Source organism: Lycium barbarum, chromosome 9 (genome assembly GCF_019175385.1).
Source record: "Lycium barbarum isolate Lr01 chromosome 9, ASM1917538v2, whole genome shotgun sequence".
Lineage (NCBI taxonomy): Eukaryota > Viridiplantae > Streptophyta > Magnoliopsida > Solanales > Solanaceae > Lycium > Lycium barbarum.
The window spans coordinates 59,035,776-59,107,864 of NC_083345.1; positions in this window are offsets into that span (position 1 = coordinate 59,035,776).

Consider the following 72,089-nt stretch of genomic DNA (forward strand, 5'->3'; position numbering starts at 1 on the left):
TCACCTGAAAACGTTTTCTTAAAAATATTCGTTTGGAGGACTTCCACTTTGATTTGGCCCAAGGGTCCTTCTTGAGTCGTGTTTAACTTCTCATATGTGATTCATATGAATTTTCAGATGTCCCAAAAAAAAATCTCGATGTGTGGGTCCCACCTCAGCAAATAATCTGACGTTCAAAAATACGGGATATAACATTCTCCCCCCCTTTAGAACATTCGTCCTCGAATGTTAAACTGGCCTCATAGTGTATCATAATACTTCGGGGAGGTCTCCTTCGTAGACATCTCACATGTCGCTTAGGTCGCTTTTATGTCGTAAGTCCATTGAGTAAGCTCCGAACGTTGGCCCTACGTTAATAAGTCCCCTTTCTGTCACGCTTTCTCCTCTTCCGTTAGTCTTGTCCGTCTCAGCCTACATGACTTTTATAGGGTTTGTAACCACTCCACACACTCTAATTTACATTGGACTACCTAGCTTCACATTCGTCTCTTTTTCCCACATTTGTGAAAATTTCAGCATATTTCCCAGGGGTCACCCATCATGAAATTACTCTCACCCTAGCATGCTTAACCTTGAAACTTTAGTGCATTTCAGCGTCTTACCGTTAGTATTTTCGCCCCCACTCCCTTGCACTACCTTATATCACATATTATGGAACGAGTTGGGGTCTTGGCAGTTTTCGAAACGCCGCGTAACACATCTCCTCTTTTATTTACAGTTCTAACCATTGCAATCTCTAGTATTCGTCCTTTTTACCTGTGCGTATGGCTACCTTTCGTCCTAATTTCTGAATTCTTAATATGATCAGCAATATAAAGGCAACGTAGGATAGGATAGAATCCGAATCAATTAACATACATATCATAGAAGGTGCCGAAAAAGTACCTGTGGTCGCGTTTGCGGAAGGCTCAGGGTCCTGTCGTCCTGTCAATGCATATAGGCGGTGCGGAGGACCAGCTGAACTAGGTGTCCCTCCTCTCCCTCGGCCGCGGACCGCTGGAGCTTGGGAAGTCTGTCCAAGAGGGCGTACGGTCGACGATGAACCAATCGCGGACCCGACGGGCTGAGCTTGGTCTCCCTCATACCTCAGTGGGCAATCACGCATCAAATGGCCAACCCGCCCACAAGTATAACATGCACCTGTACCTGCGCGACACTCTCCAGAGTGTGGTCTACCACATCGCGCACACCGTGGCGGGGGTGGCATCATCCTGCTAGAATCAGCTCTATACTGGGATCCTGACGCCTTAGTACCCTGATCTGGTCTCGAGTGAGTAGAACGGTCAAGCCCCCTATCCGCAAATCGAGGAGGTGCACTGGCCGTCGATTGGTCTGAATACCTAAATTGCTCTGGTGCCTGTCCCCCTCTATACTCGCTTCTAGCCCTGGAAAATCTGCCCCTTTTTTTGGAACCCCTATCTAGATACCGCTCCCCTCTCTGTGACTGGTACTGCTCTTCCAAATTTTGGGTGTGGGCCTGGATGCGGGTAATAGTCATCCCATCCTGGAGTGAAGCCGTCAGGCACTCCTTAACTAAATGTGGCCCTAGCCCACTCACGCATCGGTGCACATGATCTCCCCTATCTGCTATCAGGGCTGGGGCATACCTGGCTAGTGAGTTGAAACGAAGGCTGTACTCCCGAACACTCATATTTCCTTGTTTAAGGTTCAAGAACATCTCGGCTCGTGCTCGTCGAACCTCTGGCGGTAAGAAATGTCGCAGAAATGCCTCGGTAAACTCCTGCCAAACCGGGGGAGGTGCATTCGCTCCCCTCGAGGATATCCAACTACTATACCACAAAACTGCCACATCCCGCAGCCTGTATGAAGCCAACTCTACGGACTCCGTATCCGAAGCATGTATGATCCTTAGAGTCCTCAGCATCTCATCTATAAAACTCTGTGGGTCCTCCTCTGGTCTGGATCCATAAAACTCTGGAGGCTTCAGGGTGATAAAGTCGCGGGCCCTTGCACTTACCGCCCTGTCTCCTAGGTCTACATCTTGCTGCTGAGCCTGTGCGGCAATTAACTGGGTCAATAATTGAATGGCCTCGGCCATCTGCTGGCCCGGGGCTGCTGGCGGTGGAACTGGAGGTGCGGGGGCTGGAGCTGAAACTCTTTCCTGCTCTGCTGGTGCAGGGGGAGCAGGAAAGGTCTGAGGGGGAGCTTCATTATGAGATTCTCCTTCTTCTAGCTCCCGTTCAACTCTGCTGCCAGCCACCTTCTTGCCCTTCTGGGCCGTCGTAGCCTTCCTTTTCGGCGGCATTACTGAAACCATAACACAGGATTAGGAAAGGAATATGGAAACCTGGTAGCATAGCTCTATCGCACGATCTTGAGTACAAAGAAGGTCATATTTCCGAAATGCCCTGTAACCTCCTGTTTATAAGTGTGGCGCGCTACACACCCATAAACAAGACTCTACTGGACACGACTCGTAAACAAACCCTAGGACCGAACTGCTCTGATACCACTTCTGTCACGACTCGTCTAGGGGCCGTGACGAGTACCCGATACTTGTACCGAGCACCCCTTGTCTATCGTTTTACCTTTACCTCTTAGCAAGCCATGTAAACAGAGCCATTTTTTTAACATTAACATTAGCGGCGTCGTTCTGAACATAGACTAATAAACTTCGTTATAACTTATACATCAACATTAGCATGCCAAAACACCATATACCTAACTGTACTTAACGGACTGTACATATCTGTCTACGAGCCTCTAGACACAGTACACTTGTACATAGAAAGGGTCGAGTACTGTCGTGCCCGAAAATACATACACAAAATAGTACCACGAAAGTGGGGCTCCGGAATAACTGGAGCGCTGTCAACACTGCTGGTAAGGCTTCTAAGGATCAAGTCCACCTGTCTGCTGACCCGCGCAGCATGAAACGCAGCGTCCACAAGAAGGGACGTCAGTACGAATAGTGTACCGAATATGTAAGGCATGAATAGTAATATACGGAAAATAAGAATCATGTATAATGACATAAGAGAGTTACAACACATGTCCTGGGATAGAAACATAACCTGTACATATAAGTGCCCTTGGGCAGATGCGGTGCTTCCTCAGCTTTCCTTACTCATATATATGTATATATACATAAAATAGAATATATCATATTACCGAGGCGTCGGCAGCCGATCCATTTAACCATAAATATGCACATCCCGCGTCCGGGACGATATCATATCATGTAATGCCAACTGATCAGGTGGATATGCGTTCATAACGCTCTGCCCTTACCTCCATTTTCCCCGTATACACATGCATATATCATGTACATATATCAGCGTCTATAGCGCTCTAGCTCTTTCGTCATGTGCATGTTTTAAATATATATACACATATCTTACATACATTTACCTGTCTTATATGCATTTACGTATCCTATATACATATGTCTCATAGGCACGCAGGAAAGCCCGAAGAAGAATCATGTAGTCATCGGAGTGACGTAATGGTCGGTGACCTCCGATTATATTATAGAATACTCGTGATCGCTTTGTCTCACCTTGAAGGAACGAGTATTTTAAGGTGAGACTACCAACGGGGAATAATATTAAAGTAAACGTAGAATGAAATCGGGGCATCATAGATGACAGTTCATAGACTTTGAAATATTTTAGAAAATAAACTCATAGCTAGGAAATATAAATAAGACTCAAAAATTAGTTTATCAATTTCATGTTTACATAAGATACTTAGCATAGTCATCTTAGTCATAGAGTCGTTCCGGTAGTACGTATCATAGGCATATTCTCTTATCTAACATCATTGTTATCATTATCGTCATGGAAGTGCCCTTGTTAGAGGAGTCATAGTATTTATCATTTGGTAACGAAATCGGGATCAAAGGTTCCCTTTGGGTTCACTTCAAGTAAGTCAAGCAAGACTGTAAGGAAAAATTCCGAGAGTAGCGGGCCCACCTCGGGCCGGATGGGGTGACGTATATGATTTACATATATTACGTGTCATGTCATTACTTGTGAGGGTCCTAGGGTAATCGGGTCCCACTTATGCAAGTTCTATGGGTTTAAGAGGTCCTTCCATCATTTGCACACTTTCTAATTCAATTCTATTGAACAAAAAGTGGAAAACTTTGGATGCGGATTCCGGGGAAGAGAGTTGTCCCCGAGGCGCGTACCCAACTTATTACGTCTAAGACATGCCATAGAAAGAAGGGTGAAACCTTACATACCTCTTTCCGCTTCTTTTGCTATTCCGAATTCACGTTGCAATCTCGTCAAAATCTGTAAATTGGTCATGTTTACCAAAACTCTTATTAGGATACTTAGAGTTGAATTCTTTAAGGAAACATTTGGCTACCGAAATTTCGGCAGCACTTCCCCTATAAATACCCCATCCCTCCAAGTTCAACTTGGCTAATTTCAATCAACAACAATCCCGGGAATTCAAACCCGGCCAAAATATCAACCACAATTCCAACAACAACAATACTAACAACTTCCATATTCAATCAACTTACTACTTCTTCCAAAAACTTTCTAACTTTAATGAAAACAATAACAACCTCATGATCTATATTCCAACAACATCATACTAACCACATTACCTTCCATGCATGCAAGAACATTACATTCAATTCACATAACTTCTAAAACAAACCTCCACCTACTTCAACTTCACAAGATTATTATGCATTCATTAGCAATCTAGCATCCACAATTCAACTACAACCAAAGCATTAAATAGAATTGACTCCTTTTCTTCCATATTACTCTACAACTACACGGCCAACATCAAGCATACACACTACAACCTCTCCAAATTTATTCAACTTCCATTTTCCACATATCATTCACAACAATAACAACCAAACACTAGATAAATTAATTAAAACACAATTTCTACACACATATACATGTTCCATACCTCACGGCCACACCCCTATTTTTATCTCTTTCATAAATTTCATCCATTTTAACATACTACAACACATATAAACCATTCATAACACATAAAGAAAGATCAAAACTCACCTTTCTTCTTCAACTTCTCACTTGACTACAACTTGGCAAATTGTATGATTTTGAATCTTTCTTGCTCCAACAACAACTCCACCTTGTTAAGCACCCTTTACTTGGTAGGGATTGATTTTTGAAGAATTTTTATCAATTTTTCTCATGGACTTTCTCTATGGCCGAAATGGCCTTAAGCTTTTCTCTCTTCTTTCTCTTGTTCTTCTTTTCTTGAAACCTCTAGAACTTATTGTGATAAGGATGACTTAGTCATCCTTTTATTGACCAAATTTTATTTAATATTGGCTTGGGCCATAACCATGGCCGGTTGGGCCTCACAAATTTGGGCCATATTATTTCTTTTGATTTTTTTGGGCCAACTCGGTTTGGTCCCGAGTTGGGTCTAGCCCACTGACCTTTCGACCTTAAAACGTTCATATCTCCTTGTACCGACGTCACCTGGGGACCCACGACCTATTGTTGGAAAGCTAATTCAATTATCTACAACTTCTATTTCTTGGTACTTTTCCAAATTCCAAACTTATAATACCGTTTTTTCCCCTTGAAGTCAGATCACCCGAAAACGTTTTCTTAAAAATATTCGTTTGGAGGACTTCCACTTTGATTTGGCCCAAGGGTCCTTCTTGAGTCGTGTTTAACTTCTCATATGTGATTCATACGAATTTTCAGATGTCCCAAAAAAAAAATCTCGATGTGTGGGTCCCACCTCAGCAAATAATCTGACGTTCAAAAATACGGGATATAACAATAAATCGGAGGTTACAGACCATACGTCACTCTGATAGAGTTGTAACATTTAATAAGGCTCTCGTGCATGTTATATGTATTTATGTATGAGTAATTTAGATACTTACCGCGCTTTAATGGCCGGACAAGACCGCGCCTTAATGGCCGGACAAGATACCATATATATTTTACCGCGACTTAATGGCCGGACAAGATCGCGCCTTAATGGACGGACAAGATACTATATATATTTCACCGCGCCTTAATGGCCAGACAAGATACTATATATATTTAACCGCGATTTAATGGCCGAACAAGATACTATATATATTTTACCGCGCCTTAATGGCCGGACAAGACAATATATATGTTCCACGACATCCACCTTAAAAAGGCATTCAAAGTCACAATCTGATCTCTTTTATATTATGTTATCTTCATACTTTCATTATGTTGCTATTCATGCCTTACATACTGAGTACATTGTTCGTACTGACGTCCTTTCTTGTGGACATTGCTTTCATGCCCGCAGGTTCTAGTAGCCAGCCAAGTGAGCCATACCTGTAGGACCTCTCCTCCGTCTCAGCCACCGAGCTCTATTTGGACTGGAGCTTCAACCCCTTTTTGGTAAACTATCTTGCTATGTACATATATGGGTATGGCAGGGCCTTGTCCTGTTCTTTCTATAGTCTGTATTCCATAGTGTTCTGTAGATAGTTGTGTATAATGGGGATGTCATGCGGCTTTGGTTGTTTTCTCACTTTTGGGGTATAGTGTAAACATTGGCCGAGTCGGTTTGTGTCACCATCTTTGTTCGTATCCTTATATATATGTATATTCACATGCATGATTCATGAGATTTTGAGGTAAATGTTATCGTATAAATGTTATAGCAGATGGTATCAATCGAACATTTGTTGCAATGGGCCACCAGGTTACCTTGTATGGAGTAAGAACGAGTTTAGGGGTGCTTGATCCGTAGTGGTCGGGCACTCATCACGATCCATGGGCTTGGGTTGTGAAAAAAGTGGTATGAGACCAGTTCGTCCTAGGGATTGTCTACAGACCGTGTCCGATAGAGGCCCTTTTACGGGTGTGAAGCCGGCCACACTTATAAACAGAAGGCTGCAGGGCATTTAGGAATCATTGAGATTTCCTTCTATCTCAGATTGTGCGATAGAGCCAGAGTCTAGTATAGATTATTTCCGGCCCTCTTTTCATGTAGGTAAGCACAAATTAATCAAGATGAAGAGATCAGCCTCAGACAGTGGGGGTGCTAAGAAGACCCCTAGAGTAGATTCAGGACCACAGGGTCCGGTACCGAGGAGGAGGAGCCTTAGCTATTCCGTCGAGACTGATCCCTCTGAGGACCCCACGACGATTCCCCTAGAATTTCTGACTTCTAGAGAGGAGGATCCATCGGACGATAGCTATGACACGAACCCATCTGAGGTATCATATGGGGCGCCAGAGGAGGAGATTTTCGAGACTGCACTATGTTAGGCCATCTACACCTGAGAGTGTTACTGATTATTCTAACCCATTATCTTGGCCGTCAGTAAACCGAGAGCTGCTCGAATATCCGTATCCTTCGGACTCAGATGATAAAGATGAGAAGGGCCAGACTAGTAGATGGCGGAAGGACAATGAAGAGGACATTTCACTTTATAGCCCTCCAGACCAAGGTCAGGACATGTCGACTATAGGTATATGAGTTCTTTATTGAAATTTCTTATGTGTGTACAATTATTGCAGGATATCATTAATCGGTGACAAATGGGAGTTTTAGAGTAACCAATAACCAAAGTACTTATGGATAACTGCGACTAAGATGTTTTGACCATTACTAGGAATCTTAAATTTAGGAATGGAAGACAGTCGTGTATTGATCGATGGTCATTATTGAGAGTTCTAAAGGCTAAACCAGCATTTACTTAGTCCAAAAAGTAAGGGATCTTTCCAATCCGGAGGGAGATGCATTACAGGAATTTTATTGGGATCCGTTAGAACTTCAACTTGTTCTAGGTCATGCGATAAAGGTCACGCAGCAGGGTGGATGCGATTTCCATAAGTAGTTTCATATGGTTTGATGCGTATTTATGAATTCCGAAGTTCTATTTGATATGTTCCCGAGTCTGTCTACGATTCTCACGTACTTCTGGGTATTAGTATGCTTAATATGTTCGAGCCTACTATATGATTGAACAATGAGATGTGCATAAAGAGTTTGGTTCCTAAAAGTGTTCTATAAGTTCCAATGAATCTTTGACATGTTCTGATACGTACATATGGTTCCAAAAGATATATTTGATTTGACCCATACGATACCCGAAAGGTACTTGATATGATTGTTGCTTCGGTTTTCCAAAAAGGGCTCCTGAAATGTTCGTAGAACGTTCTGTACTTCAAACGATCATAACTTTCTCATACTAACTCGGATTGACCCGAAACTTGTTTCTGAGCCTTCAGATGCCGATAAGTATACTTGTCTATTGAGTCTCGATTTACGTGCATATGGTTTCGCACTACTCTGTTCGTGCAAGCCTCAGTATGTCCTTCACTGAGCCCGGACAAGGATATGTTATCGTGCGTATTCCTCTGCATTGTTCACCGAGTCCCTCGTTAGAGGGCCCGGTATGGTATATGTGTATGATGATATGATTATGGCACCGAGTCCCATGATGGGCCGGGTACGGTATATGTGCACATGATGGGCCGGGTACGGTATGACTTCATTCACCGAGTCCCTCACTAGAGGGCCGGGTACGGTATTTATATGTATATGTATATGCATGCATGATGGTATGAAAGCAGGATGACATGATTCTATCACCGAATCCCTTAATGGGCCGGGTACGGTATGTATGTCATATATGATGTTCGCACGCATGATTTCATTCACCGAGTCCTAGGATGGGCCGGGTACGGTATGTAATATGAGAATGTTTGATTCTGTTACGTACTGCACAGGTACAGTGGTTTCTTGATTATGATACTTGACTCCTGGAATCTCTGTTTCAGTTATGATCTTTTCAGTTGTATTTCATGCCTTACATACTCAATACATATTCCTTACTGACCCCCTCTTCTTCGGGGGCTGCTGTCACGACCCAACTCCGTAGGCCGCGACTAGTGTCCGTGCTGGACACTCAAACGTACCCAATAACCCAAATTAGCAAACGACAGAATATTTTAAAATATAGAAGTCGCTTGGCGTTAATAATAACCATAAATGAACCGACACCGTACTTGGAAGCCGATGAGGCTGTCACAGATCATATCATACCCAAACATATACAGAACCCACACAAGTATGTCTACAGACCTCTACAGATCATAACAAAATCATAAGACGGGACAGGGCCCCATCATACCCCTGAATCGCATACATATATATAATATAGCGGCAGACTGTACCAATATACAGGCTCTGAACAAAAGAGCGCTCCCAATATAGCAGAATAGATGTCCTAGGCAGGCGATAAACAAATCTGTCTTCTGTACCTGCGCGGCATGAAAACGGAGCCCCCGAAGAAAGGGGGTCAGTACGAAATATGTACTGAGTATGTAAAGCACGGAACGTAGTAAACAAAGTCATAATCAAAGTAGAAGGTACAGAAAATGGACAAAATGTACAGATTAGCAAAATGCTGATCATAAAGTATAAATAGTATTTGTTGAAAACATATGTCGTACCTGGTCCCAATGCGGAACAAGATCATAACCGAAACAGAACTTACAGAGAAGTGAGTGTGACATCCGAAGTATCAAATGCATATTTTCAAAGCATGAGGAGTGTGTTCAGAAACATATACCATATCATGTCCGGCCCCTGCCAAGGGCTCGGCGAAACAGAACGTGGCCACCCCCCGACGCTGGTGCCACCATACATAAGGAACAGAGTAGGGGATAACCCCGTAACATAACATATCATATCATATCAGATGGCCATATCAGATCATATCATATCAGAATGTGTGTACATGGCACAGCATACTCCAAAACCCATGTACATATATACCTGCCCCCTCACATCGAGGCACGGCGAACAATGCATTGGAATACGCTTGACAACATATCCTGGCCCGGGCTCAGTGTGAGAAACATTGGGGCATCCACGAATGGAGTAGTGAGAGACTAAATGCAACAAAAAATATCACAGATTTCCAGAGACTCAATGAGGCATATCGAAATGACAAATCAAATCAATGAAGTCGGACAGAATCATAGTAGGTGTATGTCGTATATCATAATGAGTTACGGAAGAATAATCCTTCTGGGGTCATTCTCATATTCCAAAATAGTTTACCAGACTCGAGGGAATCATTAAAACAATTTTCCTTAGTAGTTAAAAAGATAGTTAAAACGTTTCATTTTATATTGTTCAAAAATAAGGCAATAGTACAATAAGAGATCAAAGCGGGAATAGTGGAACTAAATGCAATACAAAATATCGTACCTTTACAGAGACTCAATATAGTACCCAGAATAAGCATCATTAGTAGTTGGAAAAGTAGATAAGACGTTTCCTTAAAAATTGCTTGACATCAAGTTACAAAGGACCATAAGGGTAAAATCGGAAATAGCGGGCCCACCTCGGGACAACCAAAGCGGCGGGCTCAAATTACGTGTATTAAGCTTATGGGGTCACCTACAGAGGTCCTAGGGCATTCCATAACTTCCTAAGTGATTTGCAGAAATTTTGCATAATTTTTCATTAAAGCATACTAAAAGGGTCCAATTCTATTGAACGAAAATGTGACAATTTCATACGCAGATTCCGATGAGCAGAATGTGCTCCGAGGCGTGAATCCGATCCTAGTACATCTAGGACATGCCAAAAGAAGAATCGGGGTGGCTTTACATACCTTTTACGCACTTTACGCCTTTCCAAGTTCACTTCCCGTTTCGTCCAAAATCTGCAAATGGTCACATTTACCAAATGTTAACCATAAGGCTTTAGGCTTAAATCTAAAGTTAACACTTTTCTACAGAAATTTGGGCAGCATCTCCCCTATACATATAGCATCCCCGAGAATTCAACTCGGCCAAAACAATCAACAACAACCCAACAACAACACCACCAACAACAACAATCACTATAAAACACTCAATATGGCACAACTAGTTCCCTTTCCAACATAGTGCAATATCTTCCATTTCAACTTCAAATTTCCAAACCACGCTCGATGGTTTCACATTCATCATTAATCTAGATCATCACAATATAATTTGGAAGCATTTCATATCATTTCCACAAAATATTCACAAGATATACAAAATATACAAACTTTCCACCAAAGTCATAATTCATCCAAAACTTCTAATCTTTAACATACTTATTCATAACATGTTTCCATCTTCCTATTACATCAACAATCATCATTATTTGCACCTTAACAACTTCATTTCCATAATGTCATAAAATCATACTAAAATGACACAAACTTCTACATTCCATTACAATGCAAACTTATATCATTTTACCTTCATTTACATTGCAAGGATCACCACAACACCACTAACATATTAAACAAAATTAATTCATTCCCATTCCAATTTCAATATACCACTCGGCCAATACATATAATTCCAACTTCAATCAAATTCAATCAACTTTCATTTCCAATATGAATTTCACCATAACCACAACTAGAATATAACATAAAATTAACTCATCTTTGACTACACAACCACACATGTACACGGCTACATTCATACATATATATATTCATGCAACTTCCATATTTTCATGAATTTTAACCCTTTCTACTTCCCACAACATAAACCAAACCTTCATAACACATAAAAAGGAATTAAATCTTACCCTTTCTCTTCAACTTCTTCACTTGGCCAAAGTGCGGAAACAATGAAACTGATGACTTATCTTCCGAAACAATTATACTATGTTGTAGAGGACCCTTGAATTAGTGGAAATACTACAAGAAAATAATTTTTGGAACAAAATTTAAAGCACCTAATTTCCATGGTCTTGGCCGAAATGGCCCCTTTCTCTTGCTCTTCATCTTTTGTCTTCTCCTTATCTAATTTTTCTTGAAGCTTCAAAAGGATAAAGACCCCTTTTTAATATAATTGTCACATGACTAATCACATGACAATTTCATATTGTGGGTTTGGGCCAAGGCTTGGCCGGCCTCCCTTCAAACTTGGGCCTAAATTTTTTTCTTTTCATTTTTTTGGGCCAATTCGGTTGATCCCGAGTTGGGCCTAGCCCACTGACCTTTCGACCTTAAAACGTCCATATCTCCTTGTACCAACGTCACCTAGGAACCCACGACCTATGGTTGGAAATCTAATTCAATTATCTATAACGTCTATCTCTTGGTATATTTCCAAATTCCAAATTTATAATACCGTTTTTGCCCCTCCAAGTCAGGTCACCCGGAAACGTTTTCTTAAAAATATTCGTTTGGAGGGCTTCCACTTTGATTTGGCCCAAGGGTCCTTCATGAGTTGTGTTTAACTTTACATATGTGATTCATATAGCTTGTCACATGTTCCAAAAAAAATTCTTGATGTGTGGGCCCCACCTCAGCTTACAAATAATCTGACGTTCAAAAATACGGGATATAACATCCTCCCCCCCTTTAGAACATTCGTCCTCGAATGTTAGATTAGTCTTATAGGGTCTGTAAGTACTTCGGGGGAGTTTCTTTTTATGGTCGGCTCATATGATACACATTCATTATTGAATATAACCAAGTAAGGATATTTCTTCTTCATTTCCTCTTCAGTTTCCCAGGTCATCTCTTCCCTGTTATCGTTCTGCCACAGCACCTTAACGGAAGCTACATCTTTATTCCGCAATCTCCTTACCTGGCGATCCAGAATGGCTACAGGCTGCTCTTCGTATGATAGTTCCTCCGTCACCCGAATATTATTTGATGGAAATATTCTAGGAGGACCACCGACACATTCGCGGAGCATAGATACATGAAATGTCGGATGTACCGCTTCCAAATCAGATGGTAAATCTAACTCGTAGGCGACATTCCCAATCTTTCAAATAATCTGATAGGGTCCGATATATTGCGGACTGAGCTTACTCTTTTTGCCGAATCGCATTACGCCTCTCATAGGCGATACTTTCAAAAATACCCAATCCCCGACATGGAACTCTAAGGATCGACGCCGTTTGTCAGCATACGATCCCTGTCGACTCTGGGCTGCTAATTGTCTTTCTCGGATGAGTTTCACCTTATCAACGGCCTGCTGGATCATATCGGGACCGATTAACTCTGTTTCGCCAATATCGAACCTGCCGATCGGTGACCTGCATTTTTTGCCATACAAAGCCTCGTATTAAGCTAGAATTTTAGTTGTCATTATAAGCAAACTCGATCAACAGCAGATGATCGTCCCAGCTACCTTTGAATTCAATAATACAGGCCCGTAACATATCTTCTAGTGTCTGTATAGTGTACTCTGCCTGTCCGTCGCTCTGAAGATGGAATATTGTGCTCAGACTTACCTGAGCCCCTAATCCTTCTTGAAAACAAATCTCCAGAATTTAGTCATAAACTGAGTACCTCTGTCACTGACAATAGATATAGGAACTCCATGGAGTCTCACTATTCCTTTAATACATATAGTCTGGCATAATCCTCAGCTGAATAAGTGTTTCTGACGGGAAGAAAGTGGACTGATTTTTGTTAGCCTTTGCATAATAATCCATATGGAATCATACTTCCGTGGAGTGCGAGACAATCCTGTAATGTAATCCATATTAATTATCTCCCACTTCCAAATCAGAATTTCCATTCCCTGGAATAGTCCATCAGGCTTCTGGTGTTCAATTTTTAATCTGCTGGCAATTCGGGCACTGGGCAACGGCCTTGCGATGTCGGGCACACATAATCTGCCTCGGTATAACAATACTCATCCGGTACAACTTCGAGCTGAATCTCTTCCTTATCAAAGGTCGTCTTCCTACCATACCAGAATAGACTCCTCAAACTGACGCTGTTTTACCTCTTCCATAATCGATGATTCTGCAGCTTCTCGGACAAAAATTTCAATATCTTCAGAACCGACCAAACGGACTCCAAGACTAGCTGACTGATGAGTTTTACAGACCAATTCTTTGTTTCTGACTGTACGCCGGTCAAGCCGTCCATAGATTCACGACTAAGTGCGTCTGCCACAACGTTAGCTTTTCTAGGGTGGCACAAAATATTAACATCATAATCTTTCAATAATTCGAACCATCTTCTCTGCCGCGAATTCAACTCCTATGGCTTAGAATATACTGGAGGCTCTTATGGTCCGTATAAATATAAACGTGGACCCCATGTAAGTGATGCCGCCATATCTTTAAAACATGAATCTCTGTGGCTAATTCCAGATCATGAGCGAAATAATTTCCCTCGTGCGGTCTGAGCTGCCGGGGAAACATAGGCTATAATCCGACCATTCTCAAAGAACTACGTATTTCAGTCGATGTCAAAGACCTAGGTCAATTCTTTATCGCTTCAATCTTCTATGTGCCAATTGTTTCTACTTATACTTGCTTTACTTTACTTTCATTCACTCCCCCTCTTTGGGGTTATACTTATACCATATCCATATCTTTTCTTTCTAACCTACAACTTGATTTTCTCTGTATGAGACCTTAACAGAATCATAATTATATAGTACACAATCTTATCCGATAGCTGGCACTCAAGTAATTTAATTAACGCAGCAGTTTATCCTTTAGTAACCACGTTCTTCCTCCATACCCATTCCTTATCAGTCGTTCTATTTTCTCGATAATCGAATTATTCGATATGCACATGATTCATAATTTCATGCCTTAAGTTTTCCTTCGCCCTGTACTATTCCATTTTTGTTTGCTTTCGCAATTGACTTCGTACTTTGCCCGTCGACTCTTTCAGAGGCTCCGCTTAATTACATATCTTACGGTTTATTTTTATTTTTTGACATTTTGATCTCCTTACCTTCCACTCAATTATTCTCTTTTCTTTCCAAATATCGTTGTATTAGAATCTTCCTGTCACGACCCGACTAGGGGCCGTGACGAGTACCCGATACTTGTACCGAGCACCCCTTAGCTATCCTGTATAAACAGTGCCATATTTTTTTTTTTCTAAACATTAACATTTACAGTAAACTTTCTAATATCGCGTTACACCAGAACGCGGACCATTCGGAATAAAATACATTAAACTGTACATAGCTGACTGTGTATATCTGTCTACGAGCCTCTAGACATAGTACATTTATACATAGGAAGGGCCGAGTACTGTCGCGCCCGAAAATACATACACAAAATAGTACCGATGATATAAGGCTCCGGAACAACTGGAGCGCTGTCGAATGCTGCTGATAGGGCACTAGGAATCTGGTCCGTATACCTGCTGACCTGCGCGGCATGAAACGCAGCATCCACAAGAAGGGACGTCAGTACGAATAATGTACCGAGTATGTAAGGCATGGAAAACAGTTCAAGCAGTAACATAAAGTACGATCAATAATAATATCACAGAGTCATAGCGCGTATAACGAGGCAAGAACGTAACCTGTAAGTAGGGAGGCCCCTTTTCGGGCCGGCTGTCATGTAGACTTGCCTTTCCATACTTGAAACGTTTCTTTTCATAGGCATAGGACTCAACATTTTCATATTACTTATTCTCGTGTACAGAAATAAAACAGTACGTTTCAGTAACGGTATCTTTTGCTTACATTTACAGACGCCGAATACAATCGGCTCCCCCAATCCCCTCCCCAACAATAACCCAACATATTACATCACACATGTATCACACATTATATATATATATACAGACGCCGCGTACGGCTCATCCCATATCCCGCGTCCGGGCATCCCGCGTCCAGGATGGAATCCAGCTGAATCAGGTGGTGATATAGCAGTGGCCCTTCCCTTTTTCCCCATATACACATACATATACGCTTACTCCTCTTTTATGCATATACATGTCTCATATACAATTTCTTTATCTAATATACTTACATATCCATACACGTTTACTCGCTTTATATACATATATCCTATAAGCACACAAGAGAGCCAAGGAAAATCATGTATCCATCGGAGTGACGTAAGGTCGGTAACCTCCGATTACAGTACGAAATGCTAGTGATAGCTTTGTCTCACCTAGAAGGAACAAGTATTTTAAAGTGAGATTATTAACGGAGAATAGTGTTACAGTAACCAAAAATGAAATCGCAGGCATTTTAGGTGACAGTCATAGGTTTTGGAATCTTAGAAAATAAGATTATAACTAGAAGGTATAAATACGATTTAGAAAATTAGTTTATCAACTTAATGTTTACATAAGGTACTTGGCTTAGTCATAGGGTCGTTCCGGTCGCACTTATCATAGCTACATTCTCTTGCCCGACATTGTCATTATCATTATCATCATAGGGGCACTCCCGTTGAGGTAGTCATAGCACTTATTACTTGGTGACGGAATCGGGATCAAAGGCCCCCTTTAGATTCACTTCAGGTACGTTAACCAAGACTATAGGAAAATCCGAGAGTATCGGGCCCACCTCGGGCCGGATGAGGTAGTGTATACAATTTACCCATATTACGTGTCATAGAGTTACTTGTATGAGTCTTAGGGTAATCGGGTCCCACTTAGGCAAGTTATAGGGGTCTAGGAGGTCTTTTCATCATTTTGCACACTTTCTACTTCAATTCAATTGAACGAAAAGTTGAAAACTTTAGGTACGGATTCCGGGGAACCGGGTTGTCCCTGAGGCTCGTGCCCGACTCATTATATCTAAGACATGCCATAGAAAGAAGGGAGAAGCCTTACATACCTCTTTCCGCTCCTTTAGCTACTCCAAATTCACATCACAATCTCGTCGAAATCTGCGAATTGGTCATTTTTACCAAAACTTTCATTAGTACATTTTGAGTTAGAATCTTAAGGAAGCACTTTGCTACCGAAATTTCGGCAGCATTTCCTCTGTAAATATACCATCCTCAACATTCAATTTCGTCAAATTCTCATCAAACACAACCCGGGAATTCAAACCCGGCCAAACGGTTAACATAATTCGACAATTACACTAGCGCTTCACATATTCCAATCAAGGCACATAATATCGATTTGCTACCTCCCTCAAAACTTTACAACTTCAATGAATACAATATCAACCTCATAATATACATTCTGATAACACCATACTAACGTCATTGTCATTCATACATACAAAGAGACATCCCATTCCATTCACATAGCTCCTAAACAAGTCCCTAATTACAACAACTTCACTAGAGTCATTATGCATTCATTAACAACACAGAATCCGCAACATAACCACAACCAATACGCTACATAAAATTGACTCATTCCCTTCCATACCCTACCACAAGCTCACGGCCACACCTTACACACACATGCACGGTCATACACACACTTACAACACACGGCCAACATGCATGTATACCACAATTTTTCCAAATTCATTCAACTTTCATTTTCCACATCTCAATATAGTATTCACAACAACAACAACCAAATACTAGGCAAAATAATTGAAACATAACCCCTACAACTATATACATGCACACGGCTATATATTATATTCCTCTACTTCATGGATTTCATCTATTTAAGCATACTACAACACATATAAACCATATAGAACCCATAAACAAGATTGAAACTCACCTTTCTTCCTCAACTTCTTCACTTGTCTACTCTTGGCAACTTGTATGATTTTGAACTTTCCTTGCTCCAACAACAACTCCACTTTGTTGTGTACCCTCTAATTAGTTGAATACAATTTTTGGAGGAATTTTACAAATTTTTTCTTGGAATTTTCCTTATGGCCGAATGCCTTGGGGTTTTTGCCCTTCCTTTCTATTGTTCTTCTTTTCTTGAAAGTTCTAGAGAGTAAGGTGATAAAGATGACTTATTCATCTTATTTATTTCACAATATATTCAATTTTTGGGCCTAGCCCATCAATATGGACGGTTGGGCTTATGATTTTCCCTTAAAAAAAATGTCAAGCCCACTTTGTCTTTTGGCTAATTCTTGCAATTCTTGAAAACAATTTTTCCGACTTCCAATTTGCCCTACGTCTTCCTTCGTATTTCCACGAGTCATGTCGCGAATTCCCCTTTATGCTCTTAACCATTCTCATTGTCTTCACTTCTAAATTTTTCATAACCAACTCATGTGCCAAGAAATCATAAAATGGGGCCTTGCTTGTCGTCTTCCCGCGATTGTCTTGAATTATCCAATTGCATAAAATGCGGAATATAACACTTCCAATCTCAACCAGTAGCAAAATCAATATCAGTATACTTCGTAACATCTATACCATACCTTTCCCCTTTTCTCGTAAATTCTGTCCAGTCAATGTTTTCCCTATATTACAACACTGGCTATTAGGGTTCACCAATCAATCGACATAGTCATAAATGGGGGCCGTACACATACGTATATATATATCACTGCCATTTCCTTTTACAATACATCTTCAATCACTTGTTCAAATTTACTCTAGTTCCTGAGCTACGCTGCTTTTTCTTCCTTTTTGGCAATCTAATCCATCTCAGCTCGTGTGACCCCTATAAAGTTTCTAACCATTCCACATATCCTAATTCCCTTTAGGTTACCCCGAATTTCCTATTCGTCTCTTATACCTATGTTTGCAAAAAATTTTGCGCATTTCCCAGGGGGTCACCCATCCCAGAATTGCTCTGGCCCTGGCACGCTTAACCTTACAACTTTAATGAATTTAGACACGTTAAGGCCGGTATAATTACACCAATTGCCCCGCACGTCTTTTGTCACGTAATTTAAGACAAGTCGGGGTCTTGACAGCTTTTCAGAACGTTCTCGTAGCGGGTCCCACCCTGACCTAGCGAGAATTCTTTTATTTTTCTGACTATATCGTCTTCAACACTTACCTTCATGTATATATATTATATATATATGAGTAGTGAGCGAACCACTCAATTCCCGACTGCTTGTCATACGTTTTGTATTCTTCCAATTAGAGGAAACTTGCTCGTCGGACATTTTTGCCCTTTCGCATATTTTGCCCTTCACATGGGCTATGCTAAAACAAAATGGGGTTAGAACATATTTCTGGTCCCTCCAAATAAATTGTGAATTCGCTACTCGTATATGCTTTCTCGAGATAAAGTTTTCCATATGAGGATAACGCTTCTTACGAATGACATGGAGGGTATCACTTAAACTTTTAACCCAACATAAGAGATTTACCCTATCAGTATCGACTTTCAAGACATATTAAGAATTTATATCTTATTTTCCTGTTTATATTTCTGGAAATATTTGGGCAGAGGTTCCTCTGTATTTCTTACTATCCCAAAACATGTACACAGGAAATACCAACCATGCCTCACAGGGCCAACACATATACGTATATACATATCATATCATATCGCATCATAGCCACACGGGGCTAACAATTTCAAATAAAAGTATCAGAATTCTGAGGATTACCTCACATGCCCAACTCGAACTGCACCTGCTACACTTTCCATGTTTGTTTCTCTTTTTAATGTTCGACTTTATGTTTTAATCGTACTTCAGGATACCTTACCCAGCATACATCTCTCATACCATTGCTTACCGGAGTACTGTGTAGCTTCCAATATCAGCAGGCGCTGTCTTACGTCGATACCGTTCACCAGCTGCAATTAAGGGTTAGTAAAGAAAGGAATTCATTTCCTACAGCTGGCTATATCGCACGATCTAAGAATCAAAGAAAGGTAACACCTAAATGTCCTGTAGCCTCCTGTTTATAGATGTGGTGCACAACACACCGATAAACAGGACTCTATTAGACACGGTCTGTAGACACTCCGAGGACGAACCGCTCTGATACCACTTTTGTCACGACCCAACTCCGTAGGCCGCGACTAGTGTCCGTGCTAGACACTCAAACGTACCCAATAACCCAAATTAGCAAACGACAGAATATTTTAAAATATAGAAGTCGCTTGGCGTTAATAATAACCATAAATGAACCGACACTGTACTTGGAAGTCGATGAGGCTGTCACAGATCATATCATACCCAAACATATACAGAACCCACACAAGTATGTCTACAGACCTCTACAGATCATAACAAAATCATAAGACGGGACAGGGCCCCGTCATACCCCTGAATCGCATACATATATATAATATAGCGGCAGACTGTACCAATATACAGGCTCTGAACAAAAGAGCGCTCCCAATATAGCAGAATAGATGTCCTAGGCAGGCGATAAACAAATCTGTCTTCTGTACCTGCGCGGCATGAAAACGGAGCCCCCGAAGAAAGGGGGTCAGTACGAAATAAGTACTGAGTATGTAAAGCACGGAACGTAGTAAACAAAGTCATAATCAAAGTAGAAGGTACAGAAAATGGACAAAATGTACAGATTAGCAAAATGCTGATCATAAAGTATAAATAGTATTTATTGAAAACATATGTCGTACCTGGTCCCAATACGGAACAAGATCATAACCGAAACAGAACTTACAGAGAGGTGAGTGTGACATCCGAAGTATCAAATGCATATTTTCAAAACATGAGGAGTGTGTTCAGAAACATATACCATATCATGTCCGGCCCCTGCCAAGGGCTCGGCGAAACAGAACGTGACCACCCCCCGACGCTGGTGCCACCATACATAAGGAACAGAGTAGGGGATAACCCCGTAACATAACATATCATATCATATCAGATGGCCATATCAGATCATATCATATCAGAATGTGTGTACATGGCACAGCATACTCCAAAACCCATGTACATATATACCTGCCCCCTCACATCGAGGCACGGCGAACAATGCATTGGAATACGCTTGACAACATATCCTGGCCCGGGCTCAGTGTGAGAAACATTGGGGCATCCACGAATGGAGTAGTGAGAGACTAAATGCAACAAAAAATATCACAGATTTCCAGAAACTCAATGAGGCATATCGAAATGACAAATCAAATCAATGAAGTCAGACAGAATCATAGTAGGTGTATGTCGTATGTCATAATGAGTTACGGAAGAATAATCCTTCTGGGGTCATTCTCATATTCCAAAATAGTTTACCAGACTCGAGGGAATCATTAAAACAATTTTCCTTAGTAGTTAAAAAGATAGTTAAAACGTTTCATTTTATATTGTTCGAAAATAAGGCAATAGTACAATAAGAGAGCAAAGCGGGAATAGTGGAACTAAATGCAATACAAAATATCGTACCTTTACAGAGACTCAATATAGTACCCCGAATAAGCATCATTAGTAGTTGGAAAAGTAGATAAGACGTTTCCTTAAAAATTGCTTGACATCAAGTTACAAAGGACCATAAGGGTAAAATCGGAAATAGCGGGCCCACCTCGGGACAACCAAAGCGGCGGGCTCAAATTACGTGTATTAAGCTTATGGGGTCACCTACAGAGGTCCTAGGGCATTCCATAACTTCCTAAGTGATTTGCAGAAATTTTGCATAATTTTTCATTAAAGCATACTAAAAGGGTCCAATTCTATTGAACGAAAATGTGACAATTTCATACGCGGATTCCGATGAGCAGAATATGCTCCGAGGCGTGAATCCGATCCTAGTACATCTAGGACATGCCAAAAGAAGAATCGGGGTGGCTTTACATACCTTTTACGCACTTTACGCCTTTCCAAGTTCACTTCCCGTTTCGTCCAAAATCTGCAAATGGTCACATTTACCAAATGTTAACCATAAGGCTTTAGGCTTAAATCTAAAGTTAACACTTTTCTACAGAAATTTGGGCAGCATCTCCCCTATACATATAGCATCCCCGAGAATTCAACTCGGCCAAAACAATCAACAACAACCCAACAACAACACCACCAACAACAACAATCACTATAAAACACTCAATATGGCACAACTAGTTCCCTTTCCAACATAGTGCAATATCTTCCATTTCAACTTCAAATTTCCAAACCACGCTCGATGGTTTCACATTCATCATTAATCTAGATCATCACAATATAATTTAGAAGCATTTCATATCATTTCCACAAAATATTCACAAGATATACAAAATATACAAACTTTCCACCAAAGTCATAATTCATCCAAAACTTCTAATCTTTAACATACTTATTCATAACATGTTTCCATCTTCCTATTACATCAACAATCATCATTATTTGCACCTTAACAACTTCATTTCCATAATGTCATAAAATCATACTAAAATGACACAAACTTCTACATTCCATTACAATGCAAACTTATATCATTTTACCTTCATTTACATTGCAAGGATCACCACAACACCACTAACATATTAAACAAAATTAATTCATTCCCATTCCAATTTCAATATACCACTCGGCCAATACATATAATTCCAACTTCAATCAAATTCAATCAACTTTCATTTCCAATATGAATTTCACCATAACCACAACTACAATATAACATAAAATTAACTCATCTTTGACTACACAACCACACATGTACACGGCTACATTCATACATATATATATTCATGCAACTTCCATATTTTCATGAATTTTAACCCTTTCTACTTCCCACAACATAAACCAAACCTTCATAACACATAAAAAGGAATTAAATCTTACCCTTTCTCTTCAACTTCTTCACTTGGCCAAAGTGCGGAAACAATGAAACTGATGACTTATCTTCCGAAACAATTATACTATGTTGTAGAGGACCCTTGAATTAGTGGAAATACTACAAGAAAATAATTTTTGGAACAAAATTTAAAGCACCTAATTTCCATGGTCTTGGCCGAAATGGCCCCTTTCTCTTGCTCTTCATCTTTTGTCTTCTCCTTATCTAATTTTTCTTGAAGCTTCAAAAGGATAAAGACCCCTTTTTAATATAATTGTCACATGACTAATCACATGACAATTTCATATTGTGGGTTTGGGCCAAGGCTTGGCCGGCCTCCCTTCAAACTTGGGCCTAAATTTTTTTCTTTTCATTTTTTTGGGCCAATTCGGTTGGTCCCGAGTTGAGCCTAGCCCACTGACCTTTCGACCTTAAAACGTCCATATCTCGTTGTACCAACGTCACCTAGGAACCCACGACCTATGGTTGGAAAGCTAATTCAATTATCTATAACTTCTATCTCTTGGTATTTTTCCAAATTCCAAATTTATAATACTGATTTTGCCCCTCCAAGTCAGGTCACCCGGAAACGTTTTCTTAAAAATATTCGTTTGGAGGGCTTCCACTTTGATTTGGCCCAAGGGTCCTTCATGAGTCGTGTTTAACTTTACATATGTGATTCATATAGCTTGTCACATGTTCCAAAAAAAATCTTGATGTGTGGGCCCCACCTCAGCTTACAACTAATCCGACGTTCAAAAATACGGGATATAACAGCTGCGTTTCATGCCCGCAGGTACAGACATTCGTGTGAGAGCCCCGATAGCTTAGGTTATCTGTTCTGATGCTTTGGAGTGCTCCCTTGTTCTGGAGCCCATATTTTGGTACATTCTCTTTCGTTATGTACATGTATGTGTATATTCAGGGGTACGGCGGGGCCCTGTCCCGTCATATGATTCTGTTGTGTTTGTTAGAGGCCTGTAGACATATATGTGGGTCATGGGTCGTGATTGTTCGTTTATGTCTGTGATTTGCGTCTAAGCGTTCCTATTTGCTATGAAGCCTTAACGGCTGGTATGTATATATGCTTATGTACATGCTTCGAATGATATGTTCCACGACAGCCTTAGCGACTTCTGTATGATATGTATGTTATACGCGACCGCTTCAGATTAATATCTGTAATAATTAATATATGTTGGATCTGGATAAGTCGTTGATATACTAATTTAGTAAGTAGGTGTGTATGGGTGTCCAGCTCGGGCACCAGTCACGGCCCACGGGGTTGGGTCGTGACACATCTGCTCGTCTGGGCTTCGTCATCTCTCTCATATGTGCACGATTACGTACCCGGCCCGGGACTCGGTGAATGATATATTAACGGTATGCACGAGTAGAATATCATGAGCAACCATATGCAAGCTAAATCATCATCTGAGACTCAATAGAATCATCAGAATGAACCAACACTTCAGAATTAAAGACAACTATCATGTCTAGCACTATTGAGAACTAGAGTTCCTTGGAGTCATACATGTTCGTTGTTCGCTCAGTTTATGTAATTCATGCCATAAAGTAAAAAAATAAAGGTAACTTTACATACACTTTGGAGCCTTTAGAAGTAGAGTCATCATCAATGAATAAAACTGAGAAAATCTAGATGTAGCTCTACATTCTCAAACTCACTTTGAAATCATACACTTGAGTTCTTAAAATACAAAATCATCATTATCGTCACCACCATCATAAAATCATTCCTATCCTTGACATCATCAGAAGTTTTAAGAACCATGGACTTTTAGCTTTTGAAGACAAGAAGGTTATGGAAACTTTTATGAAGTCATACCATAGGAATCATGCCTCTGAAAGAAAGGGGACGAGCCTTAACATATCTTTCGGTTGCCTTAGTCGTTAAACATTTGTCCTTCCGAGCTTGTAAATCTACATATAAACCATTCATACGATTTATTAGGCTCAATGTCATAAGCTCATCTTAAGCCTTCGATTTAATTCCGTTTAGAATCTGCCGAAATTCGGACAGCACCTCCCCTGTTTATATGCCTAGCCCGAAGTCACAATCCAACAATCAACAACAACAACAAAAATACCAACATCAATAACATCATTTCCAACACCAATATGTACCATAAAACAACCCATATGCTGTTTTCCAACTTCCATAATTAACCAACTTACAACACAATTGTTTAGCGACTTTATCTCCGTAAATAAGCCTTATACAATACCAAAAGAGAGAGATTCATACCTTCTTTATTGTTAAGACAACAATATACTCAATACCCACGCTAAATTCCATCGCAAAACAATACTAGAATCACCGCCATGCGTTGCCCGGACCTAAACCATTACTCCGCGACTTAAAAATTGCTCACTTTTGGTTTCCCTCACTTTCCCTCTTCCAAATTCTGGAAATTTCTATGAAAATCTGATGAAAAAAAGGGGGTTATTACACTTTATATAGGGTCAAATTCGGGTCGGGTTTTGCTGTAGCATTTTACTGTAGCAGGTCGGTTACTGTAGTAGTACTGTAGCACGCGTTTCTGCTCTGTCAGCTGAACTTGTAACGTCCATAATTCTCTACTCTGATATCCTATCGATGAGCGGTTTGTTGTGTTGGAAACTAGACTCGACGAACTTCATTTTAGGATTTTGTTTCACCTTAAAAAACTTCATATGCTAAGAGATATTCTCCCCCTAAGTTGGACCAAAATTTTCACACAAACATTACCCATCCTTTCTCCAAAGTCGTACTACTCCATTTCTTCCACTCGTTTCCTTATAAAACCTTCCGGTATACCTTATATACGATCTTCAATTATTAAATATACTTAATAATGATTTCTTCGTGTATTCCAAAGTGGCTTTACTTTACCCTAACTCAACGTACTTATGTTTCAAATTTGATAAGTGTTCTTCGAAGATACGGGGTGAAACATTTAGTTTCCAACACAACAAACCGTTTGTCAATAAGACATCGGAGTAGTGAATTATGGACGTTACAAGTTAGGCTGACAGAGACCCCGCCCGAATTTAGAACCTTATAAAAGGGGAAAAACCCCATTTTTTTTCACCAAAAAATAACATCAAAGCATCACACACAAAGGGAAATTATGTCATAAAAAGTTGAGGGTTTGAAGTGATTTTGGTTAACCGAGGTTCGGGTAGCGTATAGTTATGGTTCTAGTATTGTTTTGCGGTGGATTTTGGATTGAATTCAAAGTGGATATTGAAGATATTGCTGTCTTAACAAGAATAGGGTATGAATCTCTCCTTATTAATATTGATTTCAGTCTATTTATGGAGATAAAGTTATTAAATAGTCGTCTAACAAGTTGGTTAGTTGAGAAACTTGGAAAACATTGTGTGGGATGTTTTATGGAGTATTTTGGTATTGAGAATATTATGATTGATGTTGGTATTGTTGTTGGTTATTGAATTGAGATTTCGGGCTAGGCATATAAACAGGGGAGATGCTGCCTGATTTTCGGCAGGATATAGAATAGTTTAATATGAAGACCTAGCATAAGCATATAACAATGAGTCTAACGATAGTGCAAATCATCTTGAATGTAGATTTATGAGTACGGACAGATAAGCGTAGATAATAGCAGGCTGCACAGGTATGTTAAGGCTCATCCCTTTCTTTCAAAGGCATGATTCCTATGTTATGATTCCATAAATGTTTCCATGACCTCTTTATTTTCAAAAGCTAGAAGTTCATGACTCTTAAAGCTTCTTATGATGTTAAAGATAAAAATGTTTCTATGATGACTACGATGATGATGATTTTATGTTTAAACGTCTCAAGTTATGATTTCAATAATGATATGAGAATGTTGAGTTATTTCATGATTTCTCAATCTTATTCATTGTTGTTGGTCTCATCTCATGTTTTTCGTTCCTTCGAGGTGAGATATAGCGATGATGAATAATCCATAATATAAATCGGAGGTTACCAACCCTACGTCACTCTGATAGAATAGTAACATTTAATTGGGCTCTCGTGCATGTTATATGTATTTATGTATGAGTAATTTAGATACTTACCGCGCCTTAATGGCCGGACAAGACCGCGCCTTAATGACCGGACAAGATACTATTACTCCCTCCATTTCAATTTATGTGAACCCATTTGACTGAGCACGATATTTAAGAAAGAGTGAAGACTTTTGAAACTTGTGGTTCAAAATAAGTTTTGAATATTTGTGTGGCAGTAAATCATTTCATAAAGTGAATTTGTTTCCAAATTAGGAAAGAAGTCATTCATTTTTGGACGGACTAAAAAGGAAATAGGATCACATAAATTGAAACAGAGGGAGTATATTTTATCGCTCTTTAATGGCCGGACAAGATCGCGCCTTAATGGACGGACAAGATACTATATATATTTCACCGCGCCTTAATGGCCGGACAAGATACTATATATATTTCACCGCGCGTTAATGGCCGGACAAGATACTATATATATATTTTACCGCGCCTTAATGGCCAGACAAGAAAATATATATGTTCCACCGTGCTTTAACGGCCGGACAAGATACTATATATGTATATATGGAAAAGTTTTTTTTTAAAAAGCTAAGCATGCACGACATCCGCCTTAAAAAGACATTCAAAGTCACAAGCTGATCTCTTTTATATTACATTATCTTCATACTTTCATTATATTGCTATTCATGCCTTACATACTCAGTACATTGTTCGTACTAACGTCCTTTCTTGTGGATGCTGCGTTCATGCCCGCAGGTTCAGGTAGCTAGCCAAGTGAGCCAGACCTGTAGGACCTCTCCTCCGTCTCAGCTAGCGAGCTCAATTTATACCGGACCTTCAACCCCTTTTTGGTATACTATCTTTCTATGTACATATATGGGTATGGCAGGGCCTTGTCCTGTCCTTTCTATATTCTGTATTCCATAGAGGTTTGTAACAGTTGTGTATAGTGGGGATGTTATGCGGCTTTGGTTGTTTTCTCACTTTTGGGGTATAGTGTAAATATTGACCGAGTCGGTCTGCGTCGCCATCTTTGTTTGTATGCTTATATATATGTATATTCACATGCATGATTCATGAGATTCTGAGGTAAAGTTTATCGTATAAATCTTATAGCAGATGGTATCCATCGAATATCAGTTGAAATGGGCCACCAGGTTTCCTTTTATAGAGTAAGAACTAGTTTAGGGGTGCTTGATCCTCGTCACGATCCATGGGATTGGGTCATTACACATTTTTTCCCTATCAAGAGATGATTGAAACTCAATTATAAATCCTTAATCATTGGATATGCTTTGCCCCTATAAGGGAGGGTCTAAACCTATTTTCATAAGTCTCTGCCATTTAATGTGTTTCACCTCACGAATAGTTTTTGTTGAATTGGAATTGATTAGTGACTTCAACAGGGCTTCTAAACTGAATAAGGACTTGATACACCCCTATTAATGGGATGATGAACATAATGCATAATGAACTATTCGGCTTCTATGCCAGTGCTTGGGATTCGGCTAATATGACTTGATTTCTACTATATATTTCTAGCCTACCTACTGTAATGACCTGTTTGATCGTTATAGCTTTCCGGCATATTCGCCTCTGCCTGAGCATTGATTAGCTCACCTTTGACCAGAGGGGGCCGTTGGCACACTTCCCGAGGTGTCTAGATTTGATTCGACGACTTTTTATGAAATATGTGCTTAAAGTGAAAAAGAGTTGACCTAAAGTTGACTTTTGGGTAAACAGACCTTTTTCAGAAGTCCATCAATTTCGAGTGGTCCGGATGGTCGTTTAGAACTTGTGGGTATATTTGGTTCGGTTCTTAATGCACTCGGATGCATTTTGGGACTTGGGTTGGAAAATTAGAAATGATGTATTGGGGTTGACTCAGTCTATGAGACCTTCGATTGAAATTTTGAGGCCACAAGTGCGTTCATAGTGTATTTTTGTGTGGGTCTGTGTAGGTGGTTTATGAGCAGATGGCCTCGGGAGGCGTTTGGGATTTCGTTTGAGACTTAGAAAATTCTTGTAAGGTTTCTAGTACCTGGTACTCGCAGTGGCGGCACCGCCGTTGTGGTGGAGTGACCGCCGGGGCGGTCTGTTGGGCGCTATTACGGCGCCGCCATTGTGGTCCCGTTACCGCCTAACGGGCCTGTTATTTCATTAAGTGTGTTTTAAAAAAGCCCTTAGTCTATCATTTATTAGCATGAAGAAAATAGAACTCTTGGGATCTGCTATTGGAGATTTTTAGTAAAGATTTTTTGTGGTAAGTTCGCCTAATCCTTTTACTATTTCATTAATCCTAATCATCATAGATTCCTCATTCCCTTAATAATCCCTTAGTAATAGAAGATAAAAGTGGAGATAATGAATGTTCTATCTAGACTTATTAATGGTCAAATTGATGGGGTTTATGCTAGATTTTTGATGAATCTAAGGTTGTTAATCATATATCTTCCATTATTAAAGTTGAATTCTTGATTCAAATAGTTAGGGTTTATCCCAAAATTGGGGTTTTGCTTCAAATCCGAAATTAGGTAAATCCTTAAGTTAAATCAGCAATTAGTGGTTGGGTTATGATCACCTAGTGCATAATTTGATATTTTTCTTCCTAATTTCTCGTTTTGATAGGGTGATCCTTTTGTCGACGGATGTTTTTATTACCCTCGTAGTCGCTGAAGGATGAGAAAAAACTATGTAGCATCTACATCGAGAATTCAAGTATTGTATACATCATTAGTCCGATCCTTTGTAGGAACTACTCGTAATAACGAACTTGCAAAATGGATCTTTTTATCATAAATAGATTCGTCGGTCCTGACCCTGCTTCACCTTAATTATTATTTGAACAAGTAAAAGTTCTGTCTTGGTCCGAGTGGGGATAGCATTTCTCTTCTGCATGTCCATGGAGTTTTGAAAAGAGATGTAACTCCAGTTCCTTCGGAATCTGTAGTCAATCCTATTTTCGATAGGGGCAGTTGACAATTGAATCCGATTTTTACCATTATTTTCATATCCGTAATAGTGCAAAAAGAAGGCCCGGCTCCAAGTTGTTCAAGAATAGTGGCGTTGAGTTTCTCGACCCTTTGACTTAGGATTAGTCAATTCTATTTCTCGATGGGGCGGGGAAGGGATATAACGCAGCAGTAGAGTGTCACCTTGACGTGGTGGAAGTCATCAGTTCGAGCGTGATTATCCATAAGCCCAATGTGAGTTTTTCTAGTTGGATTTGCTCCCCCGCCGTCGTTCAATGAGAATGGATAAGCGACTCGTGGGATCGACGTGAAGGGGCAGGGAAACACCAAACCATCCAATGTAAAGACGCTTTTCAGTGCTAGTTATCCAGTTACAGAAGCGACCCCACAGGCATTCGCTTTCGCGTCTCTCTAAAATTGCAGTCATGGTAAAATCTTGGTTTATTTAATCATCAGGGACTCCCAAGCACACGATTTTTCTATGGAAGGCTTGTTATTCAACATGATAACATGACTTATATGCTCATGTTAACCAAGGTGTATGTGGATCTATTCAAATTTTTAATGAAGTTGATTGGAAAAATACGGACTTCGCTACAGAGAATTAGAATTTCGATATGATAGTGCGTTGCCCAGGATTCGAACCCGGAACTAGTTGGATGGAGTAGATAAATTCCTTCTTAAATAAAATAAATGTTAATACGGGCCAAAGGGCCCCGGAAAAAAAAATTCGCGTTATCAAAACTGTAGACGGCTTAGTACGGGCCAAAGGGCCAATACAGCACGAACGCGCCCCCACGTGGCGCTAACGCGCTGAACAAAAATTGAAAATCAAGTTCGGAATGAAGGTTGGGTTATAAGAAGGTAATAATAGGATATATATGACATTTGGAAGCCACATGGTGTAAATTAGTTCATATGTTAATTGACGAAAAGCCCTCGCTGCCGCGAGCTATGTGGGACCCACATGTCGGAGTTCTATGAAAGACGTGAGAAGGGACATGTGAGTAGTATATGGAAAGTTGAGTAGGTCTTAAGAAGGATCCATAAGCCAAAAATGAGTATAGACCCTCCAAAGGGACGATTCAAGAAAACGTTTTTGGGCGATCCGACTTGGAGGGGAAACGGCGGCATTATAAGTTTAGAATTTGGGAAAACCCCCAGAAATACACGTTGTAGATAATTGCATTATCTTTACAACCATAGGTCGTGGGTCCTAACACGATATCGGGATCAAGAGTTATGACCATTTCACTGAACGAACATCCAGTTAGAAAATTTAGACCTGCGCGAACGCGCAGAAGGAATTTATTTAAACCTGCGCGAACGCGCAGAAGAAATTTTATGTCGGTTCCAGCCGAACCTAGAACATTATTAAAAGGGGGTTATCCCTCATTTTTCAGATCAACACACACAAAAAACACTCCAATATTCTAGAAAATTCCCCCAACTCCCCACCACCAAATTTTAGCCCAAACCAAGTATAATTTCCCAATTCCAGTCCGGATAGCGTATAGTTTTTGCTGCAAAATCATATAGCGGGCGTGTGGTGGCCTGAAATTAGCGTGAAAAGGTGGAGATACAGCAATATTAAAGGGAGAAAGGTATGAATCTCTTCCTATTTGTGTTAATATCAGTTTATTTACGAAGAAAACATGATTAAATGATTGTATACTGAGTTAATTAGTTATAAAAGTTGTAAAACAGCGTGTGCGCTGTTTTATGAGATATTTTGGAGTTGGAAACATTATAATTGATATTGGTTTTGTTGTTGTTGTTGTTGGTTGCTGAATTAAGAATTTGGGCTAGGCATATAAACAGGGGAGGTGCTGCCCGATTTTCGGCAGAAAATAAAAATAGTATAATTTGAAATATGGTACGAATGTGCGATGAAGAGGCTAATGTTTGTGTAAATCCTCTTAAATGTAGACTTGCAAGCTTGGACAAATAAGCGTAGCTTAGGAAGCGTACAAGGTATGTAAGGCTTTATCATTCCTTCTTTGGCATGTCTTAGACATAATAGGGTTGGATACGGGCCTCGGGGATGATTCCATTCCTAGAAATCCGAGTTTGAATTTGACCCGTTTTCATTCAATAGAATTGAATCAAATTCTTTATGCCTTGTTGGAATAAGTGTTGAAACACCTATAATTTTCCCAAATGAAACCGAATGACACTAAGATCTTCAGGAGTGATTCCATAAAGTTTAATGTACGTAATTTGTGTACGCCACCTCGACTTGACCCGAGGTGGGCCCACAATCCCCGAGACCTACTTGTGTTGTCCTATTTGGTTCATTCTGTATAATAATTAAGGAAAAACGTTTGGCTATTGTTCCGAGTTCGTTGTGATTATGTATTTATCTGTTGAGACTGAAACGGCGATTCGTATACTTATGATTTCTGAAGTTCGGTTTAATATGTTCCTGAGTGATACTTGGAAGAAAGTCTGATTTGACTGTTGTTCCGGTTTTGAACTAACAGTTCATTTTGATTATCCTATTCGGTCGTGGTAAGAGATTTGTATGCATATGGTTATTTACGATTCCGCCCGTGCATTCTGTTATTACCTCTTTCGCCAAGTCCCGGGCCGGTTATATTATTGTGCGCACTATGTGATACTGACCGCTGGACCCCTGACCGCGGTGTGTGCGACATTGACCGCTGGACTGCTGACCGCGGTATGCCGCATTTGTGACACTGACAGCTGGACTCCTGACCGCGGTATCTGCGACATTGACCGCTGGACTCCTGACCGCAGTATGTCGGGTTTGGGATATTAACCGCTGGGTACTTGGCCGCGGTATGTGTGATAGTGACCGCTGGACTTTTGGCCGCGGCAATTGTGTGTTTGATTTTCTATGTGTATGAGACGGAAATGTTTTTCGAAGGAAAGCAAAGCATTTTAGCATTCTGATTGCCGTATTTGTCTTCCGGAACCTCTTATATATGATTTGTACGTCAGATGCAACACTTTGGTATTCTGGTTATTGTGCTCACCCTTTGTACATTGTACTTCGGTTATGACTTCGTTTTCTGTACTTCATGCTTTGCATACTCAGTACATCTTTCGTACTGACCCCCTTTCTTCGGGGGCTGCGTTTCATGCCCACAGGTACAGACTCACGTTTTGGTGACCCACTGGCGTAGGATTTCCATTCTGCTGTTCGGAGTGCTCCCTTTGTTCCGGAGCCGACATTTTAGGTACATACTCTTCCGATGTATATACTTATGTTTATTGAGGGTACGGCGGGGCCCTGTCCCGCCATCTGATTCTGTTGTTCCGTATTAGAGGTCTGTAGACATAGACGTGGGTAATGTACATTTTTGTTTGGACGCGTTGTGTGAATTGGGTTTGGGCGGCTCATCCGCCGTGGCAGCCCTATCGGCCGCGTGTATGTATACTTTGGTTCGTTATGTATAGTATGATAGCCTTGCCGGCTTCTATGCAATATATATGGTTACAGGCACCAGTGTGGAGCCACGTCTGATATGCATTATGTATGAGTCGTCTGTATGCTGAATCTGGTACATGAGCGCGTAGGGGTGCCCAGATCGGGCACTAGTCACGGCCTACGGGGATGGGTCGTGACAGAAGTGGTATCAGAGCGGTTCGTCCTCGGACTGTCTACAGACCGTGTCTAGTAGAGTCTTGTTTATCGGTGTGTTGTGCACCACATCTATAAACAGGAGGCTACAGGGCATTTAGGGTGTTATCTTTCCTTCTGGTCCTAGATCGTGCAATAGAGCTATGTTATCAGGATGGTTCTTCCCTGACGAATTGTTATATTTTCAGCGATGCCTCCGAAGAAGGCTACAGCCGCCCAGAAGGGCAAGTCTACAGCGGCAGGTGAGACCAGCCGAGCTCAGGTGACTACTAGGGCTCGTGCCCAGATTGAGCCAGATGTTGTGCCTTCGACGGCCAGTTCTGCTACGCCACCAGTATCGGAGGGATTTGGAGCAGCCACAGCTGCAGCACAGGGGGCGGCTCCACCGCCAGCTCCCGCGGCACCAGTACCTGTACCTCCAGCCCCCCAGCCAGGGGCGGATGATGGGACCCTGCGAGAGGCAGTCCAGTTATTGACTCAATTGGTAGGGGGGCAGGATTACAGACAGGGAGCAGGGGATGATCGTGTAGACAGGCGCGATAGTCAGAGGGCCCGTGATTTTCTGCTTTGTCGCCCACCAGAGTTTTCCGGGTCAAAGCCCGCAGAAGACCCTCAGGAGTTCAACCGACAGATGCAGCGTACCCTGCGATTGATTAGTGCCTCCGAGACAGAGTCGGTTGAGTTGGCGTCATACCGGTTGCACGATGTAGCGGCTAATTGGTACGAGTCTTCGATGCTGTCCAGAGGCGGGGGTGCCCCTCCAGCCGTATGGGGAGAGTTTACAGAGGCCTTCCTGGTCCATTTCCTACCTCCGGAGGTGAGACGGGCCAGAGTAGACAGATTCCTGCTATTGAGACAGAGGGGCAGGAGTGTCAGGGAGTATAGTCTGGAGATTGATTCGCTGGCCAGATATGCGCCCGCTTATGTCGCTGATATGACTGACCGGATGCACCGGTATGTGATAGGGTTGGATGATTATTTGGTTGACAGTTGTACGGTGATGGCGGCCCAGACAGGGATGGACATTGCCCGTATACAGGCCCACGCCCAAAGCATGAAGGACCAACACCGAGGGCGTCATCCTGACAAGGATTATGACAGGGGTCCGCCCAAGAGGTCCAGATCCGCGAGATATTCTGGAGAATCGCGAGGCAGGCAGCCTCAGCAGCATCAGAGCAGATATCCTCCCCAACCAGCACCGAGCACACCCCCACAGTTCCCCGGCTGGGGACCGGATGGTGCAGAGTATTCAAGAGCAGGCCAGAGCTCTAGGGCTTCAGGCTTACAGATGGATAGAGGTTCCAGCCAGTTGAGGCCACCCCTACCCCGATGTCCTCACTGTAGGAGACACCACCAGGAGGGGGAGTGTCATCATGCCACGGGTGCTTGCTTTACCTGCGGCTAGCAGGGCCACTATATGTGAGATTGCCCACTCAGGGACAGTGCCGGGGGAGCAGCTCAGCCTACCAGGTCAGTCACCGGTTCGTCTTCCCCTTCCGTAGCTATGCGCCCGATGGGACGGGGCACACCGGCACCAGCAGGCCGTGGCAGAGGCCGTGGCGGAGCCTCCAGTTCCGGCGGTCCATCGAACCGCCTATATGCGCTAACCAGCCGGTAGGACCCAGAAGCGGCACCAAGTGCAGACCCAGGTATATTATTAATCTTTTCTTGAGAGATATGTGTATGGATAGATGTGTACTCTATCATATTACTTGATTTTCTTCTTCTGGGTGTTAGTAAAAGTTAGGTAATTTTCAACCCAATAGAACTATATGAGATAGCTATAAATATATAGATGGAAATGGACATTGAGGATTCAGAAGGGCGATATGATAATTGTATGGTTTAGACCGGGGTGGGACCCGCTACGAGAACTTTCCGAAAATTTACTAAGACCCCGATCTGCCCTAAATTGCGTGACAAAGGTCATGTGGGGTAGTCGACGTAATTATATTAGCATTAACGCATGAAAGTTTCGAGGTTAAGCGTGCTGGGGCCAGAGTAATTTTGGGATAGGTGACCCCCTGGGAAGGATACCCAAATTTTCTTAAATGCAGATATAAAAAGGGCAAGTGGGAAATTTGGAGTAACCTAAAGGAAATAAGATGAACTAAGCGGTTAGAAACCCTGAATAGGTCGGGTAGGCTAAGGCAGACCCAGCCGGTAAAGAAAAGGAAGCGTAACACAGTTCTGTGATCAGAGTAAGTTTGAATAAGTGTTCGGAAATGTCTTGTGAGCAGAATGGTAGTAAATATACGTGCATGCGTACGACATCCCATTTATGACCGCACCGATCGACGGTGGGCCCCAGTAGTCGGTGTTGTAATACATGAAAGAAAATAACTGTGGTAGCGTTTGAAAATTCATGAAGGAAAAGCAGAGACCTTCCCGAAGTACGATGAACCCCATTAGGTCAGTTGAACATTCGAGGACGAATGTTCCTAAGCGGGGAAGGATGTTACACCCCGGAAAAAAAATCGCGTTATCAAAACTGTAGACGGCTTAGTACGGGCCAAAGGGCCAATACAGCACGAACGCGCCCCCACGTGGCGCTAACGCGCTGAACAAAAATTGAAAATCAAGTTCGGAATGAAGGTTGGGTTATAAGAAGGTAATAATAGGATATATATGACATTTGGAAGCCACATGGTGTAAATTAGTTCATATGTTAATTGACGAAAAGCCCTCGGTGCCGCGAGCTAAGTGGGACCCACATGTCGGAGTTTTATGAAAGACGTGAGAAGGGACATGTGAGTAGTATATGTAAAGTTGAGTAGGTCTTAAGAAGGATCCATAAGCCAAAATTGAGTATAGACCCTCCAAAGGGACGATTCAAGAAAACGTTTTTGGGCGATCCGACTTGGAGGGGCAAAAGCGGCATTATAAGTTTGAAATTTGGGAAACCCCCAGAAATAAGGGTTGTAGATAATTGCATTAGCTTTCCAACCATAGGTCGTGGGACCTCACACGATATCGGGATCAAGTGTTATGACTGTTTTACTGAACGAACATCCAGTCAGAAAATTTAGACCTGCGCGAACGCGCAGAAGGAATTTATTTAAACCTGCGCGAACGCGCAGAAGAAATTTTATGTCGGTTCCAGCCGAACCTGGAACGTTATTAAAAGGGGGTTATCCCCCATTTTTCAGATCAACACACACAAAAAACACTCCAATATTCCAGAAAATTCCCCAACTCCCCACCACCAAATTTTATCCCAAACCAAGTATAATTTCCCAATTCCAGTCCGGATAGCGTATAGTTTTTGCTGCAAAATCATATAGCGGGCGTGTGGTGGCCTGAAATTAGCGTGAAAAGGTGGAGATACAACAATATTAAAGGGAGAAAGGTATGAATCTCTTCCTATTTGTGTTAATATCAGTTTATTTACGAAGAAGACGTGATTAAATGATTGTATACTGAGTTAATTAGTTATAAAAGTTGTAAAACAGAGTGTGCGCTGTTTTATGAGATATTTTGGAGTTGGAAACATTATAATTGATGTTGGTATTGTTGTTGTTGTTGTTGGTTGCTGAATTAAGAATTTGGGCTAGGCATATAAACAGGGGAGGTGCTGCCCGATTTTCGGCAGAAAATAAAAATAGTATAATTTGAAATATGGTACGAATGTGCGATGAAGAGGCTAATGTTTGTGTAAATCCTCTTAAATGTAGACTTGCAAGCTTGGACAAATAAGCGTAGCTTAGGAAGCGGACAAGGTATGTAAGGCTTTATCCTTCCTTCTTTGGCATGTCTTAGACATAATAGGGTTGGATACGGGCCTCGGGGACGATTCCATTCCTAAAAATCCGAGTTTGAATTTGACCCGTTTTCATTCAATAGAATTGAATCAAATTCTTTATGCCTTGTTGGAATAAGTGTTGAAACACCTATAATTTTCCCAAATGAAACCGAATGACACTAAGATCTTCAGGAGTGATTCCATAAAGTTTAATGTACGTAATTTGTGTACGCCACCTCGACTTGACCCGAGGTGGGCCCACAATCCCCGAGACCTACTTGTGTTGTCCTATTTGGTTCATTCCGTATAATAATTAAGGAAAAACTTTTGGCTATTGTTCCGAGTTCGTTGTGATTATGTATTTATCTGTTGAGTCTGAAACGGCGATTCGTATACTTATGATTTCTGAAGTTCGGTTTAATATGTTCCCGAGTGATACTTGGAAGAAAGTCTGATTTGACTGTTGTTCCGGTTTTAAACTAACAGTTCGTTTTGATTATCCTATTGGGTCGTGGTAAGAGATTTGTATGCATATGGTTATTTACGATTCCGCCCGTGCATTCTGTTATTATCTCTTTTGCCAAGTCCCGGGCCGGTTATATTATTGTGCGCACTATGTGATACTGACCGCTGGACCCCTGACCGCGGTGTGTACGACATTGACCGCTGGACCCCTGACCGCGGTGTGTACGACAGTGACCGCTGGACTCCTGACTGCGGTATGTCGGGTTTGGGATATTAACCGCTGGGTACTTGGCCGCGGTATGTGTGATAGTGACCGCTGGACTTTTGGCCGCGGCAATTGTGTGTTTGATTTTCTATGTGTATGAGACGGAAATGTTTTTCGAAGGAAAGCAAAGCATTTTAGCATTCTGATTGCCGTATTTGTCTTCCGGAACCTCTTATGTATGATTTGTACGTCAGATGCAACACTTTGGTATTCTGGTTATTGTGCTCACCCTCTGTACATTGTACTTCGGTTATGACTTCGTTTTCTGTACTTCATGCTTTGCATACTCAGTACATCTTTCGTACTGACCCCCTTTCTTCGGGGGCTGCGTTTCATGCCCGCAGGTACAGACTCACGTTTTGGTGACCCACTGGCGTAGGATTTCCATTCGGCGGTTCAGAGTGCTCCCTTTGTTCCGGAGCCGACATTTTGGGTACATGCTCTTCCAACGTATATGCTTATGTTTATTCAGGGTACGGCGGGGCCCTGTCCCGCCATCTGATTCTGTTGTTCCGTATTAGAGGTCTGTAGACATAGACGTGGGTAATGTACAGTTTTTTTTGGACGCGTTGTGTGAATTGGGTTTGGGCGGCTCATCCGCCGTGGCAGCCCTATCGGCCGCGTGTATGTATACTTTGGTTCGTTATGTATAGTATGATAGCCTTGCTAGCTTCGATGCAGTATATATGGTTACAGGCACCAGTGTGGAGCCACGTCTGATATTCATTATGTATGAGTCGTCTGTATGTTGAATCTGGTACATGAGCGCGTAGGGGTGCCCAGCTCGGGCACTAGTCACGGCCTACGGGGATGGGTCATGACAATTTCGAATATGCCTACACTACTTTGGTTCTGAGGCTCAGCAGACGGGCAAGGCAAATGAGTAATTCGTTGGTGTGTGCGGTCCGGCTATCCAGGTAGGTTATGACTTACCCTTGGTGATACTTCATATAGCGAAGCATATATTTTGATTATGTCATTAGAGAAAGCATGTAAACCTTCGGGTATGAAGTTGGGTTGGATATTGTCGTAGGTTGGGCCATGTTTCGTGATTGGGGCTAGCCACCCCGTTGTGTTGTGATTTGATTGTTCTATTGTGTTGGCTTGATGCCACGTGTTTCTTGTAGATATTGGAATCTTTTTTTCCTTCTTGATTATGATATTGTCGGCCTGCCCACTGTTGGTACTTGTGATATTGATATATTTTTAGCGTGCCATTATTGGTACTTGTGATATTGAGCATGATTATTGATGTTGATACATGCGTTGCATGCAGTCTCATGCTTTACAATATACTGTTGAGACACTGCTGTTATATCCCGTATTTTTGAACCTCGGAGCATCTGCTGGGGTGGGGCCCACATACCGAGATTTTTTTTGGAACATCTGAAAAGTCATATGAATCACATATGTAAAGTTAAACACAACTCATGAAGTACCTTTGGACCAAATCAAAGTGGAAACCCTCCAAACGAATATTTTTAAGAAAACGTTTTCGGGTGACCTGACTTTGGGGGGCAAAAACTGTATTGTAAGTTTGGAATTTCGAAAATACCTTGAAATAGAAGTTGTAGATAATTGAATTAGCTTTCAATCCATAGGTCGTGGGTTCCCAGGTGACGTCGGTACAAGGAGTTATGAACGTTTTAAGGTCGAAAGGTCAGTGGGCTAGGCCCAACTCGGGACCAACCGAGTTGGCCCAAAAAAAAAAAAAAAAATTTAGGCCCAATGTTTAAGGGGTGGCCGGCCAAGTGAGGCCCAACCCATGGCTTTAATGAATATTTCCATGTGCTAATTAATTATAAAGGGATCACTATCCCTTAGAAGGTTCAAGAGACTTAGAAGAGAAAGGAGAGCAAAACAAGAGCAAAAAAAAAAAGGCATTTCGGGTTTGGTGTGGAAACTTCACCACCAAAAATCTTGTGTTAAAAATTTGTATTTTGTGGTTTCCTTACTAAGTTGAGTCCCCTCTTCAACTTGGTGTAGTTGGTTTGGAGAAAGGAGGCCTTGGTTCACCAAAGTGATCACAAATTCAAGTAAAGAAGACTAGAGGAAAAGGTAAGAATTTATCCTTTATTCTTGTGTTATGGAGTTTTGTTTGGGTTGTAGTATATAGAAATGTGTTGATTGTATGGAGAAATGGAAGTTTGCAAAGTGGGTGTGTGGTATATATGTGTAGCCATGTGTATTTGTATATTGTATAGCCAAAAATGTATAGAATTCATGTTGTATTCTAGTTGTGAATGTGATGGAATTTATGTTGAGAATGAAAGTGGAATAAATTTGATTGAATGGAGAAAAATAGCATATGGCCGTGTGGTATATTTGACTTGGGAATGAAATGGATTAAGTTTGTTTAGAGTATTGGAGTGTTGTTGTAATGCTTGATATGTAAATGAAGTTAGAATGATATAAGTTTGTATTGAATTGGAATGTAGAAACTTATGTCGTTTTAGTATGGTTTTTCCGACATTAAGGAAATGAAGTTGTTTGGTTGTTAGTTGTGATGACCATTGATGAATTTGGAAGTTGGAAACTTGTTATGAAGTTGTATGCCAAAGATTTGATGTTTTGCATAAGTTATGATTTTGGCGGAAGATTGTATATCATGTATATCGAGTGTATATCTTAAGGAAAACGATATGAAATGTTTCTAGAACTATATGGTGATGATCATGATGGTTGTTGAATATGAAATTATTGATCTTAGTTGAAAGTTGGGTTGAATTGAAGATTATGTCAACTTGTGAGAAAAATGACTAGTTGAAGGATATTTGTGTTTTTAATGTTCATTGTTGATATTGTTGTTGTCGTTTGGGTTGTTGTTGATGATTTATAGCCGAGTTGAATTCTCGGGGTGTCATATGTATAGGGGAAGTGCTGCCGAAATTTCGGTAGCCAAATATGCTTAAAGTTGAAATAATGGCATTAATAATTCACAATTGGTAAACTTGACCAATTGCAGTTTTTCGACGAAACGGGAAGTGAGTTTGGAAAGGCTTAAGGAGCGCGAAAGGTATGTAAAGCAAACCCAATTCTTCCCTTGGCATGCCCTAGTGTGTTAGGGTCGGATCCGGGCCTCGAAGGACCTCTTGGCCCTCGGAATCCGCAAGACAGAATTTCAGTTTTTCCTTCAGTAGAATTGAACCATTTTGATACGCTTTTTCTGAAATTATGCAATTTTGCTCTAAATTATTCAGAAAGTCATAGAATGTTTGTATAACCTTTTTAGGTGATACTATATGCTTAGAGGGCACAATTTGAGCCCGCCGCCTTGTTTGTCCCAAGGCGGGCCCGCTATTTACGGTTTTGCCCCTAATGTGTTAAAGCTTCCTTTTTAAGCGATTTTTGAAAGAAATGTTTTAATTACCCTACTAATCGCTTAACGAATATTATTTTAAATATTCTGTTAAATATTATAAATTATTTTGACACTCGGAATGACTTCGGGAAAGTTATACTTCTGTAATTTATTATGATATCCGAAATACATTTATTATGATTCCGTCCGACCCCATTGGATTTGTTTGTCTTTGATACGCTTCATCGAGTCTTTGAAAACATTTATTATATTTTTAAATTGCATTAGTCTCTCACTACTCCATTCGTGGATGTCCCAATGTTTCCCACACTGAGCCCGGGCCAGGATATGTTGTCAAGCGTAATTCTCTGCATTGTTCGTCGCGTCCCGATGTGAGGGGGCAGGTATACGCGTACATGGGTCTGTGGAGTATGATGTGCCATGTCCGCCTATTCTGATCTGATCTGTTATGGCCATTTTGATATGATATTATATGATACGGGGCCACGCCCCTTTTCTGATTCCTCTGTATTGTGGCACCAGTGTCGGGAGGGTGACCACGTTCTGTCTGCCGAGTCCCGTGGCAGGGATCGGATATGATATGACATATGTTTCTGTACACATTCTGTCTGATTTGGAAATATGCATTTGACACTCTGGATTTTGTACCCATTTTCTGTAATCATTATGATTTGACTTCTGTGATTCCGCTTTACATATTCAGTACATATTTCGTACTGACCCCCTTTCTTCGGGGGCTGCGTTTTCATGCCGCGCAGGTACAGATGATAGGTTTGCTGATCCGCACGTTTAGGATCCCATTTCTGCTATTTTGGGGCGCTCTCTTCTACAGAGCCCATCTTTTGGTACAGTCTGTCACTGCTATCTGGATATGTACTTTGTTCAGGGTATGACGGGGCCCTGTCCCGTCTTATGATTATGATATGTTCTGTAGAGGTCTGTGGATACATCTGTGTGGGTTCTGTACATATGTTTGGGATGTTTTGTTTTATGATAGCCTTATCGGCTTCTGTGTGCCAAGTCTGCTCTTCGGCTAAATTCTGTAGCATCCACTAATGTTATTATTATATTATTATTCTGATAATATGCTAATTTGGGTATCGGGTACGTATAGGTGCCCAGCTAGGGCACTGGTCGCGGCCCACGGGGTTGGGTCGTGACAACTGCGGTACTTGATGAGACACTGTGATGAGCTAGGCTCGGTTTTTAAATGAGTGTGACGTGAGAGTCTGATGAGACACTCATTGATTAAGTGAGTGCATAGACTCCGTGGGTCCCCCCAGAGTGGTGCTAGTGAGAACCGTCCATGGGAAAATATTCGGGGTCTCGTCTGTCTGTTGGAGAAAGATCCGGGACAAGTGGCATTTAGCCTTCGCGAGTCAATTTGGGTTGTGCTACGGAGATGTCAATATTTCCGTCTGGAGTACATGTGTATATAGCATTTGCATGGCACTGCATTGCATCCATACATTATTACATTGCATTGCATCACGACTTGATTTGGAGATCATTTGATGTTATACTTATGATGTTGTATTCGGACTTGATATATTGAGACTTGGGACATTTGGGATTAGATGCTCTATTTGGTGTTAACATATACTTGGCTTCTATTATGTTTGACTTATACTTGTCAGTTTATCTACCTATCTCTCTTTATTATCTGAATTGTGTTAGCTTTGCATAGTCGGCCGATAATGCCTACCAGTGCCGTTGTATTGTACTGACCTGCACTTGTTGCATTCCTTTATAAATGCAGAGTATCTGGTTGGTTATGCTTCCATCTCTCGTGGTTGATTATCGTCTTCAGCACTATTGCGAGTTTCCAGGGTGAGCACAGACGTTCGCTGCCGTGAAGACTCTTCCCATTTTATGTCTTGTTTTGTTATTATATGACATAGACGGATTTATGTACTATTATATCCATATTTGTATAATTTTCATTAGAAGCTCTTGTATGACTTAGACTATACCCTGGGGGTATTTCTTATTACGCACTATTTCTATTATATACAATTGTGAGACTTACATATTATTCTTTTCTGCTTGCTCGACTATTTATTCTTGTCCTTATTTATCCTTGGGTTGAGGGTTCGCTTACCGAGATAAGGGAGGTAAGTGCCCACACGACTTATGTCAAATTGGGTCATGACAAGTTGGTATCAGAGCCCTAGGTTACCTGGTATATAATACAAGAGCGTGTCTGGTAGAGTCTCCTGGATCGGTACGATGATGTCACGACCCAACCCCGTAGGCCGTGACTAGTGCCCGATCTGGGCACCCAAACCCATCTATCAAATGCATTCAAGTAAATAGCAGAAGCCGACAAAGCTATACTCCAAATTTAGATAATTTCCAGAAAAATTTCGGCAGAGTTTCCTTTGTTTTACAGACTATCCAAAATAACCCTGTACACAACAAACACCAACAAAGGCCACACAGGGCTAACAAAGCAACGCATAAACATATGCGGACCGGCCGCCTCGGCGTATGGGGTCTCCCAAACAACATATATACATAATCATACAGAAAGACCCTAACCCACAAACATGTCCACAGACCTCTAAACAGACCGACAGAATCATATGACGGGACAGGGCCCCGCCGTACCCAAATAGTCAGATATACAGAAATATATACACAGTAAAAGGGTATATGTACCAAAAGTGGACTTCGGATCAAAAGGGAGTACTCCGAAATAGCAGAAAGTGGAGCCTACAGTGGTGGATCACCTGTGTCTGTACCTGCGGGCATGAAACGCAGCCCCCGAGGAAAGGGGATCAGTACGAAAGATGTACTGAGTATGTAAAGCATAGAGTACAGAAATATGGGCCACAACTGAAAGCAAACAGATACAAAGGGAAGTACTGAATGATATATCAAAATTTGTATCAAAACATATATACATAATGCAAATAAAATCATGCAAAGCTCAGGAACGTGGTCACCACTCCGACGCTGGTGCCACACACAGCATAACACCAGAAGGTTCAAATCTCCGTACATCCCCGAGCACACAAATCAGCATAACATATCACCAGCCATATCACAGCATAACTCCAAACGGATCCCGACCCTATGGCGAGGTCTGGGGAACCGTAACACAGCATACGGCCGAATTTATCATAGTACGCACGAATCATAACCGGCCCGGGAACCGGCGATCGAAATCATAATAAGGGCACGAGCGGAGTCGTGAGCAAACAATGCAATTGGTATGTCAAAATATTCTTTGAAACTTGTCAAAATCATAAGTCAATTTATTAGTCAAAATAGTCGAGCGATTAGTTAGTACGGAGTTCTTTTCACCAAGATATTTCCAAAGTAATATTTATGGTTCAAAATATAGTTTAGAATATCGTGGCAGTTATAACATTATTATATGATAGGCAAATTCATAACAAAAGTCTTTTACCGACTTTGTACACAAATGGGCATAATAGAGCAACCAAAGAAGTCTCGGGGTTAGCGGGCCCACCTCGGGTCAAGTCGAGGTGGCGGACATGAATCACGGACATTTGGGGTCTATGGAATCATACATGGAGGATCCGAAGCGATTTGATTACATTTGCATAAGTTTCGAACATTTAATTACTTCAAAAGCAAAAGAAGAACTTTAAGGTTCAATTCGATTGAATAAATAGTAGACATTCTCTAATTCGAATTTCGGGGAACAGGATTGCTCCCGGGGTCTCGATATTGACCTAGCATACCTAAGACATGCCAAAAGAAGGAGTGGGTAGCCTTACATACCTTATATACGTCTTACGCTCGCCCAAAACTCAAGTCCCGTTTTGCTCAGAACCTGCAAATGGTTAGAGTTACCTAATTAGGAATTTCAATACTTAAGAATGCACTTAATCCCATATTTGCCTACCGAAATTTTGGCAGCATTTCCCCTATATATATAACACCCCGAGACTTAGCTCGGCTCCATATACAACAACACAACAGCCCACAATATCACAAACATCATATGTCGCAACACAATAAGTCTAACGTCAATATTCTTTCTTTCTACATAATTCAACAACTTTCATCCAAACTTCACAATATCAAACTAACGTCCACATTATCATATTCATTTACTCATTCAAAGTTATTCAAACACATTCCAATAATGTTCCAAGCAATATTCATAAATTCAACTGATTCGTCACTTTCCATATTCCATCCGAAACTTATGCAAATGTAATCAAATGTAATCAAATCCGAAACCAATTTTACCCTCGGCCTTCCCCAACGTCTTAGCACCAATAGTTTCATAACCAACACAGTCATATTAACTAGAATCAAAATATTTCCTTATAACATACAAGTCTTAATTATTTCTCGATTTCCAATTATGCGAAAAACGGGACATAACAGATGAGCTCTGTAGTTATCTGCGAAAGGCTATAAAACATTTAAGAAATGTCAGTTTATTTCATTCTTTCGTTGTACTTTATTCTAATTGGTATCTTACTCTTATCTCTTCTCTCACAAATAGCGATGACTCGAGTTACCACGGCCCGAGGTCAGGTGCCAGAGCTCGCAACTATAGCTGGCACTCGAGGACGAGTGACAGCCAGAGGGGGTGGTAGTCCGAGAGGCCGCGAGGCTTCCCCAGCTAGGGGCAGGGCTCCTGCAGTAGGACAACGGCGAGAGAGGTCTCTGTCTCTCGAGACTGAGTATCAGCTGGATCGAGGCAAGGACGCAGAGGATGGTGTGGCCTAGCACGTACATAACCTGTGGCTACTTCTGATCAGGCGCCCAGCAGGCGACAACTAGTGTTAGTACTTCTGGTGGAGGTTTACAGACCAGAGTTGGGGCGTAAACCCTTGATCAGGGACCGACGTGAGTAGCATATACCGTTGCAGCTATGGCTCCTCGATTGATGCGATACCCACTCCTGGTGGTGATCTTAGGCCCATGGAGGGCGCTGTTATAACTGTGTATGATCACGACCTTGTTAGCAGATTCAGGAAGTTAGAGCCGCCAAAATTTTCTGGTACTTCTTTTGAGGATGCTCATGAATTCATTCTAGATATGCAGGAGTTGCTACACCGAATGGGGATCATGGAGAGCCACAGGGTTAATTATGTGTCCTACCAGTTTTGCGGCGATGCGAAGACGTAGTGGAGGTATTTCCTGGCATGTAGACCTGAGGGTTCCCTTCCCCTGACTTGGACTTTATTCTACCGGGGCCTTCCTTGAGAAGTATGTTCCTCGGTCATTGTGAAAGGCGTGTAGAGAGGAGTTTTTATATCTTGAGTAGAGGGGAATTCTTTAGAGTCCTATGTGACCCGCTTTTTATATCTGGCCCATTATTCCACTCCTTTGATCCCTACTGAGGCTGATAGGATCAGGAATTTTGTTGGGGGACTAGTGGGCTCTCTACAGATTCCTTGCCTTCAGATGGAGTCTATAGGGGCTTCCTTCCAGCCCATTATCGAGCATGCTTCTATGCTTGAGGGAGCTAAGGCCCGTGCATTTGGTGGTGGTGATAAGAGACCGCGTTAGTCTGGTGGTTTTGGGGGTTTTGGTTCGAGGGGCGCCAGTTAATCTTCTAGGCCGCATCAGCCATATTCCGACTGCCCTGTGCATTCGGCTTTATAGGCTTCCCCCAGTGAGCCACCTAGCCAGAGAGTTCCTGAGAGTTCGTTTTCCAAACCAGTAGACAGGGTTGCTTCATCTGGGTCCTCAGCTTCAGTGTATCAGCCTTCATCTCCTTTTACCTTCTATTCTTGTGGAGAGGTCGGGCATATTGCTAGAATATGTCCCCAAGCTAAGCGGGATTATCAGTGACAGAGGAATCCGACACCGTCTGGTGATAGAGGGGGTACTTCTCAGATGGGTGGTGCCCAGTCAAGCCGTGGTGGTTCTCAGGGTTCTAGAGATGGATTAGCTAGAGGTGTTTCCCAGAGTGCGAGAGGAGGATCTCAGACTGGGCGTCGTAGAGCCTATTGTTACTTATTTTCAGGCAGGCCCGAGGCAGAAGCCTCAGATGCTGTGATTTCAGGTACTATTTATGTCCGTCATAGAGCAACATCTGTGTTATTTGATCCTGGATCCACCTATTCATATCTATCTGCATTTTATGCCGTTGGTTGGGATTTTCCTTGTGATTCGGAGATTCTGTGATTGTTGATCGAGCTTACCAGTCTTGTTTGGTTACTTTTATGGGGTATGACACTTGGGTAGATTTGATGATTCCCGATATGGTGGACTTTGATATTATATTAGGGATGTCATAGCTTTTCCCTTATCATGCGATATTGGATTGTCACGCCAAGACAGTTACCTTAGCCATGCTGGGCATTGATAGGCTTGAGTGGAGGGGTACTCTTACTCCTGCTCCGAAGAAGATTATTTCCTTCCTTCAAGTGAAAAAGTTAGTCAGTAAGGGGTGTTTAGCCTATTTGGCTCATGTTAGTGATAGAACTGTTGCGTCTCCACCCCTTGAGTCTATTCCTATTGTGAGCGAGTTCACAGAGGTATTCTCGTCAGATCTGCCGGGTATGCCACCTGATCGTGACATTGATTTCTCTATCGCGAATCCGCCAGGTCCGAATGGTCGCTTAGAACGTGCGGACATATCTGGTTCGGTTCCCAATGCACTCGAATGCATTTTGAGAGAACATGTGTGCAGAGCATTTGCATGGCATTGCATTGCATCCATACATTATTGCATTGCATTGCTTCACGACTTGATTTAGAGATGATTTGATGCTGTACTTTGTGATGTTGGATTCAGAATTGATATATTGAGACTTGGCATATTTGGGATTAGATGCTCTACTAGGCATTGACACATACTTTCCTTCTATTATGTTTAACTTATACTTATTGGGTTATTTGCCTATCTTGGTTTATTATCTGAATTGTATTAGCTATGCTTAGTTGCCTGATGATGCCTACCAGTACCGTTATATTGTACTGACCTGCACTTACTGCATTCCTTTATGAATGTAGAGTATCAGGTTGGTTCTGATTTCATCTCTCGTGGCTGATTGTTGTCTTCAACACTACTGTGAGTTTTCAGGGTGAGCACGGACGTTCATTGCCTTGAAGACTCTTCCCATTTTATATATTATATTGTTATTCTAAGACACAGATGGATTTATGTACTATTATATCCATATTTGTGCAATTTTCATTAGAAGCTCTTGTATGACTTAAACTAGACCCTGGGCTATTTTTATTCCACACTACTTCTATTATATAAAATGGTGAGACTTACGTATTATTCTTTTCCGCTTGCTCAATTATTTATTCTTGTCCTTATTTGTCGTAGGGTAGAGGGTTCACTTATCAAGGTGAGAAAAGTAAGTACCCACATGACTTATGTCAAATTGGGGCATGATAGCTACTCGGAAAAAAGGGTAGTCACTATGGATTCCAGTGGGATTATACTAGCCATTCGAGAGGAAGAGTGTCCCTCGACGGTTGGTAGCCCCGATGTGGTCTTTGCCTAGCTATTAGGGAGGAAAGGTAGCCATTGTGGGTTGTGTCACGACCCAACCCCGTGGGCCATGACTAGTGCCCGAGCTGGACACTCGTATACGTACCTGTTAAATATAGACAAACTGATTCTTAAGAACAATATGGAAACTTGCAAAAGAACATCAAAGGTTCATAACGTCATCATATATAGGTATCCAGATAACCTGTCTCCTGAGGAGTCACAACTAATCAAAATATAATATGATACGCAAGCCGACAAGGCTGCCACTACATGTCAATATGATACGCAAGCCGACAAGGCTGTCACAACATGTCAATACCATACGTAAGCCATATAGACATAGCTGCACAAAACTTATACACAACCCACACATATGTCTACAGACCTCTAAGAGTATCGATAGTGAAATATGACGGGACAGGGCCCCGCCGTACCCCTGGCTAAACATATATATACATCAAAAGATCTGTACCAAAAGTCTAGTCTCCGGGACAATGGAGCTCTCCAAGACAGCTGAGTGGAAATCCTAAGCTAGAGGATCGCCAAATCGAGTATCTGTACCTGCGGGCATGAAACGCAGCCCCCCGAAGAAAGAGGGTCAGTACGAGATATGTACTGAGTATATAAAGCATGAAATACAATAAAGAGGATCATGACTGAAGTAGGGATCACAAGAGACAGGTATGACATTCAAAATACTAATACACTTGTCTTATGAAATGTAAATCATACATATCAATATCATATATCATACCCAGCCCATTATGGGACTCGGTGAATAAAGTCATCACCTGCCATCCTTGGTGCCATAATCACATCATCATATCATATCATATATATATATATATACCATACCCGGCCCCCTAGTGAGGGACTCAGTGAACAATGCAGTGAAACTGTGCACGAAAACATACCCGGCTCGGGACTCGGTGAAAGATACATTGAGGCATGCACGAGCAGAGTAGTGAGAAACCATATGCAAACTAAATTAAATCTGAGACTCAACAGAATATTCAGACGAACTATCATTTGGAAATCAAGACAATAGTCACATCAAGTATCCTTCGAATTTCACTATGGAACATATCAAATAGAACTTTGGGAATCATAGATACGTATCAAGACATAATAAAGTAAGTTCTGGAAATCAAGGACATTAGCCATCCTAGTGTCTCTAAGAATAGGAGCCTTTTTTTGAAGTCATATATACGTCGTCTATTTGAAGTCCCCTATATCATTAGTATCTCCCGATTCTGTATATCACCACAACAGCCCAACAACAAATAAATCTCAAAAACACAACAGTATACTTAATTTACTGCAACAATCCATCCAATATATATCCTTAAAATCAATCTCTTAAACTTATCTTTATTTCTGACGGAATTTTTACAGCATTTCCTTTCTATTCTGAACAATCCCAATACCTCAATTCAGCTAACAAACCATTAATATCAACATTAACAAAAATACCCAACATTTATCCACAATAATCTAACTAAATCCACCAAAGAATCCATCCAAATCAACACCTAATCCCCAACTACTTAAAACACCATATACGACAATTACATCAACATTTCCAACATTCTAATCCGCCAAATCTATCAATAAACATGTAAATAATATCACAGACAACTTAAACATACCTTATGTAGTCCATAACCACGAAATCAACACCATCCAAAGATAATTTTTGGTTCAAAACGATGACAATAACTTGTTCTTCACTTCACTCTTCACGGGCCTCGGAATTTGGGGCCTCGAAATTGATCAAACTCTCACTTTCTCTCTCTAATCTCTCCTTCTCTCTCTAACCTTCCATAAGCTTGTTGAACTTTATATCACATTAAAATGCTGTTTATGACTTGTTTGGAGCCTATTTATAGTGACAAAGGACGGTGGAGTGGTCCTGCCACATGTCCACCACGTGTCAGGCTCTCTACTTGCGGCCAACGCCTTTGTTCAGTAAAACAGTCTTATCTCTTGATTCCGATATCGAATAAATTCCCACGACCTATGGTTGGAAATATAATTCAATTATCTACAACTATAATTTTAGTATTGTTCCCAAATTCTCTAATAATGATGGGGTTATGGCCTCCCGAAGACAGATCACCCGAAAATGTAACTTAAAAACATCTTTTTGGAGGGCTTACACTTGGATTTGGCTCAAGGGTCCTTCTTGAGTTGTGTTTAACTTCACATATATAGTCCATATAATGTATCATATGTCCTTTATAAAAATCCCATCATGTGGGCCCCACCTCAGCTTACGGTTACGAGGGCTATCTATCCTTTAATGTATCATTCCAATCATATTGTACGAATTCCAAATATCATACTCATGCTACTACAGTAGAATTTCATTCTTTATACTTGTGATATTTGCTCCTCATCGAGCTCACATTAAGCCGTCTGTAGCCTTAGTAACACGAAATTTTCTGGGGTGTAACATCCTTCCCCTCTTTGGAACATTCATCCTCGAATGTTAAACTAATCCTGCACTTCCAATACTTCCTTAAACGTTCTTTTACTGAATTATGCCCTTCACATGACACCTTCATTGGTCGATCCCTTCATTTTATTATAACGCACTCCAGATCTCTAAGTAACCATTCCCATAATATTTGTTCTTGCTCATGCCTCTCGAGGTGATAATTCCACGCCGTTGTCTTTTCTCTCCTTTTCATTTTGTAGTTAGTTGACGATTGTTTTGCGATCTCTTCCGCTGAAATCTTACTCTCTCCCGGCGCACGTAGTCTTAACTCGACTCTTTCTTCTTCTATAGTTACTCCTTTAAGACGTATCGTTCACTTCATCTTACACTCTCACCCGTAGACGTCCCTCGTCGATTTATTAGACTTTACAATCCCTGGAGTATTTCATGCCTCCGGTAACTGGTAGACCCTTTGCAGACTCTACGAATAAGACGAAATTTCCCTTGGTGTAACATTATTTTGCTTCAATAACTTTACATTGCACTGTTGTTACAGTCCATACTCTGGAATCTTCAGCATCATGTATCACTTCTCGACTTTCTTATTAAATGATTTTAACGGTCACTTTGCTTCTAGCTCTTAATCTTGATCTGGGGTTCCCTCATGTGATAACCTTATCTAGCTGCTCTGTGATCCGTCTATTATTAACTGGTACAATTCTGAAAGAATTTTTGATTTCAACATATAAATTCAATGTCATCCAGTAACTAGTTTGTTTCGATCGTCTCGCTTGAACTGTTTCACCATTTCCGTTACTCCAACTTGTAACACTTTAGGCATATTATCCCGTGCCGTTTCTTTATTTTATTTTTCTCTTAGCTTTTCTGTCACACATTATGTTGCGATCTTTTCAAGAGTAGACGTGGGTTCTCAAATTAGCCCAAGAAATACCTTAGCGTCGTCTTACTAGTCTTCATGTTTTACCTTGCCTTCTCCTCTCTTAACTTACAATCGGTATCGGGAAAAGTCTTCAGCTCAGCCATGGCCATGTCCTATTTGCCCTTAGTGTATAACTATTCTTGTATAACTTGTATAAAATGTATCCAACCTTAGTCATACTCTTTCCTTCTCTTGGTTCATTCTGCTTCACATATATCATCCGTACTAAAACCTGCTCGTAGACTATCTTGTCATACTCCTTTCCCTTCCTTTATTCACCCCTTTGATTTTTCTCATATCCTACTATAGGAGATTTTCTATCCCTTCCCTTCGCTACTTATAAGTCGCAATATCATTAGCACACAACTCTATTGCCGACATCTTAGCCTCTAATTCAGTATGACATTGCCATCCTTTATAATATCTCTCAGGTTACTCGTTACTATTCTCCTGTCGTACTCCTTCTTTTTATAAGCACCCACTTTTTAATGTCATATCATTCAAGATCTTAACAAATAATTCTCGGCACTGTCTCTAATACCCTCCTGACTTCTATTCATTTGTTGCTAGCTTTCAAATCTTACTAACTTGTTTCAGCAAGGGATCTCACTTGAAGTTTAAGTATCGATATCGAATATATTGTAGTGTCAATTGTTTCCATCTTACACCTGCATTTCTCTCACCCGCTTCCCCCCTTAAGGGTGTACTTATACTGTTATCTGTTTATATTCTACTCTATGTCCTTATTTCCAATCTCAAATTCACCTGATCCATTTTAACTCATTTGGTATACTGTACCATATCCATGTCTTTTCTTTATAATTTATAACTTTTATTATCCACGTACGAAACCTTAACAAAATCATGAAGCGATGAGAACCTTTCTATATATAGTACAAAATATCATCCAAGGCCTCATTCCGCTTACTCCAATCAGTAATTAATTAGTACTTATAGTCGTTTTAAATTCTCAATTAGGTAACACTTATATTCTGATAATAAGTGTCCAAATTTTTCTTGTAACATTATATTTACCCCAACCTATACATAATCAGAAAGCACAATATAGAGGTAGCCTTTCCATGTCCCTCGATACATTTCCTTCCACTCCATACTGTCCCATGATTTTATGCTCCTCCTGAATAGTTATTATGCCCCAAGACGTTAGATGGTAGTGGACTCTTTCCTCTCCTTGTAAAGCTTAGAACACCCTTACTAGCAATAGCCACCTTCTTTAATCGCTTAATTCGTATACCCCTCTTAACCATCCAGTTATGAAGCTAGTCATTAAGATGTACAGGGTACGTGAACTCCTGGACACCGCTCTTAGGCATTAGTCTTTGTGTTACAATGCCCGTCTATCATAGTCCATCGCAGATTTCCCCAGGGTATAAAAGTACTGTAGTCATATGAGCTTACCTTAGACCAAGTGTTTCTACTCTCATCCTTTTCTTATAGTAAATTTCAAGCCTTATCCTTGGTGTCGACTTTATTGTTTCCCTCTTGATAATTCCTTTTTATTCGTTCCTTCTCAATTTACCTTATTACCTCCCGTTATAATCAATCCTCCAGTCCTCGCACGAGGAACCCTATTCTTAATCTCAATAGCGCCTTTTCCTGTAGGATATATTACTTCTATACAGTCCTTTCTGCGCTTCCAAAACTTATGTTGTTCATTCTGATCATCCCCTCTCATTCTTATTAGCCCAGTCATTTTCTGGCACTCATTCTACCTCCTTGCTCATCTTTCTATAGTTTGGCCTTTTACAGTTCCATCACTGATATTACATGTGTTCTCGGCTATATATGTCATAACCTATTACTGCACTGTTATCTCGCTTTCTTCTTATTTCATTCTTTCGATTAACTCCTTGTTCACTTGTGCTCGCTATCATTTCCGTTATCGCGTACCTATAGAAGAACTTCATAAGTCTTTCTTATTCGTTCTATAGCTCGCCTTAATACTTTAATCACATAGATCACGTCATATCTTTTAGTCACTTCCTTGCTAGGTTTTACTCATTTTCATAACAACCTTTATGATATTCACATTACATCCTGTTCGTAATCAATCCTATAGCGTAACACTTCTTAAACTTTTACCTTTTTTTGGTCAATCTTATCCTTAATACCTCACAAGCTGGCTTATCAATACATTCATATTCGTCACAATTCTTCTTCCTCTGTACTCTTGTCTCAATCATACTATTACTTCTTCTAACTATAAACTCGTCGTAATTTATCCCTACTTATCAGTTCACTCGATACCTCAATAAAACGTTCTGTTAAGATTTTCCACCTTTTTCTAAATCATCCCTTAGTGTCACAAGCCCTTCCAAATTATCCTAGCACTTCATCAACAACACATGATCTAAGACAGCCCACAAGTTTGAGTTTTCCTTCTACAAATTCCATCTCCAATTAGTTGATTAAGAACTAATAAACTCAAGGACGTAAAGATATGATGAAATGTTACCTGATGAACACAAGAACGCTCCAACTCCAAGATTATGTCACCATGAAGAATCCTCCAAAACCACCACAAGAAGAAGAACTAGAATCCGACAAGCACCACGGGACTTCTAATGCTTGATTCACATAGTTTACCTTCAGATTTGTTCTTGGGCCATGAACGAACTATTTAATTCATAAACTACTTGCTGTATGCTTTGTACTCTTCAAATAAAAGTGAAACTTAATTGTGGACGTTTTTGCTCTTCAACATGAGCTCTTTCTAAGGTAAAATATGGCTGGAAAGTATTCTGGTCCGTTCAAACGAATTCCAAACTTGCTGCTCATATTTTCTTCTTCGAACTAAAATATCCCAAATAAGAATGATACCTCTTTCAGATGACATGGAGGGTATCTCTTAAAACTTTAATCCAACCTGATAAATTTACCATATCAATATCGATCTCATAATTACTATTTCTATCAATTCAACCGTTAACTTTATTTCTGGAAGTCAGACGTACTTGCAACTTAGTCAAATCTTATCATTACTGTTGACAGGACCTTTCAAGACTTTTTATGAACTTATATCTCATTCTCTTTTTATTTCTAGGAAAATTTTGGCAAAGTTTCCTCTGTATTTCTTACTATCCCAGAACCTACACGCAGGAAATACCAACAATGCCTAACAGGGCCAACATATACATATATATTATATCGTATCATAGCCCCACAGGGCTCCCCATATCAATAACAATATGGAAATGATGAACTTACCTCGTATGTCCAACTCGAACTGTACCTGTTACACTTTCCTGTTTACTTTCCCTCTCAATCTTTAACTGTAGGTTTCAATCATACCTGCAACATTCATACCGTATCTGACATGTACCCTGCTTACCTATCTTTTTACTGATTCGTTCAGCTTCTTCTGTTCACACCTTATAACTGAACTTATTAACAATATATATACGTTCAATCCATTTTCTTACTATACTTCAATAACTTACCTTGAGGATGGCCAGTTTGCCATTCTGTATATACAATTTCTGATAATGTAACCTCGATTAAATATCTTACCTCTGTAACTCCAGTAGCATTATTTACCATCTCTTGTTGACACCATTCTCCTACTAAAATCAAAGGTTAGTATATAAGGGATATCATTTCCCATATCTTGGCTCTATCGCACGATCTAGAGTAAGAAGGAAAGGTAACATCCTAAATGTCCTGTAGCTTCCTGTTTATAGATGTGGTGCACAACACACCGATAAATAAGACTCTACTAGACACGGTCTGTAGACACTCCGAGGATGAACTACTCTGATACCACTTTTGTCACGATCCAACCCCGTAGGCCATGACTAGTGCCCGAGCTGGACACTCGTATACGTAACTGTCAAATATAGACAAACTGATTCTTAAGAACAATATGGAAACTTGCAAAAGAACCTCAAAGGTTCATAACGTCATCATAGATAGGTATCCAGATAACCTGTCTCCTCAGAAGTCACAACTAATCAAAATATAATATGATACGCAAGCGGACAAGGCTGCCACAACATGTCAATATGATATGCAAGCCGACAAGGCTGCCACAACATATCAATACCATACGCAAGCCGAAAAGGCTGTCACAACATGTCAATACCATACGTAAGGCATATAGACATAGTTGAACAAAACTTATACACAACCCACACACATGTCTACAGACCTCTAAGAGTATCGATAGTGAAATATGACGAGACAGGGCCCCGCCGTACCCCTGGCTAAACATATATATACATCAAAAGATCTGTACCAAAAGTCTAGGCTCCGGGACAATGGAGCTCTCCAAGACAGCAGAGTGGAAATCCTAAGCTGCAGGATCGCCAAATCGAGTATCTGTACCTGCGGGCATGAAATGCAGCCCCCCGAAGAAAGGGGGTCAGTACGATATATGTACTGAGAATACAAAACATGAAATATAACAAAGAGGATCATGACTGAAGTAGGGATCACAGGAGACAGGTATGACATTCAAAATACCAATACACTTGTCTCTTGAAATGTAAATCATGCATATCAATATCATATATCATACCCGGACCATTATGGGACTCGGTGAATAAAGTCATCACCTGCCATCCTTGGCGCCATAATCACATCATCATATCATCACATCATATATATATATATATATATATATATACCGTACCTGGCCCTCTAGTGAGGGACTCTGTGAACAATGCAGTGAAACTATACACGAAAACATACCCAGCCCGGGACTCGGCGAAAGATACATTGAGGTATACACGATCAGAGTAGTGAGCAACCATATGCAAACTAAATTATATCTGACACTCAATAGAATATTCAGACGAACTATCATTTGGAAATGAAGACAATAGTCACATCAAGTATCCATCAAATGTCACTATGGAACATATCAAATAGAACTTTGGGAATCATAGATACGTATCAAGACATAATAAAGTAAGTTCTGGAAATCAAGGACATTAGCCATCCTAGTGTCTCTAAGAATAGGAGCCTTTTTTTAAAGTCATATACACGTCGTCTATTTGTTTCATAAATATTATGCCAAAAAGAAGGAAGGGTTAGCTTTACATACCTCACGTCGTCCAAGGAACTCAACTTAATCACGAACTTTTCACAATTAGTATGCCAAACCTATAATCGTAAGAATATGCACGTTACTTAAGAAGGCTTTCGTATATCATATATATTTATAAATAACTTAATTCTAAAACGAAACGGGCAGCATCTCCCCTATATCATTAGTATCTCCCGATTCGGTATATCACCACAACAGCCCAACAACAAAGAAATCTCAAAAACACAATAATATACTTAATTTACTGCAACAATCCATCCAATATATATCCTTTAAATCAATCCCTTAAACTTATCTTTATTTCTAACGGAATTTTGACAGCATTTCCTTTCTATTCTAAACAATCCCAATACCTCAATTCAGCTAACAAACCATTAATATCAACATTAACAAAAATACCCAAAATTTATCCACAATAATCTAAGTAAATCCACCAAAGAATCCATCAAAATCAACACCTAATCCCCAACTACTTAATACAACATATAAGACAATTACATCAACATTTCAAACATTCTAATCCGCCAAATCTATCAATAAACATGTAAATAACATCACAGACAACTTAAACATACCCTATGTAGTCCATAACCACGAAATCAACACCATCTAAAGCTAATTTTTGGTTCAAAACGACGACAATAACTTGTTCTTCACTTCACTCTTCACGGGCCTCGGGATTTGGGGCCTCGAACTTGATCAAACTCTCACTTTCTCTCTCTAATCTCTCCTCCCTCTCTCTCTCTAACCTTCCATAAGCTTGATTGTTACACCTTGGAAATTTTTCCGTACTTGTGTGATAAGTAGAACAATGATGGGCTTGAGTGTCTGATGTTTTACTATGTCGGGAATGGCTAATTTTGAATTTTTGGAAATAAGAAGGTTGCGGAAAATTTTCAGCTTAGTGGTCGTAAAGGGCACTATACGACCCGTAAAGTGATTTACGGACCGTATAGTGCAATAGTCCTCCAGCCTTCTAAAATCTCAAAGTTTCTGCCAAGTGATGAAATGGCTAAACACGACTTGGAGGACGGCCCGTAAACTGGTTTACGGACCGTAAACCTCGGTCGTAAACTGCCATGTCCCTCAGCCAAACTTTCTGTTTCTGGGATGAATAAAAACGATCATGGGGGACGGACTGTAAACCACAATACGGTCCGTAAACTGTGGTTTACGACCACTGTTCATCCCGACAATTTTTCATTAAAGATCAGTTTTGTGATTATTAAAAGGAACTTAGGCTTCATTTCATTTCATTTTTCATCCATACAACTCAAGAATGCTCTAGAACTCTCCAAATATTTCCGCCATAAGAATTCAAGAGAATCAAAGAGAACATCAAGATCAACACCACTAAATTCATGAAAACAAGTGTAAGAACACAACAAAGGATCATCTAAGTCAAGAAATCCTTAAAAGAGTGGAACTAGGGTTTTGGCTAAGTGAAGTATTTCAACTCAAGGCCTGTTCAATCATCATTTAAGGTATGTTTCATTACTATACCACGTGATTCAAGGTATTGGAATGCTTAGATACTTAAAATGTAGAAGAACATAGGAATGGGTCATTATTGAGTGAATAGTGACATAAATGAATGATAGTTGAATTGAATCATGAATGTTGAAGTGTTGTGAGTACAAATACGATATAAATGATGTTTATAACGTGAAACAAGTAGTAAATGCACGAAAGCACTAAGGTGAGCTATAGGGAGAAATATGGGAAAATTGGAGGAAAATGGTGGATTTTGCTAATGGTGCATAAATGATGATTTTGATTGCGATATAGCGAATAGCATTGTGAATGTTGGGGGTAGATATAGAACATGGGAAAAGTAGTATACACGAAGGAAGTACTGCCCAAATTTTCCTAGAACTAGCGATCCGTTCTTGTAGTTAATTAACTAATGTAATACGAATTCTCTCATGAAGCTGACGACGTGGTATCGAAGGAGAATAAGTGGACAACAACTTATCTAAACGGAAAGGTATGTGAGGCTAGTCCTTGCTTTCCAATGGCCTGAATCTTATAGTCCGAATTACCATCTTTCCATGAGCTCCTACATTCCAAAAAGTTAAATGCCTATATGAGATAAGTTCTACGATATGATGATGCTAGTGTGATGATGATGTTAGTCCTTTCCTACACTCACCTTATGTACTAGTCCTTTCAAGGTGAGGCTGAATGTACGTAATTGCTCCATAAAGTAATCGGGCGGTCACGACCTTACGTCACCCCGATAGAGTAAAGTTGTTATCAAACCTTACGCATGTGCTATGGTAAGATAAGTATTTTACAATGAGTCCATTATTATGATTATTTTATGATAAGCATGGCATGAGAATTGCATACCGGGCCTAGTTGGCCGGGCAGACACCGCTTCGGCGGGCGGCGATACGGATACACCACGACCTTCGGGTGTGGGCAGACACCACTAGTGGGCGGCATGAGATGGTACCCCGGACGCGGGAGGCCTGGACACGGGCTTATATTATTGATTATCACACCGTTTCGACATGGGCGGGCAGCTTGCATATGATGCAGACATGCTATGATGATAAGTATGAGTAAGACAGCATGCATTATTCCATTTATGATTATCGGTCAGATCCATATGCTTTATATTGATGCTCTCATTATATTATTGATGCCTTTCTTCATTGTTCATGCCTCTCATACTCAGTACAATATTCGTACTGACGTCCCTTCTTTGGACGCTGTGTTCATGCCCACAGGTAGACAGGGAGGCGAGCTTGATCCAGATACTTAGGAGCTATCAGCGGTGGAGAGCACTCCATTGTTCGGAGGTGCTTATGATTTCTCTTTGGTATATATGTATATATATTTTGGGCACGATGGAGTCTTGTTCCGTCTATGCATTCATTATGACAGTAGAGGCTCGTACATACGTAATGTGGGTCAGGTGGTCTCAAAAGATGCTATTATTATGTATATATTATTTTGATGGCCGAGAGACATATGTATATAAAGTACTTATGTTTTGATACAAATTATGTTTCCTATACTTTCATGCGTAAAACAGGCAAAAGATCATTGAATGAGTAAAATGAGTAGTAGTGTGAGCGGTGCTCGGTATCTAGTTCCGGGTACCCGTCGCGGCCCCTAATTGGGTCGTGACATTGCTAAACTTTATATCACATTAAAATGTTGTTTATGACTTTTTTGGAGCATATTTATAGTGACAAAGGGCGGTGGAGTGGTCCTGCCACGTGTCCACCACGTGTCAGGCTCTCTACTTGCGGCCAAAGCCTTTGTTCAGTAAAACAGTCATATCTCTTGATTCTGATATTGAATAAATTCCCACAACCTATGGTTGGAAAGATAATTCAATTATATAAAACTTTAATTTTAGAAGTTTTCCCAAATTCCCTAATAATGATGGGGTTGTGGTCTCCCGAAGACAGATCACCCGAAAACGTAACTTAAAAACATCTTTTTGGAGGGCTTACACTTGGATTTGGCTCAAGGGTCCTTCTTGAGTTGTGTTTAACTTCACATATGTAGTCCATATAACTTATCATATATCCTTTATAAAAATCCCATCATTTGGGCCCCACCTCAGCTTACGGTTACGAGGGCTATATATCTTTCAAAGTATCATTCCAATCATATTGTACGAATTCTAAATATCATACTCATGCTAGTACAGTAGAATTTCATTATTTATACTTGTGATATTTGCTCCTTCTCGAGCTCACATTAAGCCGTCTGTAGCCTTAGTAACACAAAATATTCTGGGGTGTAACATCCTTTCCCCCTTTGGAACATTCGTCCTCGAATGTTAAACTAATCCTGCACTTCCAATACTTCCTTAAACGTTCTTTTACTGAATTATGCCCTTCACATGCCTCCTTCATTGGTCGATCCCTTCAGTTTATTATAACGCATTCCAGATCTCTAAGTAACCATTCTCATAATATTTGTTCTTGCTCTTGCCTCTCGAGGTGATAATTCCACGTCGTTGTCTTTTCTCTCCTTTTCATTTCGCAGTTGATTGACGGTAGTATTGCGAGCTCTTTCGCTGAAATCTTACACTCTCCCGGTGCACGTAGTCTTAACTAGACTCTTTCATCTTCTATAGTTACTCCTTTAAGACGAATCGTTCACTTCATCTTACCTCTCACGCTTAGACGTCCCTCGTCGATTTATTAGACTTTACAATCCCTGGAGTCTTTCATGCCTCCGGTAACCTGTAGACCGTTCGCAGACTCTACGAAAAAGATGAAATTTCCCTTGGAGTAACATTATTTTGCTTCAATAACCTTACATTGCTTTGTTGTTACAGTCCATACTCTGGAATCTTCAGTATCATGTATCACTTCTCGACTTTCTTATTAAACGATTTTAACTGTCACTTTTCTTTTAGTTCTTAATCTCGATCTGGAGTTCCCTCATGTGATAACCTTATCTAGCTGCTCTGTGATCCGTCTATTATTAACTGGTACAATTCTGAAAGAATTTTTGATTTCGACATATAAATTCAATGTCATCTAGTAACCAGTTTGTTCCGATCGTCTCGCTTGAACTGTTTCACCATTTCCGTTACTCCAACATGTAACACTTTAGGCATATTATCTCGTGTCGTTTCTTTATTTTATTTTTCTCTTAGCTTTTCTGTCAAGTTACTCGTTACTATTCTCCTGTCGTACTCCTTCTTTTTATAAGCACCCACCTTTTAATGTCATATCATTCAAGATCTTTACAAATAATTCTCGGCACTGTTTCTAATACCCTCCTGACTTCTATTCGTTTATTGCTAGCTTTCAAATCTTACTAACTTGTTTCAGCAAGGGATCTCACTTGAAGTTTAAGTATCCATATCGAATATATTGTAGTGTCAATTGTTTCCATCTTACACCTGCACTTCTCTCACCCGCTTCCCCCCTTAAGGGTGTACTTATACTGTTATCTGTTTATATTCTGCTCTATGTCCTTATTTCCAATCTCAAATTCTCCTGATCCCTTTTAACTCATTTGGTATACTGTACCATATCCATGTGTTTTCTTTATAATTTATAACTTTTATTATCCACGTACGAAACCTTAACAAAATCATGAAGCGATGAGAACCTTTCTATATATAGTACAAAATCTCATCCAAGGCCTCATTCGGCTTACTCCAATCAGTAATTATAGTCGTTCCAAATTCTCAATTAGGTAACACTTATATTCTGATGATAAGTGTCCAAATTTTTCTTGTAACATTATATTTACCCCAACCTATACATAATCAGAAAGCACAATATAGAGGTAGCCTTTCCATGTCCCTCGATAAATTTCCTTCCACTCCATACTGTCCCATGATTTTATGCTCCTCCTGAATAGTTATTATGCCCCAAGTCATTAGATGGTAGTGGACTCTTTCCTCTCCTTGTAAAGCTTAGAACCCCCTTACTAGCAATAGCCACCTTCTTTAATCGCTTAATTCGTATACCCCTCTTAACCATCCAGTTATGAAGCTAGTCATGAAGATGTACAGGGTACATGAACTCCTGGACACCGCTCTTGGGCTTTAGTCTTTGTGTTACAATGCCCGTCTATCATGGTCCATCGCAGATTTCCCTAGGGTATAAAAGTACTCTAGTCATATGAGCGTGACTTAGACCAAGTGTTTCTACTCTCATCCTTTTCTTATAGTCAATTTCAAACCTTATCCTTGGTGTTGACTTTATTGTTTCCGTCTTGATAATTCCTTTTTATTCATTCCTTCTCAATTTACCTTATTACCTCCCGTTATAATCAATCCTCCAGTCCTCGCACGAGGAACCCTATTCTTAATCTCAATAGCGCCTTTTCCTGTAGGATATATTACTTCTATACAGTCCTTTCTGCGCTTCCAAAACTTATGTTGTTCATTCTGATCATCCCCTCTCATTCTTATTAGCCCAGTCATTTTCTGGCACTCATTCTACCTCGTTGCTCATCTTTCTATAGTTTGGCCTTTTACAGTTCCGTCACTAATATTACTCGTGTTCTCGGCTATACATGTCATAACCTATTACTGCACTGTTATCTCACTTTCTTCTTATTTCCTTCTTTCGATTAACTCCTTGTTCACTTGTGCTCGCTATCATTTCCGTTATCGCGTACCTATAGAAGAACTTCATAAGTCTTTCTTATTCGTTCTATAGCTCTCCTTAATACTTTAATCACATAGATCACGTCATATCTTTTAGTCACTTCCTTGCTAGGTTTTACTCATTTTCATAACAACCTTTATGATATTCACATTACATCCTGTTCGTAATCAATCCTATAGCGTAACACTTCTTAAACTTTTACCTTTTTTTGGTCAATCTTATCCTTAATACCTCACAAGCTGGCTTATCAATACATTCATATTCGTCACAATTCTTCTTCCTCTGTACTCTTGTCTCAATCATACTATTACTTCTTCTAACTATAAACTCGTCATAATTTATCCCTACTTATCAGTTCACTCGATACCTCAATAAAACGTTCTGTTAAGATTTGCCACGTTTTTCTAAATCATCCCTTAGTGTCACAAGCCCTTCGAAATTATCCTAGAACTTCATCAACAACACATGATCTAAGACAGCCCACAAGTTTGAGTTTTCCTTCTACAAATTCCATCTCCAATTAGTTGATTAAGAACTAATAAACTCAAGGACGTAAAGATATGATGAAATGTTACCTGATTAACACAAGAACGCTCCAACTCCAAGATTATGTCACCATGAAGAATCCTCCAAAACCACCACAAGAAGAAGAACTAGAATCCGACAAGCACCACGGGACTTCTAATGCTTGATTCACATAGTTTACCTTCAGATTTATTCTTGGGCCATGAACGAACTATTTAATTCATAAACTACTTGCTGTATGCTTTGTACTCTTCAAATAAAAGTGAAACTTAATTGTGGACATTTTTGCTCTTCAACATGAGGTCTTTCTAAGGTAAAATGTGGCTGGAAAGTATTCTGGTCCGTTCAAACGAATTCCAAACTTGCTGCTCATATTTGCTTCTTCGAAATAAAATTTCGCAAATAAGAATGATACCTCTTTCAGATGACACGGAGGGTATCTCTTAGAACTTTAATCCAACTTGATAAATTTACCATATCAATATCGACCTCATAATTACTATTACTATCAATTCACCGTTAACTTTATTTCTTGAAGTCAGACGTACTTGCAACTTAGTCAAATCTTATCATTACTGTTGACATGACCTTTCAAGAATTTTTACGAACTTATATCTCATTCTCTTTTTATTTCTAGGAAACTTTTGGCAAAGTTTCCTCTGTATTTCTTACTATCCCAAAACCTGCACGCAGGAAATACCAACAATGCCTCACAGGGCCAACATATACATATATATTATATCGTATCATAGCCGCACAGGGCTCCCCATATCAATAACAGTATGAAAATGATGAACTTACCTCGTATGTCCAAGTCGAACTGTACCTGTTACACTTTCCTGTTTACTTTCCCTCTCAATCTTTAACTGCAGGTTTCAGTCATACCTGCAACATTCATACCGTATCTGACAATTACCCTGCTTACCTATCTTTTTACTGATTCGTTCAGCTTCTTCTGTTCACACCTTATAACTGAACTTATCAACAATATATATACATTCAATCCATTTTCTTACTATACTTCAATAACTTACCTTGATGATGGCCAGTTTGCCATTCTGTATATATAATTTCTGATAACATAACCTCGATGAAATATCTTACCTCTGTAACTCCCAGTAGCATTATTTACCTTCTCTTGTCGACACCATTCTCCTGCTGAAATCAAAGGTCAGTATATAAAGGATATCATTTCCTATATCTTTGCACTATCTCACGATCTAGAGTAAGAAGGAAAGGTAACATCCTAAATGTCTTGTAGCTTCCTGTTTATAGATGTGGTGCACAACACACCGATAAACAAGACTCTACTAGACACGGTCTGTAAACACTCCGAGGATGAACTGCTCTGATATCACTTTTGTCACGACCCAACCCCGTGGGCCATGACTAGTGCCCGAGCTGGACACTCGTATACGTACCTGTTAAATATAGACTAACTGATTCTTAAGAACAATATGGAAACTTGCAAAAGAACCTCAAAGGTTCATAATGTCATCATAGATAGGTATCCAGATAACCTGTCTCCTGAGGAGTCACAACTAATCAAAATATAATATGATACGCAAGCCAACAAGGCTGCCACAACATGTCAATATGATATGCAAGCCGACAAGGCTGCCACAACATATCAATACCATACGCAAGCCGAAAAGGCTGTCACAACATGTCAATACCATACGTAAGGCATATAGACATAGCTGAACAAAACTTATACACAACCCACACACATGTCTACAGACCTCTAAGAGTATCGATAGTGAAATATGACGAGACAGGGCCCCGCCGTACCCCTGGCCAAACATATATATACATCAAAAGATCTGTACCAAAAGCCTAGGCTCCGGGACAATGGAGCTCTCCAAGACAGCAGAGTGTAAATCCTAAGCTGCAGGATTGCCAAATCGAGTATCTGTACCTGCGGGCATGAAATGCAGCCCCCCCGAAGAAAGGGGGTCAGTACGATATATGTACTGAGAATACAAAGCATGAAATATAACAAAGAGGATCATGACTGAAGTAGGGATCACAGGAGACAGGTATGACATTCAAAATACCAATACACTTGTCTCTTGAAATGTAAATCATGTATATCAATATCATATATCATACCCGACCCATTATGGGACTCGGTGAATAAAGTCATCACCTGCCATCCTTGGCGCCATAATCACATCATCACATCATATATATATATATATATATATATATATATATATATATATATATATATATATATATATATATATATATATATATATATATATATATATATATGATGTGATGATATATATACCGTACCTGGCCCTCTAGTGCGGGACTCGGTGAACAATGCAGTGAAACTGTACACGAAAACATACCCAGCCCGGGACTCGGTGAAATATACATTGAGGCATACACGATCAGAGTAGTGAGCAACCATATGCAAACTAAATTATATCTGAGACTCAATAGAATATTCAGACGAACTATCATTTGGAAATCAAGACAATAGTCACATCAAGTATCCATCAAATGTCACTATGGAACATGTCAAATAGAACTTTGGGAATCATAGATACGTATCAAGACATAATAAAGTAAGTTCTGGAAATCAAGGACATTAGCCATCCTAGTGTCTCTAAGAATAAGAGCCTTTTTTTGAAGTCATATATACGTCATCTATTTGTTTCATAAAGATTATGCCAAAAAGAAGGAAGGGTTAGCTTTACATACCTTACGTCGTCCAAGGAACTCAACTTAATCACGAACTTTTCACAATTAGTATGCCAAACCTATAATCGTAAGAATATGCACGTTACTTAAGAAAGCTTTCGTATATCATATATATTAATAAATAACTTAATTCTAAAACGAAACGGGCAGCATCTCCCCTATATCATTAATATCTCCCGATTCGGTATATCACCACAACAGCCCAACAACAAAGAAATCTCAAAAACACAACAATATACTTAATTTACTGCAACAATCCATCCAATATATATCCTTAAAATCAATCCCTTAAACTTATCTTTATTTCTGACGGAATTTTTACAGCATTTCCTTTCTATTCTGAACAATCCCAATACCTCAATTCAGCTAACAAATCATTAATATCAACATTAACAAAAATACCCAACATTTATCCACAATAATCTAACTAAATCCACCAAAGAATCCATCAAAATCAACACCTAATCCCCAACTACTTAATACAACATATATGACAATTACATCAACATTTCAAACATTCTAATCCGCCAAATCGATCAATAAACATGTAAATAACATCACAGACAACATAAACATACCTTATGTAGTCCATAACCACGAAATCAACACCATCCAAAGCTAATTTTTGGTTCAAAACGACGACAATAACTTGTTCTTCACTTCACTCTTCACGGGCCTCGGGATTTGGGATCTCGAACTTGATCAAACTCTCACTTTCTCTCTCTAGTCTCTCCTCCCTCTCTCTCTCTAACCTTCCATAAGCTTGATTGTTACACCTCGGAAATTTTTCCGTACTTGTGTGATAAGTAGAACAATGATGGGCTTGAGTGTCTGATGTTTTACTAAGTCGGGAATGGCTAATTATGAATGTTTGGAAATAAGAAGGTTGCGAAATTTTTTTAGCTTAGTGGTCGTAAAGGGCACTATACGACCCGTAAAGTGATTTACGGACCGTATAGTGCAATCGTCCTCCAGCCTTCTAAAATCTCAAAGTTTCTTCCAAGTGATGAAATGGCTAAACACGACTTGGAGGACGGCCCGTAAACTGGTTTACGGACCGTAAACCTCGGTCGTAAACTGCCATGTCCCTCAGCCAAACTTTCTGTTTCTGGGATGAATAAAAACGATCATGGAGGATGGACCGTAAACCACAATACGGTCCGTAAACTGTGGTTTACGACCACTGTTCATCCCGACAATTTTTCATTAAAGATCAGTTTTGTGATTATTAAAAGGAACTTAGGCTTCATTTCATTTCATTTTTCATCCATACAACTCAAGAATGTTCTAGAACTCTCCAAATATTTCCGCCATAATAATTCAAGAGAATCAAAGAGAACATCAAGATCAACACCACTAAATTCATGAAAACAAGTGTAAGAACACATCAAAGGATCATCTAAGTCAAGAAATCCTTAAAAGAGTGGAACTAGGGTTTTGGCTAAGTGAAGTATTTCAACTCAAGGCCTGTTCAATCATCATTTAAGGTATGTTTCATGACTATACCATGTGATTCAAGGTATTGGAATACTTAGATACTTAAAATGTAGAAGAACATAGGAATGGGTCATTATTGAGTGAATAGTGACATAAATGAATGATAGTGGAATTGAATCATGAATGTTGAAGTGTTGTGAGTACAAATACGATATAAATGATGTTTATAACGTGAAACAAGTAGTAAATGCACGAAAGCACTAAGGTGAGCTATAGGGAGAAATATGGGAAAATTGGAGGAAAATGGTGGATTTTGCTAATGGTGCATAAATGATGATTTTGATTGCGATATTGCGAATAGCATTGTGAATGTTGGGGGTAGATATAGAACATGGGAAAAGTAGTATAAACGAAGGAAGTACTGCCCAAATTTTCCTAGAACTAGCGATCCGTTCTTGTAGTTAATTAACTAATGTAATACGAATTCTCTTATGAAGCTGACGACGTGGTATCGAAGGAGAATAAGTGGACAACAACTTATCTAAACGGTAAGGTATGTGAGGCTAGTCCTTTCTTTCCAATGGCATGAATCTTATAGTCCGAATTACCATCTTTCCATGAGCTCCTACATTCCAAAAAGTTAAATGCCTATATGAGATAAGTTCTACGATATGATGATGCTAGTATGATGATGATGTTAGTCCTTGCCTACACTCACCTTATGTACTAGTCCTTTCAAAATGAGGCTGAATGTACGTAATTGCTCCATAAAGTAATCGGGCGGTCACGACCTTACGTCACCCCGATAGAGTAAAGTTTTTCTCAAACCTTACGCATGTGCTATGATAAGATAAGTATTTTACAATGAGTACATTATTATGATTATTTTATGATAAGCATGGCATGAGCATTGCATACCGGGCCTAGTTGGCCGGGCAGACACCGCTTCGGCGGGCGGCGATGTCACGACCCAACCCCGTGGGCCGCGACTGGCACCCTAGCTGGGAACCCGTACAATTTTTTTTTTTCAAACGGATATTACAAAAGTAGGCCGATATAGATACGGCACGCGCGCAAACACACATATATATATACCTGAACATGCAGACATTTACAGATAAGCCGATAAGGCTAACATACAGACGAAACCCGTAACCCACACATCTATCTACAGGCTTCTACAGACATACAGAATCATATGACGCGACAGGGCCCCGCCGTACCCAGAATATCCATACATACCGAGTATACAGAAGACAGAAGATATATACCAAAAGTGTATGCTCCGGATCAAAGGAGCTCTTCAAAACAGCTGACTCAGAACCCTACGCTGGCGGCGTATCACCTGGTGCGTCTGTACCTGCGGGCATGTAGCGCAGCCCCCGAAGAACGGGGGTCAGTACGAAAAATGTACCGAGTATGTAAAGCAGAAACATAACAGATATAATCATAGTCAGAACCGAAGTAACAGAAATATAACGGACAGAACCATACATCAGACGGACGGACAGAGTCATGATCCAGGCAGACATACAGAATCGTGGTCCATACAGATAAACAGAATCATGGTTCGGACGGACCAACAAAATCATAATCCGGACGGACGAGCAGAATTAGAATCCATACGGACATACAGAATCCGAATCCATACGGACATACAGAATCAGAACCCATACGGACATACAGACATAGTCGTAGTTCAGACGGACAGACAGAAGTATACCAGACAGAATTATGCATGCATAGTAGTGCAGAGTCATACTAAATCATACGGAATCATACAGAGGCACGTGCTTATATAAATACTGATGGCACATGCATACAGACATACAGATCCCGACCCTGTCTAGGGGTGCGGTAAACAGAACCCGGCCCTCTTAGTACGGGACGCGGTGGACAGACAGAATCAGATCAGATCAGATCATATCAGATGCCATCCTGGCCGCCATCCCCATACACAGATCAATATATCATAATCATACAGATATAACAGATCCCGGCCCGCACACCGAGGGTCGCGGTGAACAATGCAGAGAAATATGCACGATAACAGAACCTGGCCCGGGACGCAGTGAAAGAATGCATTGAGACAACCACGAACAGATCCATGAGTAACCACATACATACAGACTCACATACAGACTCAATCAAACTGAAGGGTGCCAAACGGCAAGTCAAATTCAGAGTATACGGATAGTATGCATAGTACGCGCCTATATCCTACTTGGGAAGGCACGACAGATTATTATCAGAATCAGATTCTCAGATGTTCAGAAATCATTTTGTAAGAATTTCATAAAAATAGTTGTATCATGATCAAAATAATAGTTCAGATGGTTTCTGAGAAAATTGGACAAAACGGAAGTATTTAAAGTATTACAGAAGATATCGGACCTTGCGGGCCCGCCTCGGACCAACCCGAGGCAACATATGTAAATTATTGATAATAGACCTTATGAGGTCATCCATAATCGTTTGGAAGTGTTCCGACTCCGTTTAGGGAAGTTTTGCACAAAAAGTCACTTTAAAGGCAATTTGTAAGAAAATAGCTTCAATTGAATTGAAGGAATTGGAGCAGTTTTCCGTCTCGAATTCCGGGGAACGGAGTCGTACTTAAGGCTCGCGGCCGAGCCTATCACATCCAGAACATGCCTAGGAACAAAGGGAAATGCTTCACATACCTCGATAACGCGTTACGCTCGCTTGGCGTCGACTTCAATTTCGCCCAAAATCTAGAAATGGTCAAGTTTACCATTTGGTTAGTTTCAAACTTTCAATATTCCAACTTTACACATACTTGCCTACCGAAATTTCGGCAGCATTTCCTCTGTATATACGACATCCCCGAGACTTAGCTCGGCTCAATTCATCAACACAACAACCCCGAATGACATCAAAACAACAACAGACATTAAAACATACACTATGGCATCACTAGCCATCTTTCGACATAACGAAACATCTTTCGTTTCAAACTTACATTTCCAAACCAAACTTATCATTTTCATATTCATCAACCATCAAAATCATCACAACATACGTCGGAGGCATATCATACCATTTCCACACAATATACACAAGATATGCAAAACATACCAACTTTCCATTAAGCCACTACTTGTCCAATTTTTCCTAACTTTCAACATACAAGTTAATTATACATTTCCATCTTCCAAATTCATCAACAATAATCATAATTTGCCTCTTGATACTTTCATTTCCATTTTTACATAAACCATAACAAAGTTGCATACTTTCCTACAACAACTTGATAACCATTTTTCCAAGACAACAAAGATTGTTATCTTTCCATTCACTTCACCATAACACACTTAACATACAAACAAGATCAAATTCATACTCCATCAACACATAACCATACCACACGGCCACCTCCTACATTCTTCAATTTTCACTAATTCATTCCACTTTCATTTCTAATACAATTTCCACCACACTACAACTAAATTACAACATGAATTCAAATCATCCAAGACATGTAATACATGTACATGTATTCGGCCAACAAGCATACTTTTCAACACACAAAATTTCCATGTTTTTCATTCATTCACACATACTACAACATACATATACCTTCCATAACATAACAAAAGCATAAAATCCTTACCTTTCTTCAAGTTCTTCACTTGGCACTAAACTTGTCCTCTTGCCAAACTAATTGTACCAAGTTGTAGAGGACTTTGCACTTAGTAGTATTCCCACAAGAATTGAATTTTAAACTCAAGGATTAGGCTCCAAAAATTTTCTTTCTTTTCTTTCTTTTTCTCCTCTCAAACCCGAAATGGTCTTGTTCTCTATTTCTTGATTTTTCTTGCTTTCTTGAACCTTCTATGGATATGTATAACCATATATAATATTACCTAATTAAAATCATGGACTTGGGCCCCTTTTTTTTACATAGCATGGCTGGTTGGGCCTTCCCTTTTGGGCCTTGTTTTATTAATTTTGTTGAGCCCAAATTGGTGGTTACATCTTGTAATTCATAAGGCAAGTTTCCAAAATTCCAATTTTGCCCTTGGCCGCCTTTCGTAATTCCACACCATTGAATTCATGACCTACACATTCATACCAAGTAAGGTCCAATTGTGGCCTTATTCATCACAAGTCAATTTATCTTGAATTTTTCGAATAAGCGAAAAATGTCGGATGTAACAGGCGATACAGATACACCACGACCTTCGGGCGTGGGCAGACACCACTAGTGGGCGGCATGAGATGGTACCCCGGACGCGGGAGGCCTGGACACGGGCTTATATTATTGATTATCACACTGTTCTGACATGGGCGGGCAGCTTGCATATGATGCAGACATGCTACGATGATAAGTAAGAGTAAGACAGCATGCATTATTCCATTTATGATTATCGGTCAGATCCATATGCTTTATATTGATGCTCTCATTATATTATTGATGCCTTTCTTCATTGTTCATGCCTCTCATACTCGGTACAATATTCGTACTGGCGTCCCTTCTTTGGACGTTGTGTTCATGCCCACAGGTAGACAGGGAGGCGAGCTTGATCTAGATACTTAGGAGCTATCAGCGGTGGAGAGCACTCCATTGTTCGGAGGTGCTTATGATTTCTCTTTGGTATATATGTATATATATTTTGGGCACGATGGAGTCTTGTTCCGTCTATGCATTCATTATGACAGTAGAGGCTCGTACATACGTAATGTGGGTC